The 72,089-nt window shown below is 44.2% G+C and overlaps 1 protein-coding gene across 1 annotated transcript; it reads right to left on the bottom strand.

Moving 5' to 3' along the window:
- Positions 1 to 20,945: 20,945 nt before the first annotated feature.
- Positions 20,946 to 24,069, bottom strand: LOC106007031. The gene is made up of 2 exons (XM_013062398.2): positions 23,595 to 24,069; positions 20,946 to 22,589 (listed from the first exon to the last, which is right to left on the bottom strand). The coding sequence occupies exon 2, from the start codon at positions 22,424 to 22,426 to the stop codon at positions 21,782 to 21,784; it is 645 nt and encodes a 214-aa protein (XP_012917852.1). The 5' UTR covers positions 22,427 to 22,589; positions 23,595 to 24,069; the 3' UTR covers positions 20,946 to 21,781.
- Between the last annotated feature and the right edge of the window lie 48,020 nt (positions 24,070 to 72,089).

Below are 72,089 nucleotides of genomic sequence, written 5' to 3'. Positions count from 1 at the left end.
ACCTAACCCGGCCTCTAGCTCTCAACTACACCCTTAGAGGAAATAGAGAGGCTGGAAGAATGAATTTGTGTTTCTTTGTCTGTTTGTTTGTTACGAGCATGAGGATACAAAGTAGCAAACCAAGACCACAGGGGATTCTATAGGACAAACTCCACTTCCTTCAATGATTAATGTCCTGAAGAAAATGGGGGAAAGGAGGGGAAATCTTAGATTCAAAAAAGCTTAAGAGATATAAAAATGATGCCTAAGCTTTGTCTGGATCCTGACTTTGAGTATCTGTAAAGAGGTATTTTGAGACAGTGAAGGAAAATTGATCTTGGTCAGAATATTAGATGATGATATTTCATTGGGTCTTACTACAGTTCTATTTTTGAAACAGCCTCATTTATTTGAGATATCCTGAAAGACTTATAAGTGGAATGGTATGAAAGTTGGTATTTGCTTTAAAATACTCAGCAAAATCAAAACACGGCAGCAGAGACGAAACAATGGCAGCCCTTCTACTTCTTCTGATCAACCATGTGACGGGCATCTAAGAGTTCCTCATGTTAGTCTTCATAAATCCCTGTGTTTGAAAATTTTCATAATCAGTGATTAAAATGATGGTTATGGACTTCCGGTTTTAGCTCTGTCATGGAAAGGGCGTGGAAGTCATCACTTCTGTCCTTTCAACAAGAAAAAAGCTGAACAAACTAAAAATTGACAACTTTTCTTGGACTCATCAGAGAATTAAGGTCACAGGGAAGACGAATCACTAAATCTGGAGAGGCACAAAAATATACAGAATCAAACCACAAATAGCTTATTTGGAACAGAAGCTACTGGAACCATAAATCGGTAGGACCCTCGAGTGGTGATTCTGATGACTTGCTGGAGGCTGAATGTGGACTACTGTCAGATGAGACACTGTGGGGGCCGAGTCTCAGGGGACAACCACACAGTCATGGGTTTTACCTTCAGGAACCCCACCAGCTCCTCCAAAAACACCATCCCCTTCAGTGTCTGGCAGGAAGAGGAGAAAATTAAGCATTCTGAAATATTTCAGAATATTTTTATAACAAAAGTCTATCCTCATCCACCCTGGGGAAGGGTAATCACCCCAAACTAGCCCCCTTGTCTCATCTAAGGGGAGAAAAAAAATGTTAGCAAACACTTGTGAGAGCGGCAGTCCTGAGGCCCTAAGACTAAAAACTGAGGTGTAATTTTACAGAGACAGAATATCTCTTGTCCCGCCACACTTAACCTGCACATCACCAGTGTGTCAGTACGACATGGATTCCAGCTCAAAAAGCTGCAAAGCAAATAAATACTGCACTTAAGAAAGAGCTCTTTGTTTTTCTTTGCCAAAAATAATGGTAGAGATAAACGCAAGGACGCAGGAAGGAGCTGAGCCTGAGGAACCTGCTCCAGCAGCCGTGCGTGCAGACCGGCTTCTTAGCAGGTGTATCACAGAGCTTCCACCAGAGATCGATGCGGTCCCTCCTCCCCGACACACAGGCCTGGCTCTCAAAGGCAAATCATAAGGCAAGCTAAAAGCCAAAGAAAAACAAAGTCAGAAGACGGTGACCTAGCTCATGATTGGTTTATTCTGATGTAAAACGTTTGTTGAATCAGTAATAAAAGATATGATTAATAAATATTTGTTGGGCGTCTGGGTGGCTCAGTGGGTTAAGCCTCTGCCTTCAGCTCAGGTCATGGTCTCAGGGTCTTGGGATCAAGCCCCACATCAGGTTCTCTGCTCAGCAGGGAGCCTACTTCCCCCCCTCTCTGCCTGCCTCTCTGCCTACTTGTGATCTCTCTCTATCAAATAAATAAATAAAATCTAATAAATATATGTAACATTCTAATTGACAATGTATATTCTTGTTTCTCTTAATGTGAAAACATTTCTAGACATGTTTGCTGACATCTGCAGCAATATGTGAGAGCTGATTTTATAGTAAAACAACCATAATTTTTGTAAATAACCATAATTTTAAAAACCAGTTATTTTTTATAAAATTGTGGTGTTCATGCCTAAGTCCTTATCAATTAGACAGATTCTTTAGTTTTCTAGAGGGGAAAAAAAATATCTGAACTTCTAAATTCCTCTGGAAAAGAATTTTTCTTCCTCTGAATAAAAACTTCCTTCCAAAACAAAACAAAACAAAACAAAACAAAAAAAAGAAAGAAAGAAAGAAAAAGAAAAAAGAAACTGCAGCCCTTGGCTGTATCAATTCTTTCAGTGCCAGAACTCTTGTTGACTGGTTTGAAGAAATAACATCTGACAAGGTTAATGTAAGCAATTTATTTCAAAGGTGAGTGTTATCTCAGTAACAGTAGAAATGTCTCAAAGAGAAAACACAGAAGAGCAGGGCCTCTATGGGTAAATGAACAATTTGAGCTATCACGAATGGCCTAGCAGCTGCAGGGAAAGGAAAGACTTGGGAAGAGAAAGAGTGGAAAAAGAGCTAAATTAGAGAGGTCTGGACTCAGAATAGGGAAGAGACAGAAGCCATGAAGTGCAAAGCTGAGAGCACAAATTCACCTGAGTGACTTAATTATTATTGCGTATTACAGTGCGGTAAGGTTTCACTGTTGCTAAGCAACATTCAGAAAACAGCACTCTGTTTGTCCGGGACTCCTGCAGGGAAGGGGACAGACAGAGGCAGGAGACACGTGAAGCCAGACTGGTTTTGGTAGATAATTAATAAAGCACCATGATGGATACTGGAGGCTTCCTAACACTCTGCTCCTTCCACTTTAGTAGCTCAAAGTTTTCCTCCGTAAAATAGTTCATATTTCGTCTAGGACGTTAAATAAATAAATAAATAAATAAATATGCGTTTTTACTGGTCGACCTGCTATGGGAAAACCAAGACCTTTCATTCAGATATTCGTTGTTTATCTACTCAGTGACAACCATACACTAGATCAAAAACCCTGGATTTCAAACTCTTTTCCGCACTCCTACCGAAAACTTAGAGGGGAAATAGAGTTGGAAAGAATTTATCATCAGATTCTAAAGAGTATCAGAACAATGATAATGATGACAGAGTGATAGCTATTATACAATATTCCCCTCGCATAACAGAGAACAAATGAACAAACCCGAAGTAATCAGCAAACTGGCAGCATCATCAACAATTTTTTTATTTCACAATTTCTGTCCCCCAGAGCCACCTGCAAGGAGCCTGTCCCGGTCCTTAGGGGGAAGAATGGTGCACACCAGAATAATAAGCCCATGAGGTCGGAGTGTTTCTGTTTATTGTGGAATAAAACCACTCAACTTTCCGCAACTTGGTCAGCGTTTTCTCTTCATGAAAGATGCGCTGTGTTGAAAAATAAACGAAATGCACTTTACTGTTGGCAAAGGGAAGGACATCGGTAAGAAATCTGACGTTGAGTTGCTGCCTTGGGGCCCCAGCCCAGTTAGCAAACTCTCATCATGACTGAGGCATCCCATTGGCATTGGGCGTTGGCTGAGGCGGAACCCATGTTCTAAATATCTTGGGGGAGATGCAGGTCAACCAGTGAACAGGGCCACCAGTAACAGAGGGTAAAGTCTTCGTGAGCATTTCACAGCTGTGGCTTCCTCTGTTAGATGTGAACGTAGATATCTGAAGGCTGGCTTCAGGGTCCCTAACGCCTTACCTGAAGCCCCAACCAGGAACGGACCAGGGAGGACTTCTTTCTGTTATACAAAATACTTGCTTTTGAGTCTTGCCATTTCCTCAACACTGCCTTTATGTATGTATGTATTTATTTATTTATTTTTAAGATTTTATTTATTTATTTGACAGACAGAGATCACAAGTAGGCAGAGAGGCAGGCAGAGAGAGAGGAGGAAGCAGGCTCCCTGCTGAGCAGAGAGCCTGATCTGGGGCTCGATCCCAGGACCCTGAGATCACGACCTGAGCCAAAGGCAGAGGCTTAACCCACTGAGCCACCCAGATACCCTCAACACTGCCTTAAATGCAGCTGGTTTCCAAGAGCTCCTGAGCTACTGATTCCATCCTGGTATTTCCTTCTCATGCCCTGCTTTGATGGGGGCCTGTATGGTTTCTCATGTAGACTGTTGTGCCAATAACTGATTTTCTCCCTTGTTCCAGAAGCAACCTCACCCTGTTCGTCATACACTCTGTGCGAGAATGACCTATCTAAACAATCACAGGAGCGTGATATTCCTTCTTCACCATCTGCGGGGGACAGTTAGCGCGGCACGCTAGCTGTCTGCGGGCATCACCCCACCCTTCCTGCCCCGCTCGTCCCTCTCCCCCCTTCCCCAGCACCTGTGCCTTCACACCTGCTCCTGGCTTTGACCACAATCTGCTCTTCCAGGCTGCCATGCTTTATGCCACTGTACGAATTTTCTCCCATCTGTGCATATTCAACTTCTCAAACAAGTTACCTTCTATGAGCTTTTGGAACCAGTTTTCTCAGGCTCCTTGTTCCGGCAGCTTTCAGTCGCCTCCCAACGCTGAACCATTCCAGCGCTGCCTGTTTCCCCTGGTGTGGGCTGCACCCAAGCGCACCTCTGTCTTCACTTGACCTCACCGCCCCTCAGTGGCTGGTTTTGTTGGCGGTCTTTCCACTGGACAAGCTCCCCAGTGTTTGTTAGATCAGTTAACACTTCATACTAATGACAGCTGTTACCAAGACAGGCTTTAATCCGCTCCTCTCTGATTTCACGTTTACCTCAAGAAAATAGCTCATCATTTTAGTCCCATTTTGGAAACTTTCAAACACTCCTTCTTGTCCGTTGTGTGTGACATGCAGATGTCTCTTCTGGGAGTTTGCTTCCTTATTTGAAAAGCTCCTTTTTTAAGATACTGCGTCCCCCAGCCAGGCAAAAACAACCACCCCCTCTTCTTCCCACACCCATGTCCGTCTCTGTCTTCACATCCCTTGTGCAGTTGGTATTTTTCATTACTTAAAAACAGAATGTGGACTTAGGCAAGAGCATAGATAATCCAGGAACATCTCATCTTATTTCTACTTTTAGGGTGATTTCTTAGTTCTCTATTGCATTAGTCGAAAGGAAGGACTCCACATGCTATACTTTTTATCTCCCGTAATATCTCGCCTATCATACCAGATCACTGTATTTGTTGTGCGAGAAAATGAATTAATGAATGAGTAATGGTTGAGGGATTAGCGTATGTGTGCGTGTGCACCAAGCTGATTGCTATAACTTAACCATGGAGATTCTATCTTACATTTCCTGCGTCTTTCTTTCCTTTTTCTTTCTTTCTTTTCTTTTTTTTTTTTTAATAGCTAGTATGTTGAGGATTTCAGTTAAGTCTGTCACATAAATAAGATAATTGTAGAATAGTTAACAGGGAGTTGAGTCATGTTTAATAACTACATGCCATCATCCCACATCTTTTAAAAGCCCAGTAACGAGAAAGAGGAGGCTGCTGCCATGCCACAGAGAACCAAAAGGATCACAGGAAAGAGGTCTGCAGGGAGAGTCAGGCACAGACGGCCTGCCCCATGTGCCCTCATCTCGTCCAGCATCTGAGTTGCAGGCAGGACTGGAAGGAAACAGAAAGGAAAGGAACAACAGATGAAAGGGTATTTTGAGTAACTTTCTGATGAGAAGAGGGAAATGACTTGGATCAGGGTAGACCCCAACCACAGAAAGCGTGAAAAACCTAACCCACGGGATTTATAACTAGACTAGATTCTCAGAGCACGTTAACACCTCATTAATCTGAGCAGGCTATGACCTTGGCATGTAAGGGATTTTAGTAACTACCTTGGGAAGAGCAGAGAGTTCCTCTCTTTGTAACTTCATGTTTCTCTGAGTTTAGTGAAATCCCAGAAGCTACTGGTCCATTTCAAACTCTGTTCACAGACAGCGTCCACCAGGACATTCAGCGATGTCAGAAAAGCCTCCACGTGATCAGAGACAGGATGGGCATGGAACTGGATCTGTGTAAACCATTAGTTTAAGGAATTACAAAGCCGCCCCACATAACAGAATCATTACTGGGAGAAAAATATAAATACAGGCATGATAAATAAATCCTATCATTAGGTCAATTAAGGACTGTTTAATGAAAAGTTTTCACCATGCACACAGTTGATCTTTAAATTCCATTTCTAGGCACTGCAGATCCATAAATAAAGCGGAGTATACGGATTTGGTTAGAGGGATGGCTATTGCAGAGCTGCTCATTAGAAAAGAAAATTGCAAGAAGCCAAGCATTCAATAATAACAGTGCATGGCATTCTCTGCAGTCAGGAAGATACCAGGCAGATTTACGTCTCCTCCCTCGGGTAGCTATGCTCAAATGCAGGAGAGATACACCAATGACAGACCGCCCGGCCGGCAGACGACGGGGCACAGAGTTAAGACCGAGAACCAGCCTTGCCGTCAGCATTGGCTACAGTGGCTCCATCTATGGGAGCTGCTCATTGCTTCTGGGTCTAAGCTTCTCCAAGTACAAAATGGTTTGCCCAATACAATGGCTTTCAGTGCCTACCATACTGTGAGAGATTTCTAGGGCAGTGTTAGTGATACAACCAAACAGCCACTCTTCCCGACACCCACACCCAGAGCTCTCCTCTGCTCTGCTGGGGGCTTGCGGTACTGAGCTGCCCGTCAAAAAGCCATGAGGCTGGGCTGGAACGTGCAGCCTCACCGCATTCCCTTACTCCCCGCCACACAGGTGGGAGCCAGGGTGACAGCAAAAGCACTTCCAACGGCACTACTGCTGTGGGCTATGCAAACTAGCGCGCTGGATTTAGCAGAAAGAGATTTGGGAAATAAGGATGAGCATGTCCATTGCGTTCAGTCCGTCGGCGCTAGCATCAGACTGCTCTTCCGCCATGGGTATGGCCCTCCCACAAAACAGGGACGCGAACTGGTAAAGAACCGGAGCTCTGGCACAGAACCCAGGTCTGAGCCTCACTGCACAGTTGTTTCAACCACGTCAAGTGCTGCCGTTTTTTCAAAGCACGAGGCTTACCCTGTGCTTGACCTTCCCGACCTGGCTTTTCGGAGCTGCTGTAGTGACTCGGGTGCAGTCATGCTAAGTCCGAGAAACGGCCTTCCTCACTTCTCTGTCCCCTTTCTCCTTCTGTGTTAGTTTCTTACGCAAAAAATTACCATAAACTTAGTGGCTTAAAATAAAACAAATGTATTCTTGTAGTTCCGGAAGTCAGGAGTCTGAAATGGGTCTCACCGGGTTAAAATCAAGGTGTCCTGGGACTGCATTCCTTCCAGAGGCTGTAGGTGGAAATCCATTTCCTTCAACAGTTTCTAGAAGCCACTCAGATTCCCTGACTCACGGCCTTTCTCTCCATTCTTAAAGTCAGCAGGATAACATCTACAAATCTCTCTTTCTCTCTGTCTTTCTTGCACGTGCATGTGCACACACACACACACACACACACACACACACCCCTCTCCCGTTCCTGCCTGATTCTTTCCGGGATAAGGGCCCTGTGATTGCACTGACCCTCCTGGATGACGCAGGATACCACCCCCATCACAGACTCACTGACCTTCACGGTAATATACTGAGAGAGCCCACGGACCAGGACACTGACATCTTTGGAGGGACCACAGATCTGCCAACCATGCTTTCCTTCTGAACAACCCTTTACACCAAAGTGATTTTGAAGCATCCATGTCTTAATATCCTGTAGTGATTTCCCCATCAATTTCAGGACAAAATCCAAGAACTTGCCAGCACGACCCAGTTAGTGACTCTCATGTCCATGAGTCAGGGGCACCTTTTTATTCCAGGTGTCCTGACATTGTTCTGAACCTTCCTCCCAACACACAGCCTCTTTCCTTGGTCCACAAAGGGGAAAAGAGAGAAATAAATGAAGCAATAAAATGATGACTCGAGGAAAGAGGAGAGTTTTCGTGGTGTATTTCGGAAGTAGACTCATGTTTGCTTAGTGATCTCTTAATTATGGAGTACTCCGAGCTGACAGGTGCAAGAGAGGAAACTAGGAAAACCGAACTCTGAGCAAAGAACGGGTTTGGGGGTGGAGGGAGATCACAGGCTCGGGTTGTCACATAGAAGAGAATATACAGTAGATGTTAGGATAAGAGCATCACTAATTTTCATGAAAAATTCAAGACGACCATTCATATCAGTGACTTCAAACCATTTTAATTATTTATTTATTTGAACGACCCATTTTGAAAGCCAAGATAAACGTCTGACAATGCACGGGGCTATCGCTGTGTCAGAGCACTGCCCTGTAGGGGCCTTTGGATGTTCCTCTTCAGCTGTCCTGCACAATCTTGCAAGACCAATGCAAATGATAAGTGAGGAAATAATTTTTGATTTGGATGGGAGTGCCGAGCATCTCATCAGCTGTAAAAGACAGTTGGCCCATAATCTTTAGATGTTAGTCTGCACCGTTCTTTTGATTTAATTCCATGGGCGGGCTGTGAATAGCTAACGTGGTGATATTTGTCTTAGGTTTGCTTGCAAAGCTTTATTTGATGCCGACTCATAAATAATACTTGCGGCATCAGAGACTCTCATTACCCTTCATTAGGAAGAGCATACTAAATAGAATGTAGGATTCCATGTCAGGCACTGCCTTTGGGACGGAAGAGCCAAAGAAGGCAGTGGCGGCGCAGTTTGCTGGCGCAAAGAGGCAAGAAAATGCAGGCTCGGATCCTCTTCTCTTTGATACTATGCATAACCTAGGTCTTGTAAGAGAAGACCAAACTGGGACTAATGTCTCATTAACAGATAAGAACAATTAATAAGCCTTTAAGTGAGTAGATGTTCATTACATCTCAGCCCTCCAGGAATACGGTGCCTGGCCTGAGTGGTTGATAAGTCGTCTTTAAGTAAATATCAACGGCAGTATTAATTTTTCCCATATGTGAAACCAATTATATTTATTCATCAGAAATTATAAAATCCTCCTAAATGGGGATTAAATATTCTTTATGTGGCAATTTTAGCCAAGATTTACAGCATTTATGAAAATTTCCCTTCACACACACACACACACACACACACATCCCTTAATTAGACAAAGATATAATCCCTACCTGTAGCTTTTCCTTTATTTTATTACTTTAATGCTTGCAACACCCCTTAGGTTGACAAAGAAATAGAAAATGCAGTCTTTCATCTCAAAGAGCTCATGGTACACCAGGGGTGACACAGCAAAATGAATGGGACAAAGTAGAATAGTCCTATTAGTCAAGTCACTGATTTCAGACACATTAGTATCATTTTTAGGAGGTACATCCAATATATCTAGGAACAGAGTATTACTATAAATCAAAACAATGTTTTAAACCAGCTTCTTCAAAGAATGAGTATTATTTAGAAATAGGAACATCTGGATTTTTGAGATGCCAGTTTTGTAGAGGTTCAGAAACAAGTCAAGGCTAATGATTCAGAACACGCAGGGCATTTAGCGACAGTGGGACAGAACTCTGTAGCATAAGGTCCTCACAGCGTCACCACCATACTGAGCTGCTTGGTCAGCAGGCTAGATGGCCCAGACATGCAGAAAGAGTGAGGATGACAGCCTTAGGGAGGCCACCTGTAAGACAGCTGGACAGATGTTTCAGCTCTAAGCCACATCTGCAAGGCCTGGGGGTTGGTGGGCCATGGGTAAGGTGGTAGAGAAGGGACCCCAATCAGTGAGCTCAGCAAAGGAGCAGGAGAGGTGTGGAGGCAGATACATACAGATACATAACTCATCCGGCCACAAGAAAAGAAAGTTAAGTTCTTAGACATTCCAGCCAGGGAGAGCCGCACAGATTTCATTGTTCCAGACCTAGGCTACTTTGAAGATGAAAATATTTGAAACAATCTAACCGACTCGTAGAAGTGGATGGGGAAGAGTGGAACGGACTGGATTTGCACAGGAACCAGTAAGAAGTGAAACAGACTCAGAATCAGCAAGCTGCAAAGATAAGCCCCGGGATAGACCTGCGTGGGGCCAGAAAGAGGGAAAGCTGAATTTCGTTACTCCCTGAGTGTGAGTGAGGAGTGACTATTACAATGACAATAGTTAGAGAGGGAAGAAGAAAGGAACACACACCTGTGGCCTCCAAACCAGCTTTTCTCTCTTCCTGAAGAAGTACTTCATAATCACACGTCATTTTCATACAGGCAAACAGGAGGATCACTAAAGAGTTAAAGAACAAGACATTCTGGGATTGTTGGGGTTTTTAAAGTTGCTTTATTTTTTTCTAATTTTTATTTAAATTTAACTTAGTTAATGCAGAGTGTATAATTAGTTTCAGGAGTAGAATTTAGTGATTCATCAGTTGCATCTAATGCCCAGTGCTCATTCCAGCGAGGGGCATTTAAGTTGTTTTGAATGACTTTATTAGCCAACGTTCTCCAGAGAAACAGAAGCACCAAGGACATCTTTTAGCAAAATAATGAAAGAGGAAAATCTAAATGACAGCAGTAGATAAAATATAAATAATTCCTCCATCTTTAGAATCTGATTTGTCAATTCTTTGCTCCATTTTTTTTTCCTTCTGTTGGCTCACAGAAGACAAATTTTTAGTTCCTTTTCTGAGGGAGGGCTAAAAATGTCTGAGCTTTTTAGCTAGTTGTAGTAAACCCCAGGAAGTTGCTATATTCAACAAAGACTGAATCACTCACGGAAACCGCTGCGAATGAAGGAAAGGTTCCAGCAGCTTTTCCCTCGTGGCTAATTAAATATTTACATGGAAGAAAGTGATGTATCTCAATAAAGGAAATAGGTTCAATTTACAATAGTTGCAGAATTGTCACCAATTTCAAGAAGAGACAGATTGCACAGAGCAATGCATTCATACTGACACACAAAAACATTGCCCTTTGTCCTGACGTCACTTTCTTCTTTTTGCAGCTAGATTCTAAAACTACGGCGGTAATTTATTAGGTCTATTTTTTTTTTCCATTTCAAATTGAACTTCAACATTTCCAATTTGCAATGTAGTGCCTAAAATGAACACTTTGCTGCTGCAAGGCACTCGTCCCGTGTTGCCTTTCATAATGTTTGCCATCGACTGGCATCACCCGTGGTCAAATCTTATAATAATATGCAATAACAAAATGCTTAGAGCAGCTGAAAACTGACTTGATGCTGCTGAATCCTCATTTATTTTTAGGATTTCCAAGAAACCAAATTGTTCCACCATGCTCAGCTCTGCGTCTAACACGTAATGTCAAGTCGGAAAATGGCTTCATAAAACATTTCAACATCATAAACTCACTTCAAAGAAAACACTCTTGATGGCTCCCGCCCTAAGTCTGGATTTAAATATGCATCATGGCTGAAATATGGTCACAGAATAAGAATTCTCTGAGGTCATGCTGCCTCTGAGGACAAAAACCACAGTCACCATTGGTCACTCCTTTTTCTGAGGGGAAGGAGAGAAATGGGAAGAAAAACCCCTCAGTAGGTTCATTATGGGCTTTGCAAAAACGGACTGTGCATTCACTTACAGAAGTGAAAACATTGTAATATATTATTTTTAATAAATTACAAAGTATTATTTTAGTGTTTAATCTATTTCTCCAAATGGATAGGAATAAAGTAGACATTGCAACAGTTAAGTGCAGAGCCCTCTGCGGTTCTGTCTTCCTTCCAGGGACAAGCGGATGTTCATGGATGGTCCACAGCTAAGGCAAATACCTCCACTTCCTTCCATGAATGGGAAAGACCCATGTCTGTTCTCATAAATTTTTCTTACATTTTGTGTAAAATCTCAGCCTTGCCCATCATATATTTCCGCATGGGAGGTCATCACTGGAAGGTCTCCCCACCTATCGCTTTTGGTTTAGGCGTCCTCAGACTAAAATCTGTACATTCAGTGGCCCATGGGACACAATTACAAAATAACTAAAGTACTTAACGTTGCTTTGTTAATACATTTCATTGTTCCATTCCACGACAGGATGGCAAAATAATCTGGCGTAAGATTAGTTAGTATGTCATATAATTCAGTTTAACCTGGGAGGAAACCATATTGGGGTACTGTATTCATGGATAAAATGGGTGGCAAGCGGAGATCTATTTTGATAATATTACAGGGTATATTCTCTGTTCCTAAGGTTTTCCATATGAAAGATACAAGAGGGGTGCCTGGCTGGCTTGGCCCGTGGAGCCTGGAACTCCGGATTTCAGGATTATAAATTCGAGCACCCGGTATTTAAGATATTACTTAAAAATATTTTATTTTGCATGGAAACTTACAGGGATCCTTTTAGGTGAAAGACTATTAAATAGATACAATGATAACATCTAGTCGAGGAAAACAGTAAAAGGAATTTGGTAGTAATGTCTGTTAATGCACAACACAATCCAACTTCACAAGCAAACGATCTTAAAACTAATAGAGCAAGAGTCAGAATGTCGCTCTTCTCCGCTAGAAACCTTTATCTGTGCATTTTAGCCATGGACACTGAAGAAACAGGAAAGGAGAATGTGGCCATGCACTGGAGGGGGTTAATGGCCAAATGCATTTTAGAAAGTATACTCAATTTACCTCCCTCTCCAACAGTCTTAGCACAAGAGATTATTTTTACCTGAGTACCTCAAACTGATTTCACTAGAGAATCTTTCATTCAAGGGACGTTTACACATATCTGGGAGAGCGAGCATGCTGGAGAACACAGTTCTAGGACGTGGAATTCCAACTGTTAAGATTTAAAGCCAGTCAGAGAAAGACAAACGCCATACGATTTCACTCATATGTGGAATTTAAGAAACAAAATGAACGAGCAAATGGGGAAAAAAAAAAAAAGAAAAGAAACAGAGACAAGCCAAGAAACAGACTCTGAACAACAGAAAACACAGGGATGGTGACCAGAGGGGAGGTCAGTGGGGGGAAGGGGGCACAGGTGAGGGGGATGAGGGAGGGCACCTGCCGCGAGGAGCACGGGGTTCTGAGTGCAAGTGCTGAGCCGCTCTGTCGTGCAGTACAAATGAATATTACCCTGCGCGGTAACTAACTGTGATTTAAATAAAAATTCAAAGTAACTTCTCTAGTTGATGTCGTTCCACTCAAAATCTAGAGAAGTTTTGGGGGTCAGGTAAAGTTTTATTTCAAATTTAACACAGGTGGACATACGTATATGTACACCGAGCACTGAATGAAAGTGAGAATTACCTTAGAGGAGAGGAACAAATTATTTTTAGATTCTTTGACTTAAAATGTGTAAAAATGTGGAAATTTACTACATGGTCTTTTGTCACTGAGATGAGCACACGGCATTTTACGTTTTTTTTTTGTTGTTGTTTGTTTGGTTGGTTTGGTTTTTTTACTTATTAACATGAAGAATTTGATTTTTTAAATATTTAAGCATTATTTCATTTTCTACCTCTGGGTTTTGGTTCACCATTCAACTGATAGTCTCTTGCACTTGATTTGCTAAAATTTAATCTGAGATTTTTGTATCTTATGAGTTATATTTATTTCCAGCTTTATATACTATATATGTACTATTTTTGTTGCTACATATTTTTAATTATGGGAAATTACTGAGAAGTAGTACTTTTTTTTTTTCCTGTTCTAAATGTGTTAAATAGCCCTGGAGTTATGTGTTTGAAGTTTACAATAAACTAAACTATGAAACCTTCTGGTCGCATCTTTTTTGTTAGTAGTTTTTTTGGGTAATTATCCACAAAAAAATTTCCAAGTTTTTTTGTCTATTCAGCTTATTAACTTTGTTGGGTGGTCATTTTGGTAACTTGCTATTTCCTAGAGAATGATCACAACCGTATTTTATTATTTTGATTAGCATCGTAAATACAAAGTGTCTTTGTATCTCCTTGCTCATGCCACATTTCATACAATTCCCGTATTTGTTCAAGTTTACATGACCAATCGGTTCATATATTTTATTGTTTAAAAGGAACCAACTCATGGCTTTATGTAACAATACAAACTTTTACCCTGTTTTCTACTTAATTACATAATTTACTTTTTTTAAGTAATCATAACTGCTTTTTCTTACATTATCTTTCAAATTTTGGATTTGATTTTTTTATTCAATTTATTTTAATATTATGTTAATAATCTAATTGTGAAAGGGAACATTCTGACATGATTTTTCATAATTCATATAGTTCCTTATGTAGTGGCATTAATACAGTATTATTTAGAGTTCATTTTATGTAAATACAAAATAGTGCTAACGAATGTTTCCTAACGGTAAAGCCTTAAAAATGATCCCATTGCCAGTGACTCATTTAAATAAAGACTTTTCCGGCTTAGCAGAAAAAACCCTTTTTGGTGGGCCTTCTTCTGTTGGTTCAGAGAAACCACATTACTGAGGGATGCAAAGAATTAGCAGGTCACTTGAAAAGCAGACATCCCTTTCCCCAGACTGTAGTTTCTCATGCTCAGGATCTCAGTCGATGAGCTTTGCTGAGGGATCCTTTAGCGACTAGAAAAACCATAGGTTATTTCTAATTTCTGGTTATCAAAGTCACCACATCTATAGGGAAAAAAGTACTTCTTGACTAGACGTAGAGGTAGCTGATGTTTATTGTACTGATGCCTCTCATCTAGTTCCATGTCGTCTACATGGAACATAAATTATTTTCAGGAAAAACATTTTAAAAAATTGCATTTATTTATTTGTCAGAGAGAGAGAGTATGAGTGGGGGGTGGTGGGGGCAGTAGAGGGAGATGGAGAAGCAGACTCCCCACTCAGCAGGGAGCCCGATGCGGGGCTGGATCCCAGGACCCCAGGATCATGACCTGAGCCGAAGGCAGACCCGTCACTGACTGAGCCACCCAGGTGCCCCGGAGAAACAGTTTTTTAAAATTCGGGTTGGTCTGTAAGTTTACAACCGGAGACAAGCCCTTTGCTCCCAACCAAAGCAGTGAGATTCCTAGGTCATATGAAAATATGATATATAAAAAGAAAAAATTTAAAAGAATATACAATGATTCAAAAATTTTTCCCCGGGGGTACAAAAAGGAAGAGAATCAGGCCAAAGCCCCCAGCCTGAAGGAAGCAAGGCTGCAGGGGTGGGGGTGGGTGGGCGGGGAGGGGTTTCAGAAACAGCTCAGAGACTGGTAGGACTGCCAGTGAGGAGGGAAACCGACAGGAGGCTCAGCTGCTCCAAGCAGACCTAACCCTTCCACCCGTCAGAGGAAAGCAAATCAAAGCCGGCAAGAAGCACCACCTCACATCCATCAACGTGGCAAAGAAAGAAGGGAAGGAAGGAGAGAGGGAGGAAGGGAACCACAAAACAAATCACAGCTACCGCTAGAGAAATGGGAGCTTTCTGACACTGCTGGGGAGGGTTTTGAAAGCTAGAATTTATGGTCCACGAGAACTGTCGCAACACTGTTCCAAACACTCTCGACACACAACTTATTTCATCCCTACTGCAACCCAGTCAGAGAGGTGCTACGGCCACAGTCATTTGACAGATGAGAAAACTTAGTCACAGAGAATTATCTCGTCAAGGTCCCACAGCCAGTTCTCAGGGATTCTGACTCCAGATTCTATATAATCCTGAGAACACAATATAGTACAATTCCTTTTGAGAGCCGACTGGAAAATTATAGTAAAGTTGAAAAGGCACACACCGAAGGACTACGTATAGCCACGTATATCCATTCCTACACCTTAAACTTGGACTCAAAGAGGTGAGTGCAGAAAGGATCCTTGCAACATTATTTACAACAGGAGATGTGCAGTATTTACTTCACACCAAGTAAAACTCTATTTATTACATATTTTGTTCTTCACAACAATCCTCTGCAGGGTCACTATTACTATTTCCAATTCAACAATGAAGAGGATGAGGCACAAAGAGGTGTCTATAAAGTGGCAAATACTTAAACTACCTAAGTGCTCGGGCGCCTGGGTGGCTCAGTCAGTTATGTGTCTGCCTTCGGCTCAGGTCATGAGCTCAGGGTCCTGGGATCGAGCCCTGCATGGGGCTCCCTGCTCAGCAGTGGTGACCCTGCTTTTCTCTCTTCCTCTGCAGCTACCCCTGCTTATGCTCTATCGCTCTCAAATAAATAAATAAGACTTAAAAAAAAACTACCTAAAAGCTCATTAATAAAGCAGATTTTAAGCTTAATATAGTCATACATGGGAAGCTTAGAGCAGTTATACAATGAGTAGTCCCTCTCTCTATAGAGAGAGAGAGACAGAGAGATGCACAAATCTGAAAAAAAAAAAAACCCACAAGTTTTGGAGGTTTCCTGATGCTAATATAGTTTTAAAGGTAGGAAATCATAAGGATGATGTTCTACATGTACTGACAAGATTCTCTTTGGATTGCAAGGAAAGAAAATAGGATTGGTAATTGTGTACCAAGGGATGCCAGTAGCTATGTAGTTTCATTTTTCAAACAAAACAAACTCTAATGTTACTATGAACAAGTATCAAGACTTTTAAAAACTGAGCAGTGGGTACACTGTGTTTATAGGATTCTCTATATTTCCCACATGATTAATATATTTTATACTAATATATGACAGGAAATTGAAATTGTATCCATCATGTATTAATCAACTTGACATTAACTTTATTAATGTTATTAAAGATTTACTTGTGCATAGAACAAGTTATCATGAAAAATAGCTGGCAGTGTTTACCATTAATTAAGAATTTATTTTCTGAGACTCTCTTAAGTTGTTATATTAATTTAGTCATTTAGGTATTTTCTGAACTCTAATAAACTGGCATAAACATTGTTGACATCATTAAAGACAGAATGATTCAAGGCTCAAGCTGGATCCCATGAGGGTATATCCTGGAACCGCAGAGCCCACGTCCACCGGGTGACCACACGTCTCGGCGATGCCGCCAACGCCAGTGCTGCCAGTCCAACTCCCAGAGTCATTAGGAGGAGAAGGTGTATCTGGTCTCAGCAACCTTCTCTTCTGGACATGAGCCCCATGCAATTGAATCATGTGGACAGAACCCAACGCCAAAACCCTCCGTGCTTTCATTGGTATGGCCTCCAAGGTCACAGCACCTTCCTCCCCTCCTGGGATCTCGGTGTCAGAGGTTGGAAACGGGCAATGGAGACGTATCACTACATACTGGAGATCAGGGTAATGCGAAGTTAGGATTTTGTACAGTCCCGCTTCGGCCACGCAGGATTCTGAACTAGGGTACGTCGAGCTGTCCTCAACAACGACCCCGCTTCTGTGTGGTTGCCCTTCTCCATCGTTAGAGCAGAGCTTCCCTCAGCTGGCGATCAGTTTTTTTTTCCCCTTTATAGGAGGATTCCTTCGATATACTTCTTTGTAATGCACCGTTACCAGGGAAGCAATAGCTTTGGAAATTATGTGTAGTACGTGGTAGCGACGATGCCAAGAATGGAAACTCTAGTCCTATAATCAGACACAGACTCAAGTACAAGGCAGGAGATGGGGCGCCCGCGGCCGCTGCGGAATGCCGAGTGCACCTGCACACTGGCCTCCAAGACTTGTGTCAGTTTTTATCAACCTTTGTGTGGGCACTAAGAGACCTTAATTCCTTCTTTCCTCCATACTGAGCATTTCCAGGACGCAGAAAGGGGCGACTGTGGCAGAAGGCAGCCCGCTGCGTACAGCCAGCTCCGGCGCCCCGGAGTCCGTTTTCTCACACACACAGCAGGGGCAGCATGTGTGTAAAGTGAACTTCTCACACAAACTCACATCGGTTCCATCATCTCCGATGACAGACACTTTGTTGTCTTGATACGACACCCCCACGTGTTTCTTCACCCCACACCAACATTCTGGCAAGTACTTTACTTTCCTCTGTTCTACTGCAGTATTGCTGGGTAACAAAACAAAGTCAGCATTTGAAAACAGCAAAAACCATGACTGCAGCCGGGGGAGGGTTCCCTGGGGACGTGTCCCTGCTGTCTGTGCCTCGCACAAGGGGAGGGTCCTAGAGCGTGGCTCTGGGGACCCCATTCCATGGGGAACACCTCAGCCGGCTCCCCCTCCCATCTTCTGAAAGGCAAACTGGAGGGGTCCCCAAAAAAGGGTTTAGAGGGAAAAGAAACGTATTTGGCCTGCGTAGATCAGTCAGACTTCAGGATCAGAGAGAATCTTTCATGAGAAGGGAAAAGTAGGGAGTCTGTCACAATTCTCAAGGCGGGGGGAAAATGGGGACCCCGGAGCGGCCGTGGCAAACGGGCTCACTGGGTGGGTCTGCCTTCTCGTGCGGGACCCGGTACAGACGGAGCACCCATCAGTGAAGCCACCGGTCACTTCAGAGACCACATCTCAGAGCCCAAGACTCATGTCTCTGAATCTCGCACCCCCCAGAGTGGAAGGCAGTGAGATCTTAAGTTCTTTCAAACCCTAAGAGAGAGAGCTCATTAAAAGTATGTGGAAAAGAGAGCAGCTTAGCTGTCATTTCCTGTGCCATTAACTTGGAAAGCAGCTCATTTCCATACACCTTTTCAGGCCCTGTAGATATTTTAGATACTTAATTTTAACACATGCTAAATCAGAGCACCCTGCAATACAATATTCTCATTTCACGTGTGCAGAAGCCTTTTTTTTTTTTAACAGAACATCAAACTGGCATTTTTCCCCCCAAGAAAATATTTAAATTGAGTTTTCAATTATGCAGAGAATTGTACACATGAGTGAGGAAGCTTTCTATCAATCTGCCTGCTTTCGAACGAGGCAGGGTGAATTCCGCGTATCGGTCTCACTACGTCTCACCAATGCTCTCTGTGTATCAGATACTGTTGCAGCCAAGAACAGCAACAGTTTTCCTTCCACCCACCCATAACGAGTCCATGGGTCAGTCCGATGAACATGAACATGAACGCCAACAGGATTATTCATTAGCTGGCGACGGCTACATTTATGAACCCATCTCCTGGCTTTGTTTGTCTACAGCTACTCACTCTTCAAAGGTGATCTCCCAACCTTCAAGAAAGGAGACCGGAAACAAACACTACCTGATTCTGGAAAAACAAGAGAGAAATCTTTTGTTGGCATGCTTTTTTTTTTTTTTTTTTTTTTGATTGAGTTTGTCCTAAGAGATCTGTAAATTACATTTATCACACCCAAGAGCGAACACTGAAGATACCGCGAACCACCTAAAACAGCGGAGAATGACCAGCAGACGCTGACTTTAACATTTAAGTACTGAATACAACACCTGGAAGTGGACACAAGAGGAAAGACAGCTGCAAGACTCTGCAGTTTACAAGGGATTTTTCTTGTATCCTTTCTCTATTTGGGGAGGAAGAACATTCTCTGCTTCTCCACAGGGAAGAGAATGAAAGAAGTGCAGTTTCTTTTAAAGAACACTACACTCTCCAAACACGCCCATGAGTCTCTCCTCAATTTCCTCACGTGATGAGTGGGTTTTAGGAGGTAGCGGCTGTGGGATGAGCTCTCGGAGGGCACCTTTCCCACCTTCTGGGTAAGACGATCTGTGGGACTGTGAAGCGATCTCTGAGCTTGGAACATGGCACGTTTAGGAACTTCTGTTCCTAACTCTGGACCTTTGCACCCATTTTAGGACAACAGAAAAATTCCACTCAGGACACAATATCCTTTGACATAAGGATGAATAGAGTTAGAGGTTCTGAGGGGGAAAGAAGAAATCAAGGAAGCTGGTAGGCCTTAGATTTTCCTTCTGTGGGAAATAAAAGTGAGGGTTATGCTGGGGATGGAGACTAGAGAGACACGACAAGAGAGGAAAATGACACATACAATTAACACAGTGCACTGTAAACATCAACCTGTATTGAGAAGTTTTATTCTCCAATGAATCCAAGACGCATATTTATGTAATCAAACAGGGTAGGTTTAATGTCTAGGCTTGACTCTGCATGGAAGATCCAGAGAACAGATGAGGTCTGAAGCCACGCGGACAAAGGCAAGTGAGGACACCTGAAGAGTATGTTTGTGATTTTTTATCTTGTAATGAGTCTCCTTGAAAAAAGGCCTCAGAAAAGACAAATTTGGGGATCCAGGTCCTTGAGAAAATGAATAGATCTTAGAGTCAAGAAGAGAACTGTGTGTTAATCCCATGTCGTTCCAACTGAAAAGAGGCATGGGTGGGAGATAAGAGCACATTCAGAATTATGAAAAGGGAGGCAAACCACGATACATGGGCCAGCAAATACCAGGGAGGAGATGTAGGAGAGCTAGTCTGCACTCAGAATCCAAAGAGTGGCCCCATGATCTGGGAACCAGGCAAGGGTGAGAAAACCAGACTAAAACACGGCCCTGTGCTGGTAGCCGGGATGAGTCAGAGCCGTCCCGAAACGTCCAGGGGGACACAGGGGTTGTAAGTGTGGGAGAGATCAAGGTCAGAAGTAGGAGTGTTAACAGGAGTTAAAAATTTCCTGGTAGATATGATTTCCCAAAGAGACCATGGGAGTAAGTCCGTGGGAGGAGGAGGGAACCCTCACTCTTAAAGGGTTGGAAGGTGAGAAGATGAACAGAAAATTGGATGGAAACATATGAAAAGGTCAAAGAATAAAGGGAAGAACCATGAAGACGACAACTCAGATGTGTGAGCATCTCTAGAATGATGGTGGCACTTTTAAGAATTTTATTAGCTTATTAACTTTGAGTCGCTAATTAAAATACTAACTAGGTGACAGGCATAACAGGGAGGGCACGTGATGTGATGAGCACGGGGTGTCATATGCAACTGATGAATTACTAAACTCTACTCTGAAAATTACCATGTGCTATATGTTGGCTAATTGAATTTAAATGAAAATAAAACAGAACAACAACAAAAAAATACACGCCTTGATACTTCAACTAAATTTTTAGTTTTACCAAACTGCTTTCTTTTTCCTCTTTCTATATTAATCTTATAAATAATCATAATTAATGGGCAACTATTTAAAGATTTTAAAATTAAGGGGCGACTGGGTCACTCAGTTGATAAAGGGTCTGACTCTTGGTTTCTGCCTGGGTCACGATCTCAGGGTTGTGGGATTGAGCCCTGTGTCAGGCTCCACACTCAGTGGGGCATCTGCTTGGGGTTCTCTCTCTCCCTCTGCCCTTCCCTTGACCCGTAAACTCTCACTCTAAAATAAATAAATAAATCCTTTACAAAATTTAAAGTGAGTATGGACTAATGATCTTCAAAGTATCCTAAATATTAATGTATCATTTTCACTATAAAGTGAGAGAGCTAGAAAATAAACGAAATATATAGAGGCGAGATGGTTCATGTTTCAAATTCAGTGTATAAGGTGATTAGTTCAGCAGATTCTTTTCCTAAATGAATGTCTGCCTCCAGACGAGGTGAACGATGTGAAAGGAGATGTCTCTTTCCGTCGGCTGCTCATACACAAAACATGGTCTTGGAAGCGTGTTTTCGGTCCACACCACCACTCCACGGTGTGGGGATCCAACCTGCTCCTCTGCTTCCTGGCGTCAGTGCGCAGCCTCCGGCCTCTGGACCGCACAGGCTCTCTGGGCCCATATCTCCCCCTGACCCGGTGCCCTGCTGTGCAGGACAGGCTGGGGAAGGAGCGGTTTTGGTCTCTCCGCCTGCTCCAGCAGACGTTGAAGGACTGTCCAGGAGCCCCACCCGACCACGCCTGCTGCTTGTGTGGACTTGTGCAAGACTCTCCCATACTACCCGCTGGCCAGTTCCGGGCCACAGGTGGGAAGCTGGTTGTCCCTCTCTGCTGGGACAGCACAGCTGAGGGTCTCCAAACTGCTCTGACCTTGGGAACAGAGTGCGGTGAAGGAAGTATTTTCAGGGTCAGCCGACCAAAACAAACAAACAAACAAACAAACAGAACCTCTCTGGCTACAAAGTCTTCGAATTAAAATTGCCTTCATGATAAAATTAACCCGTGTGGTTCTCAAAAGCCTCAGGAAATAGTACCGTCACCCTGGGATTCCCATTCTGGAGGCGGCGAGTGAACCACGGAAGCCCAAGGTCGCAGAGCTGGGCGCGCAGGACTGGGTCTTCCCCAGCCACAGGTCCCCGAGGCCTGCGGGAGCCACACAAACACCAGGGGCCGCTCCCAGCTCGGCGCCCGCTCTGCGCCCCGCCCGCCCGGCTCCCGGCCCTCCAGAGCCGCCGTCCCGCAAGCCAGGGGCCGGCTGCAGGCCCTGAGAGCAGGCGGGCACTTCTTTCAAGACAGCAGAAGCGCGACCGCGGGTCTTGATCCCCAAAGCCCATGACTGTTGAGCTCCCCGGAGCCAGGGTAGATACTGTAGTGCGAGGCTGGCCCTGCGGCCGGGCTCCTGCCGAGGCCTCCTCCTGGCCGAGAACCTCCAGTAAAAGCCGCTGGTCAGGTGAGGGGCGTCCGGGCCGGGCTCCCGCGGGGCGGACCTGGAACCGCTGAGAGGACGCGCTGTGCCCCAGAGACGCCGCCAACGACACCCGGGCGGGCTGGGACCCAGCTCCCTCCTCGGCTGGTGCTGGCCACGGGATGTCGAAGAACTTGTCTCCATGCGTCTTGACTGGTATTTGGTTGTGGGAGAAAACTCTGCCTCGTCACCTCTGCGGACGGACTTAACGAACATCCTTCAGTCAGAAAACTGGGCTGAGGACGCCACGAAGGACTCCAGTGTCCGAGGCTCGCAGCATCGCTCGTCTCTGGGCAGAAAACCCTCTTGGGAGAACATTCCGCAGACTTCATCCAGCCTTAAACTCCGACGCGCCCCTCCATCCGTGCGCTGGCATCCTCTGACCGAGAAATGCAGGAAAATATTACAAAAACTGAGGGAAGGCCCCGGGGACTGAACACACTCTGGGGTAAAACGCGCAGCCTCAGCGGGCAGCAGAGCCCCAGCTCCAGGGTGAGCGGAGATGCCCCCCTCCGGTTCTCTCCAACAACAGGAACGCCACACCTCAGGTTTGGAAACCAGTGCAGCCACGCTGCGACCCCCTGGCTGCTCTCAGAGCCGATAATGTTGAGCTATTTACAGTCTTCAAATATATTTAATATGTCTCTTACAATTATGAAATTGCTTGAGTCCCCCTTAAACCGTAGGTCCTGAAAATTAACAGGGGGCATATTTAACAAACATTCTTCTTTACAATTTATGAAAATAACTTTTTAGATGGCAATAGAAAAAAAAGAAAGCCTTTGGAAATTTGTTTACCCCCTCTGTTCATAGGCTGCTGCCAAGAGGAAATGAATAGCGTCTTTTGAGATATTCACAGACATCCGGTGCGGACCGGGGACTCGCTTTGACAGCCAGCATTTGTTCTATTTTCTGTATTTGAACCGTTCTCGACAAAGGCTGTCCCCGACTACCGCAGCGTCTTACTACGCACCAGATGCTGGCAACTTCTCTCTCCCCGTGCGCCCCCACACTCATCCTCCCGCTTCCGCCCTCACTCGGCTCCTGCTCCGGCACCTGGGGCGGCTGACGGGGACACAGGTCTTGCACCCACAGGCTCCCCTCCCTGGCTCAGCCTGGGCGACGTCCCGGGACAGACGTGTGTGTCCTACAGCTGAGGGACTGGTTAGCTGTGACCTCCCCACTGGGTGAGACCAAGGGCAAGCCTCGGCCTGTCCTCCAGCTCAGTGGACACCTCTCGCCCCCTTCGGGAATGAACTTGCTTTGCGAGGAAGTATAATCAGATCGTGTTGCACCAGTTCCCCGCCCCCCGCACACACATGCATACACACACACGCATACACACACGAAGAATGAGCCTTTCTGCCTCCCCGTCCCCTCTCACCTCACGAACCTGCCGCACAGTTTACAAACGTTTCGGGTTCTACTCGTTGCGGGGCCAGTACAACTCTCTACAGACGCCAGCCTACAAGGAGATTTATAAGCACACCTCCCTCCCAACTCCGAGTGGCTGTCGCAACCATAGATCTGCAGTGACTCCTTCCCAGCACATCTCCACCGTGTCGGCTACCCCGTTTCTCTCCAGCGCACAGGAAGCCTCTCCCACCACGGACTGTCAAGATGTTCCTGGCGCTGGTGGTGTGGTCCCAGTGCCCTTGCCTCTCGCTCTCCTCCAGCTGAACTCTTGGGATTTAGGGGACAGGGCTGCTGGCCTTGCTCTCTGTTGAGACCGACCTGACCCCCTTTCCTCGTGGTGTCTCCCACAGGAGTTAGCGCTCTCCTGCCCCAAAGGACATGGTCCTGACTCTGTACTTCCAGCAGTGACAGGTTTCAGTTCCCCGCTGGGTGCAGCTTCTAAGTTTCTTCATTCTTCAGCCGGGTTTCTGAGCTGTCAATTACCAGCAGCCTCGGGACGTGAGCTGGTGAAGGCTGCGTTCTGACACTGGCGGGTACATGAACCTCTACGCCAGGGAGTGACACTAGAGGGCCATAGGGTACAGAAAAATAAAATCAGGGTCCTCCTTTGGGTCATATCATCCCCTTTCGTGAAATTTAGCCCTTGCGCCTGCCTCTGTCTTCTTCCCCATGGTGCCCAACACCAGTCTGCGGGTAACACTGCCCAGCGCCCTCTGACCTGGGGTCGCACATGGGTGTCGCCCCGTGGCTAAGACCCCAGCAGAGCAGCAGGGGGCACTCTGGAGCAGAGGCTCGGGGACCAGGTACTGCAGGTGTCCCCCCACCCCCCACCTGCCCTGCATCAGGAACCCAACCAGAAATGTGATGAGGTCCAGGTTCCCAGCCAGCACAACCTTGTGAACAGCTCCTCAGGCTTGGCTGGCTGTCTCTCATTTCCATTGTGCCAGGCTGGATGTCCATAAAATGAAAAAGAACGCTGCTGTGCCAGCACATTTAAAAATCAGCCAGTCAGGAAGAAGCTTAAATGATTCTGCTATTTTTTCAGGGGGAAGGATCAGTTACGAAGATCGTCACTTAGAAAGCGAACGGTGAGTTCAGGACTCACCTGTAAGGAGACCATGGGAGGCCCGAAGCAGAGGCAGTCCTGGGTCTGACACAGAGGAGAAGGGAGGGCAGGTGCATAGAGCACGAGCACGAGAGGCGGCCAGCGAGGGCTCCCCGTGAGGACCGCGCACAGGTGGCCGGCGCCTCGACGGGACACCCTACCCCAGGCCAGTTAGGACACGCTCACAAAGCCGTCCTTCGACCAGCTTACCGTGGCCTTTCTTTCCAACCGTAGGTTTGTGGAGATGCAATCCCCTCCCCCAAAACATAAAACCTTCCACTTTCTTCTCAGAAAGCCACTTCTAAAGTAAATCCCAAGAAGTCGACACCACTCCTAGGGAAGAAAGGAAATCAAGCTTCGTCCATTCTCCTGCTGGTCAGCCGAGGAGCCCCACGGCCGTCCCGCCCCCGGTTTGGCACCCACACCGTGCCTGTCTCCATATTTGGTTCAGTCCACACATACACATCATGAAGACCTGGGTGAAGCAGCTCACAAGAAATCTGCTCACAGTTTGCCTTACGGCTTATTCTCTGGACACGCTCACAGACCCCTTCTAGTCTCCCCCACGTGACGCAAGAGGCCAGCTCTCCGGAGCAAAGCACAGTCACTGTGAACACGGGTGGTTAACAACTTGCACGGGCAAGAAAAATAATCAATCTACGGTAACATGTTGCAAACACCCTTTTGGGGTTAGCTGAGTTTTTTAAGCTCTCTTTTATATTTGGTGAGTTTCTAGATTCACGGCTGATTTTTCATTTCCATGAGTGTCTTGCTTTCCTTCTTGGTATCAGGCTGAATTTTTTTCCTGTTCTTTTTCACTATGGAATTCCCTCCATCCTTGCAAAATCTCAAAGCAGCGGAAGTAGAGAGGAGCTACAGAGAGAGCACGGGCAGTGAAGTCAGACGGGGTGTGAGCTGCATCAACCTCGATGCAGAGACTGCAACACCGGCCCAGCAGGCGTGAGGGGAGGAGGCCTGAGTGACACAGTGCAGGAAAGCGTAAGACCCCATACAGAACCAGGGTGAGATGAATGCAAGTGATTTATTATTGCCACAGTGGATATGTATGGGGTGCCACGTCTTGAGAGATTTCCTACATAAAATGGCTGAGACTTGGATAAATGATGAAGCAGAAAGTTAAATCACACATTTTTTTTTTAACCAAGTATTTGCTAAGTATTATGTCCTGGGGTGCCAAATCCTGGAGACAAAATGGGTACCTTCGCTTACCAATTTTTGAGAACTCTTCAGTTTGTAGAAATCAGTCTATTTTTTTTTTAATTATATGTTTATTGGCGGGGGGCACTGGATGAGCAGGGGCAGGGGTGGAGGGGCTGAGGGAGAAGGAGAAGCAGACTCCCCGCTGAGCAGAGAGCTTAATGCGGGGCTCGATCCCAGGACCCTGAGATCATGTCCTGAGCTAAAGGCAGATGCTTAACCCGTTGAGCCACCCTGGCGCCCCAAATCAGCCTACTTTTATCAACTCTCTACATAGTTCATCCATCTGAGAGAATTTAAGTTCAGGGACTTCTGATGCCTGTCACTGCCTGTGTGTTTTTTTTTTTCCCCTTCATTTTACTACTTTCTTTGGGGTTCAAGAAATCAGTCTCCATCGACTGAAAGTCCCTTAGGTTCTGAAGCTCTCAGAGTCTTATCAGTTTTATTTTACATTTATTTTCTGGATGTGAGCAGCCACATGCAGAAACACTTTCGCATACGTCAAGCCTCTAGGTAACTACTAAACTGAGTCACGGTGTGTCACAGCAGCCACCTATAAATGCTGTACCAAAGTTTAAAACTATTTTAACACAGAATATAATTAAGCAAATAATGATCTGAAAAAGAGTATTTCAACCTACCAACAACAACATTCATACGATTGCCCCAAATTGGGTACGGATAACCAATGCTCAAAGTACAAAATGTAACAAAATATACAGGACCTTACAAGCATTTTGTGCACACTTTAGCTTCTAATTTATCTGTTTTTTTTTTTTTTAAGCCATAAAGTGCTTCAGGGTCATCAGCAAACATCTATCAGCCTTTTACTGTTAATTTGATAACGGGACTCCTAATGCAGAATTCCAGTCGACTGACTGGTGGATACGTTTTATCTTATTTAAATGACGGTGCTACAATCCAATTTTCCCCACTTCAGCTCTCTCTATAAATATGCACAAAATGTCACTTGATAGTGATTTCCCTTATTTCTCCTGCACCGCTTTTTTCACCAAAAAGTGGCTTTAAGGAGAAATGAAACTTACTGGTTTAGGATTAAAAACAGTTACATGTTCTCATCCAACTCATACGTCAGTGTTTCTAATTAAACTCTAACCTCGGAAATTTCTTTGTCTTGAATCCATCCTCTTGAGTGCTTACCAGACTGTGAGAGCACATTCCTTCCACCTTCATGCTAACAGGTAACGTACTGGCTTATACGTCTCTATAACCGTTCATTCACTGCAAACGGTATGCTTTGACTTTCATGTCCTTGAAATGATGAAATAATGCTCCTCTAATTCAGTTCCTCTTAATGTTTCTACTTTAAACAGAATGTACTATGAAAGTGAGATCTATGCATTTTTAGAAATTCTGAGCTGGGGATAGCACTTTAGTCAGAACAGTGTCAAATGTGGAACCCAAACAACATAATTGCTACTTTGAGGTTGAGGTTGATGTGACATTCTCTTGAATATATTTTAATGCTTATGCATATTTAAATTAAAATCTTAACCTCCTGGCATTCAAACCAACCAGCCATTCACCATCCAACTAGAGAGGCATGTCTGACAAATCACTTGTCTTGAATCCATGCTTCCTGCACAAGAGAGTTCTAAAAAGCCTTGTTGTTTGCTAACATTTTGACAGTGGATCCCGATATTAGCACAGCTTCTCTGACTGATTATACAGAAATAAGTCATTTCAAATATTGGTCCCTCTATGGAGTGGCTGCTCATTCCAAATGATGGGATGGTGTATATTCAAGCCACGACATCCTTCTTGTCTTATGATCCGACTTTTTGTAGGGCAAGTGAGTTTCTGGAGAATATGGCTCCTTGTTCCAGGAAGACTGGGTGAAACAGGAGTCCGTGCGGGGTACACACCCCCCTCCCTAACACACCCCACCTGTCCAGAAAAGTCTTACAGGTTTTCTCCCTTTCTGACCCACACTGTCCACTTCAAAGCAGCAGGGCTCCCGCAGAGAAGTCTGTCTGTGGACGTGCCCAGGCCAGCCTGGCAGGTCAGACGCCAGAGCTGGTTTGGCTCCAACACGGTCTTGTCCTGACCCATTTGGGGCCTGTGCACCCGCAGGTGTGTTGGGGTGGAGGGTTCTCACCTCAAATCGAAGTGGGCCTCCCATGCCCAGCCAGGTCACAGGGAGAGAAATAATCCCCGTCTCATCTGGCAGTGCTCTTCCAACTGTATGACCTTATCTCACATCTGCCACAGTGCCGGCTTTGGATGGCCACGCCCAAGTGAGCATTCTCGAGTTCGGCGGGAGGCACACGTGAAGGTTTTCGTGTCTGACTGAACCTATACTTGCAGTGAACAGTTGACATTGGAATTGGGAAGGTGCCAGGGGCTTCTGGCTCCGTTCCATACTTGTCGAGTTTCACGGCATCGACAAGTCATTTTAATTCCAAGTCACAGGAGTTACTCTGCATCCTGGGATCCAATGCAGCTACTTAAACCCAAAATACGCCAACGTTCATGGCACGGAAATACGACCCTTCTTGCCAACTGCTTCTGTTTATTTACTTCAAGTCCCAATAAGAAGCACACATCACTCTCGCCACCCACGTTATCAATAGGACAAATTCATAAAGAGCCTTTCTTCAGTGAACGGAAATGAGTCTGAAGTCTGATTGAACTCACAGTGTCCGAGCAAGGGAGATGGGAAGGGGCAGAATGTGTTCTCCAATTTCAAGTTCGGGAAAGTAAGGGATACAAAAGTTAAGTGGCTGGTCTCCATTTATTCAAATCAATTTATTCAGGAGCAGAGCCAGAAATAAAGATCAAGTTTCCTGGCCCATGCGCTAGACCCCATGCTGCCTCACAGCTTTCAAAACGCTCATTTCCTTAGAAAAGGCTACCAAGCTTTCCCTACTACAATACTTGACTCAGAGCTACTGCCATCTGCTGACCGACCGAGGAAGGGCCTGCTTTCCCATCCGCACTCGGTCTCCCAGATGCCAAGGGGCTGGGTCCACCGGCCTCTGCAGGAGAGTAGTCAAGGAAGCAAATGAATTTAGAACACTTGCTTCCCCATCAAAGGACTGGTATGCCAACACTCTGATTATTTATAGAACAATGCAATGATGCGCTTTGCTCTTTGTACATGGGACGTCCTTGGGGCCATCTGTTTTCTTCTGCGGCCTGATTCTCACATCATCTTCCAGACTTGGGTCATCTAAAACAGCCTTTCTTAGGACACAACACAGTCTGGGGAATGCCATCCATTCCTGTGTTGTCTGTCTTTTCTTTTACCCGTGTCCTGTGAGATGTGCTAGTTAACCTGCAAGGTGCCAAAGACAGAGCCACAGAAGCCAAGCTACGCAACTGCAGTCCTGGGATGCTAGAAAACACCATAAAAACATCCTCATGGGGGCGTCTGGGTGGCTCAGTTGGTTGGGCGACGGCCTTCAGCTCAGGTCATGATCTTGGAGCCCCGGGATCAAGTCCCGCATCTGGCTCCCAGCTCCACAGGGAGTCTGCTTCTCCCTCTGACCTTCTCCTCACTCATGCTCTCTCTCACTGTCTCTCTCTCAAATAAATCTTAAACAACAACAACAACAACAACAACAAAAAAAAACACATCCTCATGGGACTCGAACAATGAGAGCACAGGATCTTAAAGACATCTTCGACGGGCCCCCCTTTGTTCAGAGCCAAGCTATTCCTTCCCCAGAAAGCTGTCCATTGTCCTCTTTCACCACATCTACCGTTTACAGCCTGCCTCACAACAAAAGTAGCATTTTCCAGACTCAATGAAGTTATAGGGAACACACACTTTGTGTTTCCATCTCCTTATCACAGCTGAGTTCACGGTATGATGTCTGCCTGTCTCTGGTGCTGATCCCTGTACTGAGTTCTCTACCTCTAAGATTAAAGTCAAGTTTAAATATTTGGAAATTTTTTTTTTTTTGGATGAGAAAGACGAAAAAATATGACACATGGTTACAGAATCACATCCCCAGGAGCAGCTCACACCGGAGCTGAGGCGTCTAATCACATGAATGCTTTTTGTTTTAAGATCTTAAGAAAAATTTCTTGCCTGTGAAGGTGGTTCACAGACACTTTGGTTAGGAAATGTCAAATACAGAACTTATTTCTGATCTCTCAAGATATGAAAGCTGGTATTCATGACAATGTAATTGTTCTTCTAAGGGAATTTACAGCTATCGTTTGAAGTTCACAGTTTGAAACTCAATTCAAAGACCATTCTTTGACTTTGGAAGAAATATCTGCATTTGTCCAGCCAAATCTTTGCAGGAAGATCTTACTTTGAGGTCATCTGGGGCAGAAATAAGAAATGATGCTGTTTCCACATTTTTTTCAATATTAAAAGGGTGTCAAAAGTCACAAAAGATGTGGTGAGTACCAGCAGGGAAATACTGAAGAATTTGGAAACATTAAGAAGTTTTACTGACTCAGTGAAATCAGAACACTGTGGAATTTTAATTGAAATGTCTACAGAGAAAAAAACTCCTCCAGCCCAGAAACGTGGCCCTCTCCTGTCCAGTGCTTAGTGAGGGCCTCCTGGATGCGGAGGATAAGACTGAGGTCAGGGAACACAGGAGGTGAGGAGCAGAGAGAAGGAGCAGGAGGTTGCCAAGACATCTGAACATCTCTGGTATGAGCCCAGACGCGGAGTCAGCTCTCTGGAGAGTTTATCTGAACGAAAACTAAACCATCAGACTTTCGGAGAAGCAGTAACAAGAACAAAATGTTCTTTAGCCTCGTTCTATTTAAAGCACATGCTTCTGTAATAATCTTTCACAGAATGATTATTCATACTTGCTTCTCTTTCTAACACGGTGGCAGTGCACCACCAGGAAGAACAGCAGTTGGACGGGAAAGTGCCTGTGAAACCTTTTTTCCCCTGACACCAGGAAAGTGAATTAGTTCAATGGTATTACTCATATTTTTGAGGTTATTTATGTTTTTATTTTTTCTATCCTTCCATTTTACATAATCTGCTATAAAACAGAATTATAACATCTTTTTAAAATATGTTATTTATTTATTTGAGAGAGAGAGTGAATATAAGCAGTGGGGAGGGCAGAGGGAGAAAAAAGAAGCAGGCTCCCCGCTGAGCAGGAAGCCCGATGTGGGACTCAACGCCAGGACCCTGAGATCACCACCCCAGAAGAAGTAGACGCTTAATGACTGAGCCACCCAGGCTCCCCGACATCTTATCTTTTAAATAAAGGCTATAAGAATAATTCCAAATGAACTTTCAGACCTTAGTACAAAATAGCACCATTTGTTTTAAGTAGAACATAATGCCACCTGCTGGAGCTTCCCACCTGGGGGAGTGAGCGTAAGCGCGGGGCATAGCCTGACGGCAGAGCTGAGGACAGTTGAGAACTCCGAGGACAAAGCAACCAAAGTCCACGGAGCCGGTACCGGAGGGTGAGCTGTTGCCATGACGCAGTCTCTGCAGGTGTGGAGAAGGTCTGTCTCCAGTTCTGCAGCAGAGGACTGAACCACACGTACCTATGTATGAGAAATCTTCCTGGCACTGAAGGAAAGGGCCACTGCAAGGATTAGGGAGAATCGTTAAAGCTCATACAGAGCCAGAGATACTGCCTATCCCCCCCATCCAGAAGAGCGAGTTCATCGAGAAGATACGACAATCCTAATGCTATTTGCATGTGGTAACAGAGCTTCAAAAGACACCGTGAAAAAAGTGGCTGGAGCTGTGACAGGAACCAGAGCCACCACTCCAGCTCGAGACTCCGACGTCCTACTCCGAGCAAGTGAGGCAAGAACTCATGTCTGCTCTGCACCGACTTCCAGAAACTGAAGAGGAGGGAAACCTTCCCAGTCACTCAATGATGACCGCGTTACCCTGACAACAAAACCGGGGTGGGGGCGGGGGCGGGGTGGACTTGATAAGAAAGCTAAACTAGAGACCAGTATTTCTCATGGACTCAGATACAAGAAGGAAACACGATCCAGCACACGTAAATGAAGCAGTGCATCGCTATCAAGTAGAAATTATCCCAGCAACGGCAAGGCTGGTTTAGCATTTGAACATTTACAAATATAATTTACCATAGTAACAGATGAAAAAAGAACCACCACAGGATAATGTCAATTAAAAATACAAAAAAACTCGATGAAATCCAACATCTATTCTTGATTTTAAAAACCTCAGTATATGAAGAAAAGATGAGAATTTGATTTTTAAAGTCTAAAAAAAAAAAAACAACCTGTATAAAATATCTCACTTTTAGTTTAAAGAGACTAATTGCTTTTCTCTTATGGTCAAAACCAAGAAAATCTTATTTTGTCTGTTCAAAACTGTCCTGGAGGTTCTAGCCTGTACACTAAAGGAAGAAAAATAATAACCCACATTCAGATGGGAAAGAAAAGAGTGAAACTGTTTTCAGACCACATGATCATTTATGTAGAAAATTCACTGGTATCTACAGCAACAACAAAAAAGCTATTAGAACTAGTAAGTGAGTTTAGGAAATTTGCAGGATACGAGATCAATACAGAGTAAATAAGCTTTATTTCTACATACTAGTAGTGAACAATCAGAAATAAAAAATTGCGGGGCACCAGGGTGGCTCAGTGGTTAAGCCTCTGCCTTTGGCTCAGGTCATGATCTCAGGATCCTACAATGGAGTCCCACATCAGTCTCCTTGCTCAGGGGGGGACGCTGCTTCCCCCTCTCTCTCTGCTACTCCCCCTGCTGGTGCTCTCTCTCCTTCTCTCACACTCTGTCAAATAAATTCTTTTTTAAAAAATTGCACTTGTAATAACACAAAAAATACAAAGTGCTTATGAATAAATGTGATGAAAGACACTGAAAGCTAAAAGGAGTGATGAGAGAAATTAAATAACAAATAAATGGAAATAAGATCTGTTCATAGATCAGAAGACTCAATAATGTTAAGATACTAATTCTTCACAAACTGCTCCAGAGTCAATGCAATTTTAGTTAAAACTCAGTAGGCTGTTCTACAGAAATTGGAAGTAAAAATTCTAAATTTTCATATGGAAATTCAGGGGATCTAGAGAAGTTCAAATAACCTTGAAAAAAATAGTTGGATGATTATGACATAACCTGACTACAGATTACAGAAGCCACAGTAATCAAGACTGTGATCCTGGCCTCCAAGGAGACCAATGCAACAAATCAGGCAAATCAACAGAACAGATTAAAGACCTCAAGGATTGATTTTTTAGCAAAAACACAAAGATAATTCAGTGGAAAAAGACCAGTCTTTCCAAAATAAAACAATGTTGGGATGCCTGGGTGGCTCAGTTGGTTAAGTATCTACCTTTGGCTCAGGTCACGATCTCAGGGTCCTGGGATTGAGCCCCGCAGGGCTCCCTGCTTGGTGGGAAGCCTGCTTCCCCACTCCCACTCCTCCTGCTTGTACTCTCTCTCCCTCTCAAACAAATAGATAAATAACGTATTTTTTAAAGATTTAAAGTTTCAAAATAAAATGATGCTAAAACAACTGGATGTGCATATAAAAAGTGGTGAACTTTAATCCATACCTCATATCATGTACAAAAGTTAACTCAAAATGGATCATAGATATAAACATAAATTTAAAATTATTTAAGTCCCTACAGGAAAACAGGAGATAGTCTTTGTTATCTTGAATTAGTAAGGATTTCTTATATAAAAATTAAAAGCACCAATGTATACAAGAAAAAAGTGATGAGTCCCATGCCATCAAAATTAAGAAAATTTGGTCTTAAAAATTTCTGTTAAGAGAATGTAAAGGAAAGCCATTGGAATGGAAAACATTTGGAATACATAATGTTGGCAGAGAAGTTCTATCTAGAATACATATGGATCTTTCAAAGGAAGAAACAAAAGCTATACTAAATCTCTGGCAAAAATGTTGAACAGATGCTTAAGAAAGCATGAATGAATGAGCTCACTCCTTCTGCCCTTCCATGCAAAGTATGCATGTGAGCACACGGGGAGATGGTAGGCATCTACGAGTCCAGAGGAGAGGTCTCAGAATGAGCCCCCCCCCCTTGCTAACACCTTGATTCTGGACTTCCCAGCCTCCAAAACTATAAGAAATAAATTTCTGTTGTATAAGAAAAAAAAAAAAAACCAAGTTTGTGGATGCTACATAAGCCAGGAGAAGGTACTCAGATTATTAATCAGAGAAATGCAAAGTGCAGTGAGCAATGTCTACACACCAATGAGAATATTTAAAATTGAAAAAACAAACAAACAACAAGCAGACTCAGCCAAGTGTTGTGAAGGGTCGTGTCCCCCGTTTCCCTGGTAAGTACTCGCACAGATCAGTGAAAGCGCGTGCCCCACAGAAAGGTGGCTCACAGCAACGTTATACGCAACAGACAAACCTGGAGACAGCCCAGATTTCCATCACTAGGCCAGCGAAGAATGGATGGTAGAGAGATGAATGAAGGCTCGACGGTCCGAAGAAAACACCAACGCAACACAAACCACCACGGACGAGGCTCAGAAAGACCTTGCTGAGGGAAATGTGCAAGAGGAGGAGAATACACACCGCATGACGACATACAACTGTAAAACACTCACGCGAGGCCGCGCAGACAGAAGTGGGTCAGGTGCTACCAGGGAACAGTGCGGGTGCGGGTGTATAGAAAGGAGGGACTGTGAGGGTCAAGAGGAAAGTTTGGGGGGTGATAGATGGAGTCAATATTCTGATTATGGTGATGTTTCAGGGTACAAAAATGTCTAAACTTATAAAATTGTACATTTTCTAAACAGTTTATTGTAAGTCAATAATACCTTTTTTTGAGATTTATTTATTTGTTTGATACAGAGAGAGAGCGCGAGCAGAGAGGCAGGCAGAGGGAGAGGGAGAGGCAGGCAGAGGGAGAGGGAGAAGCAGGCTGCCTGCCGAGCAAGAAGCCTGATGTGGGGCGTGATCCCAGAACCCTGGGATCATGACCTGAGCCAAAGGCAGAGGTTTAACCCACTGAGCCACCCAGGTACCCCCAATAATACCTTTAAAAAAAAAGGGAAAGCAATGAGTAACAAGAAATAAACTAGATAGGTTAAGATTTTACAAAGGAAATGGCCCCAATTATCCCCTTTCTGGCATCCATGTATGTTACACGGCCACTCTCATTTCCTTCCAGCAGAGGCACAGCGTCTAGACCACGGAATATTACCCTGCACTACAAAGAAATGAGCTATAAAGCCATGAAAAGACATGAAGGAACCTTAAAAGCTTATTATTCAGTGAAAGAAGCCAGTGTGAAACAGGTCCAGGCTGCGGGATGCCAGCTACATGGCATTCTGGAAAAGGCAGAACCATGAGGACAGGAGGAAGACCCGTGGTTGCCAGGATTGTGTGTTGAGGGGCAGGATAGGGAGGGCAGACAGGCATGGCACAGAGGAACTTTCTGCTAAATGGACTTCCCAAGTTAACAGTCCCTTCTCATCCTGACTGCGGTTATATAAACCTGGTAGACAGTGTTTCTGGAAGTTTAGAAAGGAAAGAGAAGACTGAGCATTAGAGACAGGTAATGATTTGGTATGTAAAGAAAATCTGAAAGTAGGGGTTCCAGAGCTGGTGCGGTAGCTCACTAATACCACAACTAATCGTAAATTCTATTTTTTCCCTCTTGCAGTCTTGCTTTGAACTTGGAAGGGGCGCCCTGTCTCGGTAAGGCACTTCGGCCTTGCACTCGGCTGCACTCGGTGTCCTCAACATCTCTGGGCAGTAGACCCGCTGTCTTCCATTACGATGGCAAGAGCCAGAAGTCTTGAGGGTACAGATGCGTTACGTATGTATTGATCAACTTTTTTCCCCCTCAGTTGAAATGCCATGGATTATAGTTAACTGCGTGGCTCTTAAGGAAACTACTTGAAAATGAATCCTACGTGGTTTGGCGGTGTGGGAGGGATGGGGGAGCCAAGATTAATTAATTCTTCAATGTATATAAAGACTTTATTCTCTAAATTCTAAAGACAAACTTTGAAAAATACAAGCCTTGGGCCTCCAAAAATTGTGTCTAGTTCCCAAAATCTTAGAGTCTCCCTAGAAATGAACCTAGAATCTTAACACACAGTGCTGGCTGGCTTCAGACAGAAGGTGGAGAGAAAAAATTAAGTTTTCATGAATCAGTGTCTCCTGGAATTTTGCTTGTTGTCACTGTAGGGAGAGAGTAGCCCGTGGTAGGTGCTGTACCTCAGATCAGTTCTGTCCACAGAGGTAGCATCAGAGGGAACAGAAGTTGGCTGAGCTGAATTCAAAGGTCCTCAGTTTCCCATTGTAAAAAAGGATCCTTTACTAATTCTTTGATAAAAGGTTACTTTGATATTTCATTAATTTTAAGCAAATTGAATATTACTGGAATTAAAGTATTATTTTAATTTAAAGATCAAAAATATTTCCAAGGACATAGTGGGCCTTTAAAGACCCATTGACAAGAAACCCATTTTTACATATTTTTTTTACATCTTCTTAAAGATTTTATTTATTTATTTGAAAGTGAGAGAGCATGGGGCGAGGTAGGGAGGGTCAGAAGGAAAAACCCACTCCCGGCTGAGCAGGGAGCCCGATGCAGGGCTGCATCCCAGGACCCCGGGATCGTGACCTAAGCAGAAGGCAGACGCTTAACCGACTGAGCCACCCAGGTGCCTCAAGAAACCAGTTCTTAGGACTGAAATTTTATCATTATTTTATAATTCTAATTGAACATATTTTGCTTTCCCTAGACTAAAACGTGCTGTTGAATGATTTTTTTTTTTTTTTTTAGGATACTTTGGGAATGGAATGATTTTCATTCACCCACAGATGCATATTAGAAGAATGAATGATCTTTCCCTGAAACCTCAAGAGATTGAAAATTTATAACTAAGCCTTTTAAAAGACCGTCAGATTCTACTTTCAGGAAGAAAAGAAAAATGCTACAGAATTAAAAGGAAAATGTTCCAGGGAACAAGCTGTAATGTCTGACTTTCATGACGTCTGGCTGAATGGAGGCTCGCAAACATACCTGAACTGGGCCACGCGCCGGAGTTCACCTCTCCCATCTGCTCCGACAACACTGCGTCCATCTGACCTTCACTAGATCTGACCCTAAGAAGACCCTACCAGGCAGCACCACTCACCGTGGGATCACCCAGGGAAGGGGAAAAAATACCCTAGAGCTCCGAATGCTGGCTGGTTGTGGGCTCCCGGGGAGAGTTCCAGAACATCTGTAGACCACCTTTACTGGACTAGACAAGAACAGGGTGAGAATAATATTAAAAACCCTTCCATTTCTAACATAGGGCTCTTCTAGAAATTTGTGAATAAAGGTCAGTGGGTGTTACAGATATAGATTGTCCTGAAAATGCCACTGCCTGACAGAGGGCGGGTGGTGGGTTTTCCAACCTTGGGACTTGGAGACTAGAGTAGGGCTACATACGTGTTCTCCGCGTACTGACTCGGCAAGCACTCGGCAGCAGCTATCCTCGGCCCAGAAGAGCAACAGAGCACATGATGCTTGTGAGTACGGACTGGGGGGCAGCCCTGCGGTGCAAGCGTGTGAATGAACGAGGGCAGGATTACTGTGGTTGCTGCTCTGGGAAGATGTCCCCGGCATCCTTTACAGGCATTCTTTATGCCCTTAGGGATAACAACTAATTTTAATGTGAGCGTAGGCTAAAAATTAATCATGAAAGCAAATACATTCTGCAAAAGACAACAGGCCAATACTGCATCCCTAAAGCAAACATTGCTGTGGTCGCTCCCTCCTGGCAGCACTCAGCTGACGGATCCAACCCGGCACTGCTGACCAGTGTTTCCAATGCCGGGTCCTTCCACAAACCCTGACTCGTGTACGCATGTATTGAAAGCCCACTGTATCCCCGTCGCTAGATAAGGCACAGTGAAGAAAGGTCAGTAGCACACAGCTTCTGGAGAGAAAGGACAAGCTACAGCGCAGAGGCATAACGTGGCTCGTGAAGACACAGGAGAGCGCACCAGGGCAGCGCGCACTCGATGGCAGTGGGAAGGGCTCAAAATCGCGTGCTGTTGACCTAGTCCAGCAGCAAACCATGCGTGCACTTTGAAGAAGAGTGACGAGGGAATTAGATTAGTGTTGGGATGATGGCTCTGGTGGTATCACGAAGAAGGTCAAGGCTGAGCGCCAAGTCCCTACAGGGAGCAAACTGACACTGACAGGAAGAGTGGGGAAGCAGGGTGAGCTAGGGAAGGGGGGCGCCGACTCCTGTCAGGCCCCTCATTTCCAGGACCACACTGGGGTGTGACACTGTTTCTTAGCTATTCTCCTAACCGAAGGATGGACGTAGTTTCAGCATCTTTGACTTTGTCTCCCTCTCACCCCAAAGGGTAAGGAATCATAGTATAGGTTTTAGCAACTGCTAAATATTTTAATGATACATTTGGGAAACAAGGAAATGACCACTGGATGAATCCACGGACCCAAGAGACCCGCTAGAAGCTAGAACTCTGCCAAGACTCCGAATTATCTTGTCCCAAGTGAACAAAGACATATGGGGGGACCACGGTGATGATCCTTGAACAGAGTCTCCAGGGATCAGTGCCCGCTCCGATAGGTGTCCCACGGCCCTTGCCACGTCTGAGTAATACAATTATGTCAGTCTACGCCTCCCCTGGAAAGCTGGCTGTAAATCCCCTAGAGGAAGGTGGAGGAGATCCCCGAATATATTTTCAGTGATGTCACAGAGTCTCTTGTCTCGGGACCTGGTCTCCCCTCCGACCAATGGACTCCAGACCTGAAAACAGGCTCAAGTTAGGGAACCAAGAAAAGGGTCACAGCTTCTTTTTGAGGTAACTCCCTTCAGCCTCCTGGTGGTCAGCGTTTGACTGCTTCTGTTGGACCAGCTGAGGAGCGCCCTCGCAGATGGCCTGTTTTGCCATCAGGGACACCACGTTCAAAACCCTTTGTAGGTCCGGGGCTTGGCTTCCCGCGCCGCCAGGCTGGGTAGTAGGATAACCGCGGCCGACTAGATCCAGTATTTAGCTCCACAGCTGTCCTCGGTGTCGCAGGAGTCCGGTCGCGCCTCCTGCTCTCAGCAGCCGCCTCGTGGTCATCCCCGGACGGATGGCCCGGCTTCCCGACAAGACCCGCAGGACCCACAGCGCTGCTGGCGCCCTGCGCCCCTTCCCGCGGGACCGACCACCTGCCGCTGGCCCCACGGGCCCCGTCCCTTCCAGGCACCCACTGTCCGGAGCACTTTGATCTCTCTGCGTCCTTCTTGCTGTGGCGATTGTGGCCTTTCGACGTCGCTCAGGGGACGCAGACGTGAAGCGGGCAGCAAGGTGCCCACCTCCTGGAGAGCTGCTTCGGGTTAAACCCGGCACCCGGGGCAGCGTTTCCAAGTCAACCACTCTTTCTGCCCCGCTGTATGTTCCCGCCCCGAGTCAGCACCCTCAGAACACAGTCCCCCTCGCCCTCCTCCGGAACGAGGCGCGGAGACTCTCTCGCAGGCTCGTGGACGCTTGACCCAGCGGGGTTGTGCAACTGCCGCCGAGTCAGAGGCGTCGCGGCCGCGACACGGTGTAGGCTCCGGGGCGCCCCGATTCTGCGCGGCCGCGGGAGGAACAGGGGGCAGCGGGGCGCGCCGGCTCGTGCAGGGTGCGGCTGGCGCAGACTTGGCGGGATCCGGAGGGACAAGGACACGTGGCCCGACCCTGCTGTCTTCGTCCCCCTGCGAAGCCCCAGGGCGTCCGGTTTCCAATCGCGGGAGAATGACCGCGACGCAGCCCGCTGGCTTCGGGGAGCGCCTGCCCCTCCCTGAGGCCGGCCTCGCTGTGGCCCCGGCTTCCTCCCACCGTCGGGGACACTCTCCCGTGTGGCTTCCCCGCCCCGCACCCCTCCACGCTCTCTCCACTGACCCGCAGCGGCCCGGAGCCCAGCCCCGCACACGTCCGCCTCCAGGCCCCGCGCTCAGCTCGCGCTCCGAGAGCCCAGGCTTTCCCTCCCGCCGACACGTGCTCGGCCGGGCCTGCGGTAGGACAGGCAGGCGGTGGTGACCCAACCTCAGAGCACCTCTGCCCTGACCGATCCTGTCGCCTGCTTCCCTCAGCTCCTCTCAGCCCTCAGCCACAGCTTACCCTGACGGAACAGGACGATGCTGGCCTGCAAGACCTGAGCTCGATGGCAGGGAGCGCTAAGGGAGGATGGCCCCAGAACCGCCCCAGAGCCGCCCCAGAGCCGCCCCAGAGCCACCCCAGAACCGTCCCAGGTCGGGCTGAAACTACACTGACTTTACACGTCTGCCTCGATCCAACCCGGGCCGCCCCAGACCGCGGTCTGCAGCCGACGCAGACCCTGGAGAGGACGGGTGCGTGGCTCTACTCCGCGACACTGCGGCTGGACAGAAAGGACCTTCCTTTTTTCTTTTCAAGTCATCCCTGCACCCAGCATGGGGCTCAGGCTCGGGACCCAGAAATCGAGTCGCAGAACTCCCCGACCGAGCCAGCCAGGCGCCCCGGACAGAAAGCCCTTGGAAGGGGATTCTCTCTACATCTCTGTGGTCTTCCAAGCCCAACCTAGGACTCTATCCATCCCAGGATGCTGAGGTCATGCCCTAAGCCAAGACCAAGAGTTGGATGCTTAACCAGCTGAACCACCCAGGTGCCCCTGTTTTATGTATTTTGAGTCTGGGTTACTAGACTACTTTAGTCTCTGTTATTGCATGAGTAGCATACAAATTAAGATTGTAACTGGAAAACTGTATTTTGATCAAATTTCAATCTTTCCAATAGTCCTTGTATTTACTCCAAGTTGTATGTTGGTATTAACTCAGCTTTGTCAGACTTCTATGGGACATAACTTATGGTCTATCACTTATGATAGTCGTTGAGATTTTTCCAATTCACAAACTCCTTAACTGGAGTTTCTATACATATATAGATCCGTATAATTACTGACATATTCAGTTTTAAATCTACCATCCTAAAGTTTCCTATTTACACTACCTGTTTTTTGTTCCTTTTTAATCCTTTCTTATTTAGGATTTTTAAGTTTTTTAATTTGTTTTCTTCTATGCACTTTTAATTTTTTTAGTGGCTAATCTAAGTATTAATACATGCATCCTTGACTTATTAGACCTTATTTTAAATTAACACTTTCACTACTACCCAGACAATGTAAGTAATTCACAACCTGAACTTGATTTTCTTATTTTCATGTATTTGACCTCTCTACATATTTTAAACCCCACAAAACATCATCATTATTATTTTAAATAGTGAATATTCTTTTCTTTTGACCTCCTTGATGACATCTTTTCTAAACTGTTTTAGTGTGGTCACCCCAAGATAAACCTGATTTTTGTTTACAAAGGACTTTATTTGCTTTATTCTTTGAAGGAAAAGAATTCTAAAGCAGCACTTACATTCTTCTCAAGTGTTCTAGGATAACATCTCTTTGTCTTATAGTTTCTACTGTTTCCAAATTTGCTGTCTTTTTATTTCACCCTTGAAGCAAACATGACTATTTATATAGCTGCTTTCCAGATCTTCCTGTTTTCAAATTTGTGGTCAAACCAACAATGAGCCTGTGTGCACGTGTGTGTGTGTGTGTGTGTGTTCTTTTATTCATTTGAGATATTTTCAAAGCTATTTGAAATAGGGGCTTGATAATTCTTTTTTTTTTAAACTTTGTAAAAATAATGGCTTTTTATTTTCACTGAGTACTGTTTCTTTTAACTCTCTGTTGCTCTCCTTCTAACACTAATTACAAAAACTTCCAAACTTTTCACTATGTTGTATCTAGCCCTTAAAATCTTTTCTTTTTCATTATTTATATTCTTTGGGCTTCAGTCTGGGAATTTCTTGCTGAGCCACCTTCTTGTTCACTAATCCTTGGTTTTATGGTACCTAACTGCTATTGTAATTTTTCTTACATTCTTAATTTCAGTTACTCTATCTTTTTCTAGAGTTTGTATTATTTCAATAGGTTCTAGTTCTCTGGATAAATTCTCCATTTTTTCCCTCTAGTTTTCAACACATTCATTGTAGTTATTTTGGAATTTTGTGCCTGATAATTATGATGATCAGACTTCTTATAGTTGTTTTACTATTGTCTCTGACTTTTTTCTTCTAATTTTCTTTTTTTGTCTTTTCTTCTTTTTCAGCCATTTTGTTCTACTTTCTTCTGTGACATATTTCCATTTTCAATTTGACTTTGGAGATTAAACAAACAATATAGTGCTAGTGAGCCGTATGATCTCCCTCTGCAAAAAGAATTTAGCATAATTCTTACAAGTCACTAGAGTATGACATAATCCTGTCTCTGTGGTGTAGTCTGGCGTTCAGGCTCTGTAGCCCTGTGCTAGTTGTATTCTTCCTACGCGTCTGAATATGCTCCGTGCATTTCCATGGCGTCTCTCTTACTGCTAAGGTTAGCAGCCCTTTAAGGTTCTTAGTTGGGGTGTCTTCCTGAGCCCCACATTTCTGTGTGTGTGAAAGGGACCTCTACCAAGGCTTCCGCAGTACTGAGAGATGGGAGAGCTCTCTGCCTTCTGGGTGCTGCACACCAAACCCATGTGGCTGGGGAGGCAACACATACTCTGGGCAAACCCACACACAGGACTTGAGGCTCACCTCTCTTCAGGGCGCTCCCTCTAGGATAACTTCCTCTCCAGCTCTGGCTGCCTCAGTCTCCCTGAACTCTGGACGCATTCTCCCCATCACAAGATCGACACAATGCTAGACCATGACTCCCTCTTTTGCCTTCATCCCCATCACCAAGAATCAGCAGATGAACGGGTGGGGGTACATCGGAGGCCAATGCAGAGCCCACCTTGATGGAAATTCCTCTTCTCTTAGGTCTGGTCTCCACAAACCCAGGCTGCTGTGATTGTTCTCTGAAGAATTCACACAGCTGCTTTGCTTTGTTTTGTTTTTGTTTTCCATCCAGATTTTACATATACTTCCTGCAGGAGGATTTCTTTGATACACGCTACCCCCTCGCAGACAGAAGCAAAATTCCCAGCTCGGCTTTTAAAGAGATAAACTGTAATACTGTTTGCTTCCAATTTAGTATCTCCTAAGTCTAGACATATTTGCTAATTTTGTGCTTTTTTATCAAAATTCCAAAATCCAGAGATATTGTGAGGCATGTTAAAACCGCCCACATTTTTGGTCTGTGGTTCCAGCCACATACCAGAGCAATTTTTCATACTTGATGACCCCTCTGCGGAGAACGTGTTGGCTGTTATTGCCCAATGAGGAAAGGTTACGAGGAAAACCACGAGCAGAAATATAGTAAGTTCAGGAAAACTGCTGGAGCCACTCCGGTGCGCTGTGATACAAAAGAGGGCCTTCCTGCACCCTGGGTGAGCGTCAGGACACTCTGCAGAGTCCGTCCCCACAGCACAGCATTGACACGTGTGCACAGTGACAACACGGAGTTTAACGATCTGGAATGAAAAACGAGGAATCTGATGTGACCGGAAAGTCAGCAAGTGTGGATGTTCTTTTCTTCTCAGCAACCTCCCACATGCCACCTTCCAAGTCGGCACAGCACTCCCTACTGCAAGAGAAACAGAGAATTCTTCTTCAGTGTTTAATTTTAATGACAAGTTTTTCACCTTTGTGAAAGCTTTGGGAGAGCTGGAGGACCTTAGCAGGGACCAGCTAACTTCTCTGGCCCCACGAGAAAGGGAGAGGGGGTGGATTTGGAGGGTAGCAGGAATGGGTCATGAGACCATGTCTTAGAAGGAGAGGGCGGATAGGGCCGCGTCAGGTACGGGGCAGGTGGGGGTTAGGAAATTCCCTTTCTGGATGACGTCAAAACCCACAGGCACCATCTCCCTGAAGAGCAGCAAAGTGAAAATCAGAAGGAAACAATTGCATTAAACAGGAAAAAGACAGGAGGCAACAAATGGATGAGAGACAAATCAAGGAGAGTTCCAGGGAAAGTAAGCAAGGAACACACCACGGACTGCGTGGAGAAGCTCGGAGCTTTACTCCTAAACGAGCCATACATACTTCTCCACCATGCTCTGGGCAGTCCATGGAGGCAAAAACGTATGTGCACAGGGTCAGACTGAACATCGGTGGTCACCCCGGCATCACGACCCCACTGAATGCCCTAACATCGTGGAGGGCTGAACTGGTGTCCATACGCTGCTTAAGTACATCTGTGATAGGCTTCCTAGACGTCAGTAACTTTGCTCTGGCTCATTCCTGCTAAAGACAAACAAGATCCCAGTGGGGCCACTACACAGTCCCCTCCTCATTCTCTCTCCTCATCCCTCCCACCTGCCTTTCCCTCACCTGCCTTCTTTCTCTTTCCCGTATTTGTATCCCCTCCTTCTGTCTCTCACATGACCACATTTGAAAGCCACCAGCCTTAAAAGCTAGGAAAAGAGCAAAGAGAGTCAGCAAAGTGGGACGGGGGTTGGGAGGAACAAGAGCTTCATTCGTAAGGACCATCTCTGCTACAGCCTAAAACATTTTCATACAGCTCTCATGGGAACGCCCAATCGCGAGAAACTCAACAGGACAGCCAGCTTCTTCCGCTCAGGATCAGTTACGATGTTTCAACAATTTCTCTCAAGGAGCTGAAATCTGCCGGTCTCTAACCTTAGGTCACTGCATAGAGAGGCCAGTGGCGTTAATGGTGCTGCGAGATGCTGAGGTCATTCAGCCCCACTGAAAGACACAGAGTCCTTCTGTATCAACGAGCAAGTTTGGTGAACACGTGGCCACAGTCATTCCAGGACTAAGCATTAGTCATAATGAGTGTGAGGCACCTGTTTGATTTTGGACTCCCTTTATAATGGACTTGGGGCTTTCCCACAATTCCTTGCTGTTTTTACAGTTTTCAGGGCAACACAAGATTGATTCTGCTTCTCCTCCACTTGGAAAACCAGGAAACACCCAACAGATCAGACAGAAAGGCGAATAAAGAAAAAGCTTGAAGAGAGTAATTGTTCCTGGGGAAGAGCTGCCATCGTTGTAGTACCCATTTGTCCACTCAAGAATCCGAGAACGGGCAGATGTTCATCTCCTCAGGGGTTTAGTGCCTGTTACTAGAAGATCAAATCTATAGAAGGATAGTGGTGAGACCTCCGATTCATAGGCATGAGACCTGGGTTTAAATATAGGCTTGACCCCTGCACTGCTGTGAGACTTCGAGCAAACAACTTCACTCAGGAAATTCAATCTCTCATGGATAAAATAGCACTAATAACACAAAAGTAAAATATACAAATATTGTAAGATATTATTAGATATAAACTACACTGTCCCCCACCAGACTGTGTGCTCCTAGATGGAAGGAAGTGATATTATCCATCTTTGTTCTCTAAATCCTAAAACACAGAAGTGCTCACTAAAAGTTTGTTGGAAAAACAACAACAACACAATAATAGCATCAATATTTCCTTTCACTCCCTCTTATTTTGTAGGCAAACAAGTTCCAGTAAGCAGAAAAACAAACTCCTTAGGGCCAAGTATCAGAAGAAGGCTTGGAAGTCATTATTGTGTTAATAAGATTAAAATCAGTTTACACTTAGGTGTCAGAATTTTTAATTAAAAATATATAATTTTCTTAGTTAAATAAATAAAAAAATATAATTTGAGGAGCCCTTCCCTAATACATCCACCATACGGTATTATAGGAATATTGTATTAAGGGAAAGAGTGAATATTTGATATTTATTTGCTTAACAAATGGATATATGTCCTAGCATCTTCAAATAAAGAAAACACCCAAATATCTCCAGTAATTTTAAATGACTTTTAAAGCCTATTCCTTATTTCTGGAATTCAAGCCAAAAAAATATCAATTAGAATGGGTGTCTCATGACCACTGACAGTGTGTTTTGAGGATCAAACCAGACTGGGGACATGGTCATATAACAAAGCTCTTTGAAAGGGAAACCACAAGAATCCTGAAATCCTGAATATTCTACAGAAAGAACCTAGTGAGTTCGTCCTCATTAATATAATAAAAATAGTGTTAATGTGAATGGACTGTCCCCTTGCATCTTTCTGAAACAGAGCAGTACAGATCAAAACATAGAACCTGCTTCTTTCGATCTTTACTTCGCTGCTGGTTGAGCTCTGGAAAATGACTCAGTAAGCAGAGAGAAAGCACTCTCTGGTTAGCTGTATTCAACCAGATAAAATGACCGTTCATCATCGGGATGTCTGCCCCTGGAGTCCCAAGTACCTAGCGTCTCTACTTACTCTGCTTCCCGGGAAGGCGGGAGGAATAAAGAATGGCCCACACAAGACTCTTGTTAGCTGTCACCTCCTGCAGATGTCGTTAATTAGGGTTAAATGGAGGACACATGCTTATCTGGAGGTTGAAAATACTTTAAGGGAAAGGACGCATTTGAGCTGGAACTTCAAGGAAGAACCGAGGGTAGGGACCCAAAGTGGGAACAAGGCATTTGGGCAGCGGGAAGAGCAGAAAGCTTTGGAAGAGAAGCATGTTTCTATGAGTAGAAGACAGGGAATATGGAGTAAATATTAACAGAAGATAGATAAGAACAGTAGGTTGGGGTGAAGTTATGGAATACTGCAGCAGTCCAGCCCTGAGAAGACATTTGTAAGTAAAATTTCAGATAAAGGGCTGGTGGCCAAGATCTGTAAAGAACTTCTCAAACTCAACACCCCAAAACAAATAATCTAGTCAAGAAATGGGAAGAAGACATGAATAGACACTTGTCCTAAGAAGATATACAAATGATGAACAGACACATGAAAAGGCATCAGGGAAATACAAATCAAAACTATAAAGAGATACAAACTTACACCAATTATAATGACAAACATCAACAAAACAGATAACAAATGTTGCAAGGATGTGGAGAAAAGGAAACCCTCATACTTTTGGTCGGAATGCAAGCTGGCACAACCACTCAGGAAAACAGCATGGAGTTTCCTCAAGATGTTAAAAAATAGAGCTACCCTACGACCCAGCAATTGCACTACTGGGTATTTACTCCAAAGAGATACATGTAGTGATCCAAAGGGGCACATGCACCCCAATGTCCCTAGCAGCAACATCCACAACAGCCAAACTGTGGAAGGAGCTAGATGACATTCAGCACATGAATGGATAAAGAAGACGTGGTCTGTATCCAAGATGGAATATTCCTCAGCCATCAGAAAGGATGAATACCCACCATTTACATCGACATGGATGGTGATGGACAGGATTATACTGCGTGAAGTAAGTCAAGCAGAGAAAGACAATTACCGTATGGTTTCCTCTATCTATGGGATATAGGAAACAGTGCGGAGGAGCACAGGGGAAGGGAGGGAACACTGAATGGGAGCATATCAGAGACGGAGACAAAACATGAGAGACTCTGGACTCCGGGAACCAATCTGAAGGTTTCAGAATTACTTTTTTAAAAAAATTCAAGATGCCCAGTAGAGCTCCTTAGAGTATCGGGTCCCTCTTCATTTAAGAAACATGGAGGAATGTCCATATGCACGCACAGGTTTCAGATACAAGAGGGCTAGTACGTGAAACTCGGCGCATGGTGATGAAGGGCTTGGCGGCTCCTACAACGGGCCACATGCAGCCTGGCGGACGACACAGCCACATCAGGCCCTGCTTTCCCCAGTATTTGCATGCACGCTAACACACAGGGGATACTTAGTAAAAGCAGTGTAACACGTGCCCTTCCTTAACATCCCAGTTCAATGTGGGATGTCATCGGTCACTCAAGACGCCTCTGCAGCCACTCCGTCGTCACTAGCGCCCTGCGCGGTGCTGTCAGCCTGCGGCACAGCGCGGCGTTCTGTTCTCAGCGCGCTCGCGTCCTCCTTCCTTCAGGGGCGCAGGCTCGCTCTGTCTTCGCATCTGCTTCTCAGAAGACACCCTGTCAAGTCACATACACAACTCACCCGTGAAAAACTATCCTGGAGGGGATACACCGCTGCCGCCACGTCCCGACCACAACACGCCACGGGCAGGAGCGCTGGCACAGCTCCGGGGTTACACGGGTTCACTGGCAGAGCCGGGCTGGGGTGGAGGGGGGGAAGGAACACCGACCTGACCATCGAGAAATGGAGTTCCAGCCTCCAGTCGGCCGCTCGGATCTCTGTGTACTGAAACTAGTCCTTTTATCCCCATTTTTCATCACTCAGAGGAGAGTTATCAAATCTCCGTCACCTTCACAGGAGTCTTATCAGATCCAGCTTCTAACACCGGTCAGAGGCCATTCCACGGAACAGCAGTGTTACTCTGCGGTCTCATATCTACTCTTAAGATGACAGAGAGGAGCTGAAACTGGCCCCATACACAAGGAGCTATGTCTGAGAAAAGCCACTGAGTCAGTCACACTAAAGGGTCTGTTTGCCATTCAAGGAGGCTGAGAGAGCCGAGATCCAGCTCTGCACGGGATTCCTGTCCTACAGTACAGCCTCCTTCTGTCTTGCATTCAGCACACTCTAATATCTAGGAAGCAGTATTTTTGCCACTTAACGATCAAACTGTGCTGCCCGATGTCATACTGTCCTCACAGTGCTGCCGCCACATCATGGGCCCCAGGCACACGGTTTGGCTAACTGAACAGTGGTCAGGAGCATAATCGCTGAGGAAGCGACGCCGTGGCATCCTGGAAAGGCCACTCAGCTCGGAGTCACTCACGGGGCAAGGAACTAGCTCTTCTCAGCAGTGAACCCATGTAGCAAGCCATCATGTGCCACTTAATTCTTTGTCCCCACAATGCCCTCCCCTACAGAATGAAGACAAAAACTGATGCACTGTTGGACATACAAAGTGATAAAGTTCGTGTTAGTATTTGTGGCATAACGGCTCGAGCGAGTAGAAAACAAGGCAGGAGTAGCGTTTGCAATAAAACAGGAAGGGAAGGTGAGGCTTGGGGGACAGCCGGGCACCGTGAGTTCCTCCCATTCTGGAAGAAAATGCAGCTAAGCCTTCCCCGTGGCCAACAAGAACAGAAGGCCGCACAGCCACTTGCAGGTCTTGCGAGAAAAAGGCCGGAAGTGATCGGAGGAAGGTCCACGGGGAGAACACGGGTCGTTCATTTCGGCCTCCTCTTCCGGTCATCTGGAATCCTTTGTGCCCACCCCTCAGTCTGGATTGGAAAGATTTCATGATCTTCCGTGTCATATTAAAACAAACTTACTATAAATAGCTTCTATCTTACAAAATAAACTGTAGCAGAGTGTCACTCAGGATTAGGGATCAGTATCACGTATTTTGGTGTAGGAAGCTGGAAGGAGAATGTAAATAAAGAGCAGAGCTAAAATTAAACCGCAGCAGCCTGAACGATATTATTCCCAAGGAAACTAGTGAAGAAGAAAGAAACATGAAAGCTGACAATGAAGTGCTTAGAAACAGTGACGGCAGAACAGAAGATAAAGGGCATACGTGAACTGAGAGACGGCATCTACAGACATCTGCTTCCACACAGTCATTTAATGGTATCTTAGGTCTGGGCCCCTTGATGTGCCTTTTCATCTCTTTATGCTGTATTTTATTTTTATTTGATACTGACATAACAGTGTTTTCCTTATTCTCAGTGAACTCTGGATAAACCATAGAAGGCATCCATTCATTGTATTATAGGCTTCAGAGATAAACACCTGGAATTTTTTTTAAACTGGTTAGATATCCCTCTACCACACAATCCGATATTCAGAAATAGCTGAATCACTGGATATAGAGTATAACTTCTGGGTCATGAGGATGTATTGCTTACCGTGCATTGATACTAATTGATTGAACCACATGCCCAGTGGCCAAGCTAATATCCTTGAAAGATGGGAAAGGCTGACAGAATGAAAAATGCAGATAGCTGGGTCATTTTTCTTTGTCACAACTGTTAATACAGTCCTATAATTAAACATGCTCAATCAACAGATTCTTTAATAATTTCTATCAAGAGTAAATATCACAGAAAATTTTTACTTAGCCAGATGTGTATTTATTTAACAAGCGTTGCTGGTGGCAAACATAAAACTCTTTGAAACTTTAACAGCAAAAAAAAAAAAAAAAAAAAAGAAAGGTTTGCATAAAATTAATGTTCGTGAAAGCTCAAATAGAAAGTGCTCATGAATTATGAAGGGAATAGACATTGGTAAGCAAACCCTGTCACTACAGACAAATGGGGATACCTCCGTAGATAAAACCACAGCTTTGGGGATCAACAAAGTCCCTGACCGGTAGTTCCCTCAGACTGTGTATATATGGTGTCAGAGTAGTCAAAAATCGGAAAAATCACAAGGCGTTCTTTGGTGATCATGAGGTTAAATATTTTGGCAGATTCTTCGGTTTATGAACCAATGATGATGATGTTCACACAAAAAGTTTAAAAAACAAGTCACAAAGTGAGAGTAAAAGGTTAACAACACTAGGAGGAGACTAGAGGAAAGGAAAATATCTCAGGTTTACCATTGATTTCAACGGTTTTGAAGCTGATCTCGATTAGAGTCTGGGTATTTGCAGATGTTCATTTTGGCTGAATCAATGTATAGGCTTCAATAAGCCACAGTATTCTAAAGGGACTATCTTTGCCATGATACTGGCGATGGTCCTGAAAATATTCTCAGTATTTTAGTCCACGATCCCTTACAGCAAAGGGGATGAAGGAGGAAGTTCCAGAGAACTCTGAATTACCATGTGACAATTTCCTTTCACCATCATCTAAGCTGCTACTGGGCAGTGAAGTTCAGAGCTTGTCATGAAAAACTCCAACCTGCATTAGCCTAGGTTCTTAGTTGCAAGTAATGGAAAGTAAATCTAGGTGATTTAACCAGTTGCTATTAGGAGGGAGAACCAGACTCAAGAAGAGTAAGAAAAAGGGACAAGTGGAGTCAAAAATCACAGCACACCGAGACCACGCCTGTGGCCACCGCTGAGTATCAGAGCCACAGACGACACTGAGCTCCTGAACGCCGGCATCTTCTCTGCCATGACACTCGCACATGTCCCCTCCCCTGAGATAACACACCGTATGTAGAACGGAGGGTGAGCATCTGCACTGGGAACACCACACGCCCCACCTGCTTCTGCGGGGGTGACCTGGAAAATCAGACTCTGTTCTCAGTGTCTATAGACCCCAATAGTGTGCGCGATGCTCCAACATGGGGAGGGGGTTCGTTTCCTGGGCGATTAAACGACGAGGCGAGAGCTCACCAAGCGACACAGAGCATCAGGAAAGGCACAGGCGACAGCAGATGATGGGCTTGGCATCAGAGCAAGTGTGAATTTTGGAATTTCGGATCCTTGGTTCCTGAATAGATAACCTGCAACGCATTTCCTGTCCTTTAGGGCATCTACTGGTTTGTCATTCCCATGAGGCTAAGACTGTCTGACTTGTCTGTGTGGTATTATTTCTGCTGTAGGACAATGCCTGATAGTGAGCCAAAGCCCTCAGCTAGCTCCTGAATGAACGGTGAAGCCAGATTCCACCGAGGCACGTGCTGATAAGGGCAGGTAACGTACATTCCAAACACCTGTTTCCTGTGTGTGGGATCACTCGACACATATTTCACACCTGCCAGACTAAGCACCAGGAAATCAAGGTCAGCGTCTTACTTCTGATAGTCTCTACTGTGCAGAGCAATGGGTTGTAACACTTGGCAAGTATCTGCTAAGTACCAGATGCATGAGTGCGAGCCTGGATGTATCTTTTCACCTGCAAATCCACTAGAGTACCCACTTATTTGAGGATTCCAGGGAATTATGTAAAGATATTCTTACATAGTAAGTGCTCCTTGTTGTTGTTTCTCTTCTGGACTCTTCTGGACCTCCAGAGCTAGAGATCATTAGGGATATTCGAAAATGTAGTCCTCTCGTGTAGGCAACTGGAGAACACTGTGCCATTATATTTATTACCCTATTTTGTTCGAAGGCATTTACATTTCTGTCTCCTTTAATGTGCTGAGAGCTCCCCAATCCAGGGAACGAGTCTCAGTTTTTATTTCATCAAAGTCAGCGTCTCCTCATGTTTAACCCATAGAACATGTTCATTTTCTTGAAAAAAAAATTAATAAATGCATGAATGGCTATGTGACAATGGACTTTCATTATTTCCTAGACTCCAAGAGTCATCTCGGAATCAATAACATCACTTTTCATGTCATGAACGAAATAAACATATTATAAATGAAGAGCCAGCACAGCTTCTCTGTCCTTTACCCGTGTTTGCCTACAAGATTCCAAGTTTAATAAGATGCTTGAAGTAATATATGCTCCTAAGTGCTGAGTACACATTACCAAACAAGACAGTTTTCTTTGTTTTGGAAAATAGAAAGAATTTTGATAAAAACTGAAAAAAATCAGGCGTCAAGAGCAACAACAGAAGGCAATCCACTGACGGATGTTTGTGAAACCACCCCAGGGACAGGGCAGCCCAGTAATGCCTCGCAGGCATGGCTGAGAACCCCAAATAAAGGAGAAGGAGGATAAAAGTGCAGGTAAAACCATATATTTGTGGATACAACTAATAGATATGAAATAGCCTCAAAGTAAGAAAATGTCGTAGAAGTGAAGAGGCAGACGTTAAAAGTCAATACTGAAAAGGCTTACTGAATGACCAGTAACACGAATAAAGAATGTCATTCAGGTACATTGTCACGCACTTTCAAAACTCTTGGATAAGAAGATCATCCTCAAAGTGTAAGGGGATGGGTCAGGATCTGGTCATACTACAGGTGTGAGAGTCAAAATGACACTGGGCTACTACCGTAGCACTTCCGGATCCTAGAGTAAATGGAGAAACATATTCTAAATTATAAGGAAAATTACTTTTCTTTTTCTAAACCCAGCATGCTCTGCTAGGATCAAATACCATTAAAATTGTAAAACAGATGAAAGACATTTGAACTAATCAGGGATTAGGGTGCCTGGGTAGCTCAGTCAGTTGGGGGTCCTACTCTTGATTTTGGCACAGGTCATGATTTCGGGGTAACAAGATCGGGCCCCGTCTTGGTCTCTGTTCTGGGTGTGGAGCTGCTTGTCCTTCTCCCTCTGCTTCTCCCCTCACACTCTCTCTTATAAATAAATACATAAAATCTTTAAAATAAATAAATAAATAATCAAGGATTTAATGGTTACTCTTCCAAGTATCCTTTCTTGAGAAGTTGTAGAAAAGGTGCTTGTGGAAAGTAAAACTAGAGGAAGGGGCCGGATCCAGAAAAGAGTCCTCCCTGTCGAGGGAAGGGCCATGATGGCGGACCTGTGGCAGGTAAGGAGCCGGCAGCACAGAGGGCAGCACAGATGGAACGGAGAAGAAGGAGACAGAGAACCAGGAATTTAAAAACAGAAACAAGCCAGATACACGATTTGGTGTGCTATGGCTTTTGGGAAATTATTTTTGGGAAAAGTAAAGCAAGACAAGTGGTTATGTAAATAAAAACAATAAGGCGATGGTTAAATACGAGGAAAAATAATGAGTAAAGAATACATAATCTGTTCTATATTTTTGGCCTCATCAATGAAAAAAAAATATGTATGTGTTCACCTACGTAGAATAGTGTGAGAGCCTACTACTGGTTTAACTAATTATATGGTACGTCATTTGGGGAAATAAAAGCAGGGAAATAAGGATGAAATTATACAAGGGAGTTAAAGGCTCAGCTACTCTGATAGGGGGCCAGTAAAGTCTGCCTAAAATCAAAAATTCAAAAGAAGTTCTAAAGATAAAAGATATCCAGTGGCAAAAAGATAGTCCCTTCAACAAATGGTGTAGGGAAAACTGGACAGCCACATGCAGAAAAATGAAACCAGACCACTTTCTTATACCATACACAAAAATAAGCTCAAAATGGATTAAAGACCTAAATGACCGGAAACCCTAAGAATTCTAGTGGAGAGCACAGGCAGTAACTTCTTTGACATTGGCTGTAGCAACTTCTTACAAGATATGTCTCCTTAGGCAAGGCAAACAAAAGCAAAAAATAAACTATTGGGACTGCAAAATATAAAGTTTCTGTACAGTGAAGGAAATAACCAACAAAATTAAAAGGCAACCTCAGAATGAGAGAGGGTATTTGCAAATGACATATCTGATAAAGGGTTAATATCCAAAATATATAGAGAACTTATGCAATGTAATACCCAAACGCCAAATAATCCAATTTTGAAAAAGATATTTCTCTGAAGAAAACATCCAGATGGTCAACAGACACATGACAAGATGTCCATCATCACTCGGCAGCAGGGAAACATAAATCAAAACTACACCTGCTAGAATGGCTAAAATCAGCAACTTGGAAACAACAGCTGTTGGTGAGGATACAGTTACACTGTTGGTGGGAATGCCAGCTGGTGCAGCCACTATGGAAAACAGCACGGAGGTTCCTCAAGAAGTTGAAAATAGAGCCAACCTATGACCCAGTAATCGCACTCGTGGGCTTTTACCCTAAAGATACAAAAATGCTGATTCAAAAGGGGTACATGCACCCCTGTGTTTATAGCAGCATTATCTACATTAGCCAAATTATGGAAACCACCAAAGTGCCCATCGACTGATGAATGGATAAAGAGGATGTGGTGTCCATCTAAGACGGACTATGATACAGCCACGAGAAAGAAAGAACTCCTGGGGTTCCTGCGTGGCTCTGCAGTTCAGCACCCAAATCTTGATTTCGACTCAGGGTCATGGGATTGAGCTCTGCATCAGGCTCGGCACTCCACAGACAGTGTACTGGAGATTTTCTCTCTCCCTCTGCCCCTCCCCCCACTGCATGCCCTTTAAATTAATTTTTTTTTTTTTTTAAAGAATGTAATCTTGCCCTTTGCAATGGTGTGAATGGAGCTAGAGAGTCTGATGTGGAGCAAAATAAGTCAAAGACAAACACCATATGATTTCACTCATATGTGGAATTTAAGAAACAAAACAAATGAGCAGAGGGAAAAAAGAGAGAGAGCAACCAAGAAACAGACTCTTAGCTACAGAGAACACACTGACGGTGACCAGAGGGGAGGTGGGTGGGGGATGGGCAAGCAGTTGATGGGGAGGAAGGAGCACACCTGTTGCGATGTGCACTGGGTGATTTACGGAAGTGTTGAATCACTACATTGCACACCTGAGACTCATATTACACCATGTTAACTAACTGAAACTTACATAAAAACTTAAACCAAAAAAGTCCTAAACTATATTGTCCAGAAATATGACTGCATATATATAAAAAAAAAAACTAGATGAAAGATTCAAAAGTGATTGTCTTTATAGAGAGAGAAAAATTGGAGAACAAGAATGGAGTTTAGAAAAATCTGGTTTTGAATATGAGGCTTAGAGAGCTATTTGCTATTTATAAACAATATGTCATTCTTATTTAGGAAATAATAACTATGAAAGAAAAAAGAATAGGCTCAGGAGAGGCCCAAAACAATGTCAATAAAATAAGAAACAGGAGGATGCAACATTGGACATGAAGAGGTAAGATTTACATTGTAAACATGTACCATGATTTGTATCTATAATACGAGCACTTACGTAGATGATCTATGCCAATCAAGTAAGCAATTCTTTGAATTAAGAGAAGCATCCTGCAAGCAAATACGAGCTAAGCAGGTGAACCTGAGTAGCTTCCCCACACGCCACCCAACACTGCAGTGCTCTGTGCTCAACAGCCGCTCTTCCAACCTGCCCTACCCCCTTTTCCTGCCTGCACCCTTGTTTCCTCTGAGGGAAGCGCTCCACCAGGAAATGTGTTTTGTTGTGGGAAGTAATCCCAAGAGTCCAACTCCATTCTGTGCAAGTCAAAAGGCCCTAAACCTTTCTCTCTCAACTCCTTAGAATAGAGAGAGGCAGGTGTCCCCTATGAGCTCAGCCCGCTGGACGCCCAACAGTGAGCTCATGACTCAAGTTCAGAGAGAATGACTGGACTGGATTAAGGCAGCCTCAGAGTCCGCACTCAACTGTGCTTGGCTGCTCCAGTGTTACTGTATTTCCATTTTCTTAGCACTCCAGAAGAACCCTGGGTGTAGCCTACTGAAGATCTTCCCTCTGCCTATTATGTATCTAAGCCTCCAGCATCTTTGGAAAAAGTCTTTATTGCCTATTTTTGTCCAGAGAGTTTTGTTGCCTGCAACCTACAATCCTACCTAGCTGATATGAGCGCCTGGGGATAAATATAACGAGAAATGGTTATGATGTATATAATAAAATGTCAAAGCTTTACTGAAGCAGATAAAGAAGGCTCAGTAATAATAATAAATTACAAGAGAAGTGGAATGTCCAAATACCTATCTGTAAACTCAGTATAATCCCAATGAAAATTTCTAAATTCTCAAGTTCATGTGAAAGATAAAATGTCCAAGAACGCACAAGATAATTTTCAAAAAGAAGGATGATGATAAAGCTACAAAAATTATTGTATTGTTATAGGCAAACACAAATAAGTCAACAGAATTAAATAAGAAGTCTATAATCGTGACCTTTTAAACAAAACAAACCTTGCAGCTCAGAGGGAAAATAACAAAGTATTAAAAGAAATAGATAAGCAGAATTTATGATCTTCGATTACTCTTCCACATCAGAAAGAAAGGCAATTTTTAGAGATATGCAAAGCCAATATAGGAAAATATTCTTATATAATAAAGAAGTACTTACTAAGCTAAACAGAAAAATCAAAAGCTATAAAGAAGAAACACTGGCATAGACTTCTGTAGGAGGAAATGTACCTAGAACACATACCTAGAAATTAGATAGACTGTTTGAACAAGATTTCCAAGGATAAATACAAAAGGTTTGTTAGGAAAGAGAACTATGATCAAGGCAGTAGTGAGAAAATCCAAGTTAAATCATTTCAAGATACCTCTTTTTATGTCCTGCTTTGGAAACACTTCAATACCTCAAATAAACAATCCTGAAAACACTGAAGAATTGAGTGAAATCTGAAATCTGAAAACACACAAGAACTGGAGGAAAAGACCCAAATGGTCAGATCTAGGAGGACACATTGGCATTTTATCTGAAAACATAAGTTAATTATTTTAATCAAGTAACTCTAATTCCAGTTTACTATCATTCAGAAATAGTTATATATTTGCATATATAAGGGCACTTATGAAACTTTGTTTTTAAAAATGGGGACCTGGAAATAATCATTAGCAGAGGATTTGTTAAAAAGAGTGCTCCCACACTGGAACAGAATTTAATGGGAGAAAATGCATCCTGAATTTCAGGACAGGTTCAAGGCCAGACATCAGATCACCAGAGAGAGAAAAATGCAGGCCTCTGGTAATCACGTTACAACCTGCAGGGGTAGAAGTATCTGCTTCTCCTTGGTCGAATGTGGGACCACGACAAGGAGGAAACTTGGTTTCTACTCGGTTCTACCATTTCTGCATCCCTGATCAGAGGACTGTGAGCTCTTCCCCTTGGCATGTTCAGGAGCCACGGTCTGAGCTTGTGATCACTGCTGCAGGACGTGGCCAACCCGTGGCGGCAAGCCTTCCTCCCAGCCCAACCTCAGCATTGTGCTGGCATCATTTCCTTCAAGTGCTGTGCTGCAGACCACTTCTCCCGCTGGGAGTCCCTCGACTCGGGAAGCGAGCCTGTAAGGACCGGCTTTGCACAACTGGCAAAAAGCCATCTGTTGTTTTCAGAATTTTTTGACCTGGTAGATAAACTACTGGGAGCTTCAAAGCACCAAGAGTAAGATTATTGCCACCTCACAAGTCAGTGAAGGTAAAAATCAAGGCCTTAGTCCCCCCACTCCCCTCCCCCCGCATTGAGGTGGTTGTTAAACACTTCCTAGCATATCACTGCTTTTATTTCTACCTTCTCATGGTGAAACACTATATAAATGTTTACAAGGATGAGGTAGAGCTGTTTTTACCAACAAGAGATAATTTCTAGGAGATAATAATACCATGAAGGCAATGTTTATAGAATAACAATTTTGTGTAAAAGCTTATATGACTGTGTAGATATGTAAATATATAGAGTAAAAGCTCCAGAAATTCCCATAAAATAGGTGACCAGGGTTGGTTAGGGAAGATCATGCTGGGGCCAGGGCTCTTCTCCTTATACTATCTACATAGAATATACAATCTTTGACGCAGACTAGTTTAAAAACCTATAATAAGATAATGTCAATATGTTTTATATAACATTTTTACATATCAAAGCTAAATAATAAAAATAATAAAGAAAATATTTCCCAAGTATCTAATGTATTAAAAATTTTAATATATAAAAAAATTTCTGACAAATAATAAAATTAATAAAGATACCAATTAAAAAATAAACAAATACAGAACAAGAACACACAAAATACTAATTTATCATGATGCCAAATTATCAAAAGCAGAAAAAGAATGTAAAAATAAAATTTTCAAATATTCAAATGTTTTAAATCTAAAAACTATTATTATTGGATAGAAAAAATACATACTACAGGTACATAAAATAGAAACTCACCTAGAGTGTCACTAGAACAACTAATTGATCTTTCCTGAAATAATTTTATCAATATGTTTTGAGAGTCGTTAATATTATCACTATTTTTAGCCAAGTTATTACAGATTTTGAACATACAATAAGGAAGCAGTTATATAATCAGAAAAGTTTTTACTTTTTTAATTAATTTATTAGTATTATTTGTAGAAAACATCTTTCTGTTTTCTTTCAAGATTTTATTTAAATTCAAGTTAGTTTACTTATAGTGTATTATTAGCTTTAGGAGGAAGACTGAGTGGTTCATCACTTCATACAACACCCAGGGCTCGTCAGAACAAAAGCCTTCCTTCACGCCCACCTCCTCCGTCAACCTCCAGTTTGTTCTCCACAGCTCAGAGTCTCTTGTGATTCGCCTCCCCCTTTGTCTCTAACTTATTTTTCCTTCCCTTCCCCTATGTTCATCTATTTTGTTTCTTAAATTTCACACATGCGTGAAATCATATGGTGTTTATCTTTCTCTGACTGACTTGCTGAAAGTAAGTCAGAAAGTACTTTTGATTAAGAACTGTCATTACGGGGTGCCCGGGTAGGGTAGCAGGTTAATCATCTGGCTCTTGGTTTCAGCTCAGGTCATTCTCAGGGTTGTGGGGTTGAACCCCGTTTTGGGCTCCAGGCTCGGTGGGGCGTCTGCTTGGGATTCTCCCTCTCCCTCAGCACCACCTGCTCTAACAGAAAAATAAATCTTAAAACAAAAAACAAAAAACTGTTGTTATAGTTTATTTATACAATTGAAATAATGGGTATTCAGAATATATGGGAGGGCATTGAAAACATCCTGTAATTTCCTCACTTATTGAATTATATTCATATTCATCTTATTAAAAAGTGTGACAACCAGGGGACTGCCTGGTGGGCTCAGTGGGTAGAACATATGACTCTTGGTCTCTAGGTTGTGAGTCTGAGCCCCACGCTGGGTGTAGAGGTTACTTAAAAAAGGTGAGAACTGGAAAGGATGCGTTTCCTTTGGCAGGGCACAACAAATGACAGCCATTTGGGCTATGTCTGTCTTATATTTAAGTGTATGTTCAGCTTCAAAAAGCTGTAAATACTCCAAAGTAAGTTGAGAAAATGAATAAAAATGATGGATAGATTTCATGAATGCCTGACTGATATCAAGAATGAAAAACAAAATGCTACAAAAGGGTTCTAGTGGATTATTTAAGGATTGAGATTATACATGATTTTTTTTTGTATTCACATTTAAGTCTCTATACAGATACTTTAGTAGGTTTATAAAGTAAATGTTAGCTATATAATCAGAAAATCACTCACTCTTTTACAAACTGTGGCAACAGGAGTTGATAATTTCATTAGAAAAATAATACATAGAAAACAATAATTCACTAGAAGTTTCCAAATTATTCTTGGCTAAGGAAGAAATTGAATGAAAATTTGAAGGAATTTATCCAAAATAATTTGAAGGCACATGACTCTAAAGATAATCCTTCCATTTCAGAACACACTGTAAATAAAATTGTATATATTCCTAATGTATGTTTTAAGTGAAAATAAAAGTTATATTCTTGAAACAGGAATCAGTAATCTGGTCTCCATTCCTGATTTTGCCACTAACTTTTGGTGAACAGAAAATTCAGCTCACAGAGCCCAAGTATTTATAATCTGTGAGAACAGTGGACTATATTTTTCTATCTTTAATATCTTATCTTTCCCCACTTTTCAGATTCATAGAAGGGACTGGCTGAGTTTAAGAAAAGGATTAAGGAAATCCCACTTGTAGGTCCCATAGTTGTCTCCATGTATGTCTGTAATGGTGGCAGGTGAGGGCAGGTAAAGATGACGTTTATGTGATTCATCGGAACTCACTAAACAAGAACCGAATGTGACAGGACCTGACATTTCCAGATTCCTGCCAAGGAGACAGACGGACAAATCAGAGAGTTTATGATTAGATTACGGCCTCCACAGGCAAGTGGGTAGAGCTTTGAACTTTATATGTGTCAGACAGCAACTGACTCATGATGTCAGGGACTTAAATTATTTTCAGAGAGCCTGACATCCAAATGAAGACAGTCTTTTTTTTTTTTTTTAATATTTGGTTATTTATTTGGGAGAAAGAAAGCGAGCGCACATGAGTGGGGTGGGGGAGTGGAGGGGAAGGGAAGGGGAGAGGGAAAGAATCTCTAGCCAACTGCGTTGAGCTCAATCCCACAACACAAAATTACAAACGGAACTGAAACCAAGAGTCAGTGCTCAACCAACTGAGCCACCCAGGCAACCCAGGAAGACAATTTAAAAAAAAATACTTTCTTTCTTTTTTTTTAATTTATTTTTTATTTTCAGCATAACAGTATTCATTATTTTTTCACCACACCCAGTGCTCTGTGCAATCCGTGCCTTCTATAATACCCACCACCTGGTACCACAACCTCCCACCCCTCCGCCCCTTCAAAACCCTCAGATTGTTTTTCAGAGTCCATAGTCTCTCATGGTTCATCTCCCCTTCCAATTTCCCTCAACTCCCTTCTCCTCTCCATCTCCCCTTGTCCTCCATGCTATTTGTTGTGCTCCACAAATAAGTGAAACCATATGAAAAAATTCTTTCTTTCTTTCTTTGTCATTGACAGAGAGAGCATGAGCAGGGAGCAGCAGGCAGAGGGAGAAACAGACAAGCAGACTCCCTGCTGAGCAAGGAGCCCGAGGTGGGGCTCCGACCCAGGATGCCAGCATCCCGGGATCATGACCTGAGCCCAAGGCAGACGCTTAACCCACTGAGCCACCCACGTGCTCCAGGAAGACAAATTCTTGACTTACACAGATAGATGCTTCCCTGTAGTTTTTATGTTGTTTGCTGTGGCTTGTTTATAAAGCAAATCGAATTAGTTGTGGTTTGATATTCTATTTTTTAAGGATATTACTTATTTATCATAGAGAGAGAGACAGAGAGCAAGCAGCAGGAGGGCGGGAGGGAGAGAGGAAGAGAGAATCTTAAGCAGGCTCCCCGCTGAGTGCAGAGCCCGACACCGGGCTTGATCTCATAGCCCTGAGATCATCACCTGAGCTGAACCAAGAGTTGGACGTTTAACTGAATGAGCCCCCCAGGACCCACCCACGGTATGACAGTCTAAGAGAGCAGTCCTGGAAATGTCATGAATTTCACAGATGCGCACACAGACCATTTCTTCACACAGCAGAAGAAACCCACGTTCATTTCCCACACAGTTTGCTCTACTCACACTGTGCTTCACATTTTTTTTTTTTTCTCAAAAGGAAACTTCCACAGCTTACAGAAAATATCGTAGCCCAATCCAAGGAAGACCTGAGCTTACTGACTGGCCCGAAGGGCCCCCCACAGGGGCCAGCTGTCCGGCAGGCGCACCCAGGTTTCCTGTTTTTGAAGGCAAGTCGAGGTAATTTGCACTTTATCCTGCAACTCTGCTAATGACATCAGGATTCTCTTCCTCTACTCAATATAATCAGATTTTTAAAATAACTCTTAAAAAGATTTTTGAAAAATATTATACTTATCAATGAGTTGCTGTAGGAAGAATACTGGTCATTGAAATAGTAACGGATGTTGCTGTTTTTATTGCTAGAAGAAACCTGATATTTTTTTGAAAAAAAAAATGAGTAGCAAAAGAAGGCCTAAATACTTACTAAAAAAGTCTCCATTTTAAAGCTAGTTTAGAAAAGAAGAGAGCTCATGTGACTGATGGGACAGAACCAGCCTTGGGGACCTTGTTAAGACCCTGAAGCCATACACCAGGTGAATGTTTTTACTGAAATTTGCTAATAATAAAGCGTTGCTTTTGTTTCTCTAAGTTAAGGCATCATCAGGTCCCCTCTACTCTTGAGGCCAAGATACAAACCTAAGAAGCATGGCCAATCTGCAGTTTCCCACCAGCTCACCACAGCGAGAGCAACACGATCATGGTCAGTGGGATATTGTTTGGCAGAATCACTGCTTTTACAGAGAGGAAGACCCTACCTCCAGGTCTCAGGGGGAAGCCTTTCCTTTTCCTCCTCAGGTAGGAAAAGACAGGGCCCTAGGTTCTTTGTTTGTTTGTTTGTTTTCTTTCAGTATTCTTTCCCCTCTAACTATCTAATGGTTTTGGAAGATATGTGTGGGTTTTTTGGTCATCGTTGATGAGTGAGAGATGGCAATTGACTAGAAATATTCTATATATTATTAAAAGTTAAGGTCCAAAACAAAATATGTTCTTAATTTCATATTTACAAAAATATGAGTCATCAACTTATTTTTAAATAAGGCAGTGGTTATTTTGAGAATCTCCTCTAAGTAATTATATCTAGTCACTTGATGACATTCTTTCTTACCAAAGAGCGTGCATCTGATGAAAAGTGTGGATTTAAATACTTGTGAGACTGTCTTCCCTTCTTACCAGAGGAGGTCTGTCCTCTCCCCCTCTTCAGGACAGGTCTCTGTCTGTCAGGCTTTCGGGCACTTTTCATTCCTGATGGATGCCTACATCTTGGCCTCCCACTAAACACATGTGTGTTGACATGTCCAAAGTCTCTTGGAACATAATTTGTTTCCTAAGAGCAGGTGTTATGATCTGAATGTTTGTGTCTTTCCCAAATTCAGGCATTGGAATTTTGACCCCCAGTGTGGAGGTAGTGTAGGTCATAGGATAAGTTCTCATAAATGGGACAAGTGCCCTTACAAGAAGAAATCACACTCTTTGCTGACCCTCTTAACACCATGTGAGGACACATGGGGAAGCAGCCGTTCTCAACACGGATAACTGGAACCTGACCATGCTAGAATCATGACCCCAGATGTCCACACTCGAGAACTCTGAAAGAGAAATGTCTGTGGTTGCTAAGTCCCCTAGATTATGGCATTTTGTTACAGCAGACTGAGCTAAGACCATAAGTCTTACAAGGAGGTATTACCGCCCGTATTAATAGAGCTAACATTTGTTGAACATTTGTTAAATATGAGCCTCTATGCTAAGTGCTTTATGTGCAATTACTCTTTTAATCCCCTTTACAACTCCTTGAAATAGGATCTATTATTATCTCACATTACAGATAAGAAATGGATCTCAGATAGGTCACAGAGCTGCTAAGTCATGGCACAGAGACTCACGCTAATCCCAGAACACTATATGAAACTGCCTCCTCCATGGTGACGTTCTAACCACTGGTTTCTCTCTTTTCTGTTCCAGCAAAGGGATGCGGGTTTTCGCTTGTTTTACCTTTACATTTATCTTTTAACTTTCGTTTCCTTCCAAAAGAGACCTTGTTTTGCCGAAGAGGGGACTCGAATTATAAAAAGGTTAGCACCGTATGAGAGACCGTAAGTCATTTCACTACCTGTGTGTTCAGTCCATAGATCTTATGAGTCCCATGTAGCCAGACACAGAGAAACGTAAAGATGCAGCTTGTTAGGGTGACAGAACTGTGACATCTCTGCTTCCCTGGAAATAAACTGAGATTAGAAGGCGCAGAGAAGAGCAGTAAGGAGTCACCTCTTGAACATAAATGTTTGAATTTTGTTAGCTCCTCTCAAAAATAATCCGAATGAAAAATGAGTCTCCACTGTGGGGAGAACAGCAGCACGGTAGCAGAAAATGTTTATGAGTTATTTTGTTTTTCAATTCTACCCAAGAAATCAACCTCTAAAACACCTGGATGGTTGGTGGTGGTATTGGTCAACTTGTACTGCCATTGGTGGGGAAAATGCAGCAAATCCACCCAAGATCAGACACACGAGTGCAGACTGCATGCAGAAGGGCAGATCCCAGAGGAAAAGAGGGAGTCACACACACACACACATTTATTTAAAGATTTTGCTTATTTATTTTAGGAGAAAGAAAAAGTAGGAGCAGGGGGTGGGGCAGAGGGAGAAGCAGGCTCCCCGCTGAGCAGGGAGCCCAGTGCAGAGCTGGATCCCAGGACCCGGAGATCATGACCTGAGTCAAAGGCAGAGGCTCAACCCACTGAGCCACCCAGGTACCCCAAGGAAGATATTTTAAAGACCAATTCTTGAATTAATTAGCTCTGCTCTTGAATGCTTTTAATGAGCACGTAGGCTGTAAGCAGGATCTCCCCTTATCAAGAAGTCATAGTTGACAACAAAGGCCGGCCACGCTCTTCTAGACAGTGTGGTAACAAACACTTCAGGCCTTGAAGGATAGCTGGTCTCTATCACAGCTATTCCCGTCGCCATCTGAGCATGAGAGCAGCCATAGACCTATTTAAACAAATGGGAATGGCTGTATTCCAATAAAACCACAAAAACTGGCAAAAAGCCTGCATGCCATCCTGCAAAATCCCTGTTCTAGACGACAGAGATTCAGAAATATGAATACTTCTGATAAAATGAACTGAAACTATTTAATAATAAAATCTGAAAGATGACAGTGGATAGCTTGGCCAAGTGATGACTGAGGAAATATGTGCTAAGATTCTTTGGTTGTTTGTGAGTCTAAACAATTAAACAAGCAATGCATTCTATAGCTGGAGGTAGTAAGGGCTAATCAAGAAGGAGTGGGTTTTTTCAATTATTTTTTGAGGATTTTATTTATTCATTTGAGACACACATTGTGTGCAAGAGAGAACGCAAGCGGGGGAGGGGCAGAGGGAGTGGGAGCGGCAGACGCCCCGCTGAGCAGGGAGCCCAGCCAGGGGCTCCATCCTGAGACTCCAGGATCATGACCTGAGCAGAAGGCAGACACTTAACCGACTGAGCCACCCACATGCCCCAATAATGAGAATTTTTAATGAAGTCAAGACAATACAGTTGTGAGCCTGAATCTATGGCAGCACGAGCAGAGCTTCTTGAAAAAAAACATCCAAACAGAACCATGTTAATAGAATCTGAGACCATTTCAGAGTCTTAAGTGTGTGATCATGGACAGTCTCTAAGCTTGTTATTGAGGTCCTCACAGACACGTCCCACGTCTACTCTTGCTAGTCCTTGCTCCAACATTTATGGATGATTTGGAAAGTAGTGTGCAGTCACCTGTAATGCATACACACCTTTCATACACACACCTACAGGACAAAGAATAAAATGTACCATTTGAGGAACTAGGCATCTCTACACACAGAAGCACCAAAGAAGAAGCACGTCTGATGTCAGTGAGTGCGGAGAGAAAAGGCCACCTGCCAAAGCCTTCTCCTCTTTGACTCTGATCACAGATACCTCTAGAAGGTATTTATGCACTCTGCACACATCAGCTGCTGAACAATCGCCATTACGTCCAATACGAGGGGAAGTAAGAGTAATGGCCATTCTTTTTCTGGATACAAGAAAGCTCAGTCATTGCCCTGGAACCCAGAGGTGAAAACTGGGCAGATCTTACAAAGATTTTATTTAAAAAGATTATTGGAAAATCTGTTTTTCTTCATGTTTTGTATGTATTGTGAATTATATCATCATTTTTGCAACCCCCTTAGCTAGAAACAGTTTATCTTCTCCCACTCTCCACTTCCAAGCCTTGACAAACCTATGGATTCGATGTCCGTACCAGTGCGAAAGCATGACCCCACTTCCATCACCCACTGTTGCTGCCTTCCTTATGGCCATAAACTGTGTTTTAGTGAGACTCGTAGAAGAGTCTTCTAAGACACTTACCTTCATGGATATCTAAAGAGATATTACCACACACCTGTGAGAATGGGTAGCACCAAAAAGACAAGAGATCGTAGGTATTGGCAAGGGTATAAAGAAAAGGAAACACCTGCGCATTGTTAGTGGGAGTGTGAACTGGTGCAGCCAGTACGGAAAACAGTACGGAGAACCCCAAGAAATTGAAACTAGAACCGCCGAAGGATCCAGAAACTCTTCCTCTGGGTATTTATCTGAAGGAAATGAAATCACTACCTCAAAGAGGCATCTTCCCCCCTAAGCTTACTGCAGCACTCATTGCTCACAAGAACTAAGACACGCCAACAACCTAAGTGTCTACTGACACATGAATGGATAAAGACAATGTACATAAATATAAATACGGAACGTAGATTATATTTACCATGGAGCATTACTCAGCCATTAAAAAGAGGGAAACACCACCATTTACAACAATACGATGAGCCCTGAGGGCATTATGCTAAGTGAAATCAGTCAGACAAAGAAAGACAAAACAGGGTAATCTCCTTGTTATGGAGCATCTATGAAAGCAAACCTTGGACCAAAGAGGAGACTGGTGGCTGCCAGGCATGGTGGGGTGGGGGATATGGCGATGTTGGACAAAGGGCTCTAGTTATAAACCAAGTACGTTCTGGGGGTCAAGTGCACAGCACAAGCCACAGCTAACAATACTGTACTGATTCTGGGCATTTGTTAAGAAACCGGATGTTCAGCGCTCTCACTACACACACGGAACTGCGCGAGGGGAGGGCTACGTTAACTAACCTCGACTTGACTTGATCATCATTTTACAATGGATACACACACTAAAGCCTCGGCCATATGCGTTTGATTTACACAGCGTTAGGTATCAATGATCTATCAACAAAGCTGGAAGAAATTGCACCTCAGTCAAGCAGGGGTGGGGAGGGCCTCTAGCCCACCCTTTACATCACTACCAGAAGGACTTTTTTGAAATGTAAAACTTATGTTTTTCCTGCTTTAAGTCTTGCAACAGATAAGCTACACATAGAGAACAAATCCAAATTTTTAGGCTTTCCATGATCTCTCCCTTGTCTGAAAGGCAGTAAATGTACATCTGTCCTGTCCTCTGGGAACCACTGGCCTGACTACAGCTGTGAGCACACGACGAAAACCGGGCTGTCATGAAACCGGGGCCCGACCACGCTGACTGGCAAAGAAGCTCGCATATGACCCAAAGTGGGTGTCTCAGATTTACCTCCTAAATACTTCCTTGAAAAATTATGTCTTTATTCATTTGAAAGAGACAGAGAGAAAGAGAATGAGAGAGAGAGAGAGCAGGGGAGGAACAGAGGGAGACAGACAGGTAGACCCCACACCCAGCAAGGAGCCCAATGTGGGCCTCGGTCTCAGCCCTGACATCATGACCAGAACCCAAAGCAGGAGTCAGACACTCAGCCGCCTAAGCCTCACTCTCTAAATATTTCTAACTCCAGCAGCCAAAAGACTCTTCTTTCATCTCTGGTTTTACACTTCACAGAACCTGTGTATGAAACAGAGGTCTAGTTGCCAACACCTCTCCTCCGCATCCCATCTACAAAGCAGCAGAGAAAGAAGAAACCACGCAGAGGAGAGTAGAAATGAGAAGCAGCCACCATCCCGACAGCTGGACGCCCCACACTCGTCCCTGTGGCTAGCTCCCGGCTGTGGGACGGCTCTGTCCTTCCGCCTGCCTGCGGGACCTAATCCATCAGTTTCCGCGTACACTGCCATGCGGGAGTACTGTCCCTTGGGCTCTCACCCTGGCTTTAGTCCTTCTGACACCATTTTTGAAGACCCGCTTCATGTCCATAAATGCAACTTTACCGCTGGCCTTCTCTTTCCAGCATCCCGAGGCCAGAGTCACAGGCCAGCATACATTCTCTTGTTCCTTCCTTCATCTCATTCTTGTCCTGTTGGGTTTTCTGAACCCCACCAGGTAGGCGGTCAAGAGCTTTAGACTCCAACAACGGGAACCTCTGAGAGCCCTGAGAGGTCGCGACGGCACCAGACAGAAATAAAACGTGGAAAAAGCCAGCCCTGGTGGGATGGACACTGCTAAAACCAGACAAACAACAGTTGTCCAGTGTGAGGCTACCGGACAGGAAGAAGTGCCGAGGTTATGAAGGACGACCCGTCAAAGCCCTTACGGTAAACAACCATTAGCACTCGGTAACATCAATGAAACGCTCCGGTCGGAAGGCCTGCATGTCTGCTCTGAGTCTATGACAATAAATTAGCCTTGTTGGATTTCAGCTTCCTTTTCTATTACTGGGTATTAATAACTCATCTGGCCATGCCACAGTTGTGTGAAGATGAACTAGTGAATAGGGAAACTGAAAATTGGACAGAACTTTATAAATACAAGAATCCTATCCGGGCCCCTGGGGGGCTCTGGAGGTTGAGCATCGAACTCTTGGGTTTCAGCTCAGGTCACGGTCTCAGGGTGCTGGGATGGAGCCCCACAGAGAGCCCTGCTTTGGGCTCCCAAGCTTGCGGGGGGGGCTCTGCTTGAGATTCTCTCCCTCTGCCTGCCCCCAACCACATGCACTGGGGCTCTTGCTCCCTCACTCTCCCCTTTGCTAACAAATAGATAACTTTTTTTTTTTTTAATAATACGTGATACCTTAAACCAAAGGAGCAAGTCTGGATAATGGAACACGAGATGCTGAGACAGGCTAGTGGGAGCAGGCACTCTCCTGCTCATCCCCGGCCAGAGCACACTAAACAGGAGCTATATTTTCTATATATTTACCAATCGAAAGCACTACCGAAAGTTAAAACAGTACTACTTTCCAAGCAATTTAACTTTCTGAGGATAACAGGAAAAAAAAATTCCTGGTTTTCAAGGTCTGGATTCAATAAGTAATAAAAATACAACACTTGGTGAAGACACGGCAAGTTCTCTGACCCTGCTAAGAATTAAATAAGGAAAGAAAAGGCTATTTTGGACTCTTCTTAAGAGTTTCTTTCTTTTTCTTTTTTTTTTTTTCTTTTTTTTTTTTTTTTTTGCTGATACTGCAAGGATTCAAGATAATTAGATTTATAAAACAACACAGCAAGAGCTCCCAATTTCAGCATAGTGACAGGCCCATTGATAAAACCCGCTCAGGCAGAAACCAAGTTGGAGAGAATGACAGTTTATTATTCTAGTTCTCCTGAAGTAAAGGAAGTATCCTTAGAAAGTTGAATCCATCCATCCTCCTTTAAGCAGAGGTCATTAGTCTTTTTCCCTTATTAAAATGAGCACAAACTGAACATTCATAAACTGATTCTCTCTATTCAGTCGCAGTCTGAAACTTAGCTTCCATGCCTTGTAACAGACATTTTCTGAGCCAGAATCTCCTGGCAACACGTTCAGAATGTATTTCTGACCTTAGGACTGTAAAAAGAAGAAGAAGAAGACGATGAAGACGACGAAGCAGTTTCAACCTGATCAAACCTTATAATGTGGTGTCCGCTTACAAACTTAAGAGAATGGCAGTGACCGTTACTTTTGGCCCCTCAGTTCCAAGATTTGCAGATTTTGCATAATAGTAAATAGTCTTTCCAGGTAAACATAAAGCCCCATCACTTGCTCTTTCTATGTATTTCTGGAGTAATTATTGAGCACCTACAGTAAACAAGGCATTGACCTAGAAATAGTCCTAAGAAAACTGCAGCCCTACCTACAAAGACCATCAAACTCAGGAAGGGGAAAGATGCTATTTCCTTGTCCTGTGCTTGACTTTAGTTTTCTGACCTTGGGTAAGTCACGTTCCCTGTGTCATCCATTCACTTGACACTTTTTTACATAGGGCTGCCTATGGGCCAGGCACAAGACAGAGGAAAGACTTAGCTTTCACGGAGCTGATGTCATAGGTCAGACCTACATTAAAGAACTGAACCCAGAGATAAATACATCTACAGATTGTGCAAACTATAATAAAAATAATTCGATGTGAAAGAATATTTAAAACCTTCTCCCTTGATTTATTTGGTCAGTCCTGGGAGGCTTACCTGAGGAAGTGAAATTCAGGCTGGTCCCCCTCTGGACAAAGAACCAAACGGGGCCTGTAAGAGGCTTGAGGAAGGTGAGGTCAGGGTGGCTGAAAGGCACAGATCGAAGGGAGGAAGGGCGGCAGGTGGAAAGCAGGAGCTGGACACAGTACGGCCTACCTCCTGTAAAGCCTTGTGCACGCGTTACACATTCTGGACTTGATCCTAAATGCAATGGAAAGTCCATGAAGGATGTCAGGCAGCTGGATAGTGTGGTTATATCTGTATTTTTAACGGTGACCTGGGCTGACGTGGAACTAGAAGACAGGCAGAAAACGATGCAGCAATTAGAAGCAGCAAACCAGATATACACAGTGAAATGTAGACAGGGCTTCAAAACCGCAGTACCGAGCAAAAAAAAGAGGAGACAGAATGTGTCCTACCGCACACTGGCAGTTCTGTAATGACGGCCTGACCAGAACACGAGGAAACAGAAGGATCTAGAGAAACCCCTGCGAAGGGTTGCTTTTGAACGCCTGCATAGGGACAGTACCAAGGAGCAGGTGTCGGGGCATCGACAGCTGCGGGGAACCTCCGACAGCTGAGGGACCTCCAACGGACCAGCATACCGGCAGGCTAGCAAGTGCCAGTATGAGAAACGGGAGCTCCCGTCCCTGAGGTCCCACGGGGCACGCACTGAGGGAGCAGCGTCGGACATGACTCTTAGCGGAAGAAGCAGGAATTCAGTAGAAAGGGATGAAAAGTGTTATTTCAGGCACAGCATGAACAAAGCAAATATCTGCAAAACACAGAGAATGTTTGAGCAGAGGGGCTTGGTTTAGTTTGGCCAGAATAGAATTATACTAATAAAAAAAAGCAAAGGGAGGAGAAAGACTAAAAACAGGTTGGGTCCAGATACTCTTAACTTTACATGCCCTTCTCCTTAGCAATACACTTTGCACCAGGCTTTCAGCAGGAAGGAGATGGGAAATGCAGGCGTCCGGTAGATTTAAACACGACAACAGAGTGACTGGGGATAAGACAGTTGAGGAACTTGAAGGAGAGCGCCCTGGTACGGGGTTCCGAGAGCAGTCCCGGGAAATGCAACCGACAAAACGGTACCCAGACGTCCAGGGTAAGAGAGTCTGAGGACTTGAACATGCGTTTCCCGGAGCAAAGGGCAAAGCCAGAAGTGGAGTGTGAGCAAGTCCTCCTCGGGCTTCGCTGGGAGGAGCCCAGGAGGTGTGGTGAGGAAGAGGAAGATGTCGAAGAACTCAGGAAACTGCAGGTGATGGAGAGAACTGAGATCCCTTCAGGAGGGGAACAAACTGAGGGTGGCCGGAGGGGAGGGGGACGGGGTGACCGGGTGGCGACAGCAAACTGGGGTCTGAACTGATGCTGACCCTATGCATTGTCCTTCATCATCTTCATCAGCTTGTCCATGGAATGGAAGATGACTGTAGTACCTGCTAAGTACAGGATGAGAGAGGGATCCGGGGACACCGCAGGAAGAAAGGAACAGCCCCGTTCGTGTCACTCTTGCAGTGGGAGGCTTCCAAGTCCCGTACGAAGTGCAGAGGCCTCGGCGTGGACGGGTGAGTAACACATGCCCCTTGCTGCCTGGTGGTACCAACAGAGTGACAAAGACACCCGAAAGAAGGAGACTCCACGGAGGACACGAGACCTGGCTGCTGAGGAACCACGAGGAGGTCACCACAGGACATGCCCACACACTCCCCGCCCCTCTAGCTCTGAGCTCAACTCTGGGAGGTCCAGGAAGGAGCTCCGGGTCAAGGAGTGTTTCCTTGGGCATTTCTGAACTATTTAGCAAGACAAGGAAAGGGTCATCTGGTCACCCTGTCATTCGTGTGATCGTCTTCCAACTACCAGTGCTTCGTTTGAGGTATGTCTTTCTAACTCTGTGTGGAAGAAGAAAATAGTCTGTGAGAAGATTGGTCTTTGAGGGGTGTGGTGTGTTTGCTGAGCTCAATATACAGTTGCTAACACGCCATGATTAACCCAGGCAAAGACATTCTCTAAAGAGAAGTCTTCATTTCACTCCGTCTACACAGAAGTGGATTCAGTCAACAGGTCAAAGCAAAGGTTCTCTGTCAGTCAGACTTTTCCACAATATTATAAAGGTGGTGAAGACGTCTCTCTTTGACTAAAGGGGGTCTGCGTTTACCAAACACCAATGAGT

Source organism: Mustela putorius, unplaced genomic scaffold (genome assembly GCF_011764305.1).
Source record: "Mustela putorius furo isolate JIRA1106 unplaced genomic scaffold, ASM1176430v1.1 tig00000198_pilon_pilon_pilon, whole genome shotgun sequence".
In the NCBI taxonomy this organism is placed as follows: Eukaryota; Metazoa; Chordata; class Mammalia; order Carnivora; family Mustelidae; genus Mustela; species Mustela putorius.
Note: the sequence above shows the minus strand (reverse complement) of the source record. Positions and strands in the feature narration are given on the sequence as shown.

What these genes read in the sequence shown, in the direction of transcription:
- LOC106007031 (XM_013062398.2), bottom strand. Translation starts at nt 22,426, where the DNA reads ATGTTCGTTAAGTCCGTCCGCAGAGGTGACGAGGCAGAGTTTTCTCCC.